Source organism: Patiria miniata, unplaced genomic scaffold (genome assembly GCF_015706575.1).
Source record: "Patiria miniata isolate m_02_andy unplaced genomic scaffold, ASM1570657v1 HiC_scaffold_21, whole genome shotgun sequence".
Taxonomy (NCBI): Eukaryota; Metazoa; Echinodermata; class Asteroidea; order Valvatida; family Asterinidae; genus Patiria; species Patiria miniata.
This window is the reverse complement of record NW_024037060.1, coordinates 6,321,448-6,375,769: the sequence shown is the minus strand read 5'-3', so window position 1 is coordinate 6,375,769 and position 54,322 is coordinate 6,321,448. Positions and strand designations below refer to the sequence as shown.

Genomic DNA, 54,322 nt, shown 5'->3' with positions numbered 1-54,322 from the left:
CCAAAAAAATTAGTAACAACAAATCTGCATCCTTTTGCTATAACAACATTTTTCCTATAAATTTTCTCAAAATTTCAAAATTTCACTAAATTTCGGCAGTTTCTTATACTTTGCGCAAAAATTAATTCAAAACCAAAACTGAAAAATCAGGTCTCAAGAAGAGGTCATTTGTCAGAACTGCCTGTTCTATAACTGAAAACAAGTTAGTAGGCATTTTGTTTTCATTTACAATTCAATCACTCCCGTCAACATCTTTACAAACAGGTTTGACAGCCAAGTACAGGAAAAATTACTTTGATCATTTTTTTTCAGATTTTTTAACCTTTCAATGAACCACATGTGAAAGTGAGTAACAAGACATTTGGTAATTGTCCTATCCATATAACAATTCATACATTTGCATTTGATGCTAATTTTTTTTTCAAACTTCCATGTGAAAATTCAAACAAATGAGATGTCCCATCAGATCTTAACTTCAACTTCAAGAGCAAACACTGCTATCAAAATTTGAATAAAATAACTCTGAAATCTGATTAAGGTTTATTTCATTGTATCAACAATGTATGATAAAATGCCTAATAATCTGCAAACTTTTTGAAACTAGCCCCAGTTCTCATGGACAGGTTGCCAAATTTGCATGAGTCCAAGAACAGTCTTAACTAAAGCCTTTTCATGACCATATACAGCAATCCTGAAGTGTGCCCATTCAGATTTTGCAAATATGCAAATCCAGGGAAAACTTTCAACCAATCAATGGCTTACATATGAACTCCTCAGTCCTCACCAATAACAATTCCTTTGTAGAGCCGAGAGACCAAGTCTGTAGTGCTGGTTTCCAATTCGTTGACAACATTCAATTGAGCTCCTTCAGTAATGACATTAGGATAGGGAGCTAGCTGCAAGTGGAAGGATCTTTCACAAAACAGAAATTTAAAAAAAAGGTTCACTCTGTTGACCCGTAGAAACTTGTGTAAAAAATATCTCATCAGTACACTTTGCAATTTGGTATAAACTTAATCAATTTTGCTATTACATTGTTTCATTTCTATCCTCGTTTTAACCATCTTTCAGATATTAGCCTTACATTTTCTTTTTCTTTTTGCCCCCAAAATCAATTATCATTATGTAATGAAGCACATTATTAAAGCTAAAAGGGACACTGAAATATTTCCCCCGTATTTGTTACTTGTCATGGTTTTGCTTTCTATAATTAGATGTTTGCTAATTAAAGAGGTTCAAAAGGCTAGACAAATTAAAGCTGTCCTCTTTAGCGAAACATGTTAACTTCTTTCCTAACAGATGGTAAATAAGATGAGTTTCATATTTGGTATTTATAGTCAAATTTAATTCCATAATTTTCATTTCAATCTACCAAAACTAATTATCCTACATCACTAAAACTATAACTTGCTCCAAAAATTTGATTTTAAACTTGTGCCAGTCCTACAAATTGTTTTATACCTGGGAAAGGCAGTTTTTTTTTTGGAAAGGCACTTTCGTTAAAGCACTGCGAAGGACCTACCTTTCAAATGCAGCGATTTCCCAGTTGATAACAACACCATCATGGGATGACTGTTGGATGCAGTTTCTTTGTTGTACAGCAAGAGGACCAAGGTCGTAGTTTAGAGGTTCAAAATGGTGTATGAATGTACTCAAGGGCATTTCTGTATTGAAAGGAAATATTGTTTGGATTTTTTGTGGAAAATGTTGCTTAAATATTTTCGAAAGTGTGAATGCCTAGATACAAGCCCTACTGCTTACTTGCAATCATTTAAATAAAAAATAGACTTTTTTTAAGGCTGCTTTCTTCTCCTAATTAAAAACAGGGTGAAAGGATTATAGGGCCAAAAAAAAACAATAATAGGCCTAGTTCTGCTAACGGTTATCCTACCTAACCTCTTTTGACAGCCTCTACCCTAATTTATGTTTGGGAAAATGAGGAAAAAACCCTGAAATCATCAATAATTACCTTTTACCCTTGACTAGTCCGAGTATAAACTTGGACCCCCAAACTTATCGCCTTTTTAACATTCGGACATGGTCTGGCTACTATCGCCAGATGCATGTCCGAATGTTAAAAGGCGTTAACTTGGGTCCAAGTTACTCGGACTAACTCTTGACTAAATGCCCCCCAAAAACTGTCCTACCTACTAGCCCCACTAGTGTGGCCGTCGGTATGCTGCGCTGAACCTAAGGCCACACACCGTGGTACCGCGCGCTACTGAGGACGAAGTTTTCATAAAATTCAGGGCAGTTTCTTACATTCTCAGTTCTTAATTTCTTATGGTTGTATTCTATGATGTCTCACCAATCACTTCTGGAATGCTAAGGTCTAATGATGTTCCATTTTCCGAGATATTCTTCAATCTTTCTGGAGTCCATATGCACTCCATATGTTTCCTGTACCATGCATTTATCGTCAGGGGGCCACGCGCACCGATCTCTATTCAGGATCTACGGCACAGGAAACAGCCGTCGCATTTGCAACTCGCGCCCTCGCGCGCTCGACAAGCAATTTGCATAAACGCGACGTCACAGCATGAGGTCATCTCTTGTCACATTCAAAATGGCTGCCACCACCAGACGTTTCACGAGTGCATATGGGCTCCAGAAAGATTGAAGAATATCTCAGAAAATGGAACATCATTAGACCTAAGCATCCAGAAGTGATAGGTGAGACATCATAGAATACAACCATAAGAAAGTAAGAAACTGAGAATGTAAGAAACTGCCCTGAATTTTATGAAAACTTCGTCCTCAGTAGCGCGCGGTACCACGGTGTGTGTGGCCTTAGGTTCAGCGCAGCATACCGACGGCCACACTAGTGGGGCTATCCTACCTACCTACCCTATCTTCAAGTTCAAAGGCCATGTAATCTGAAGCATAACTTTGGGGGGGGGGGAAGCTTATGATAAACTGTGATGAACATTTGAAGACGGAAAAATCAGTTTGAAAAAAAAAAATGATGGACATTTTTAATTGGAAAACGTTTGTGTTGTCGCCACTAACCATCTTTTTCTTTCACTTCGCAGTAAGCATGGTAAGCCTGACGAAGCGAGATGAGTAACAAAATCAGGACACCAAAATGAAGATTCGGCTCCATGATTCACCCGTGCGGCAGTTGCTTTAGGTCGTGGATGTCTCGCCGTGCGCTGCCTGCCTGGCTTTGCTCGTTACAACAAACATGCGGTTGTTTTGCCTCAATACCCCGTCCAACAGTCGCAGCTGGCCACACGAAAACCCTCCTCACGTGCATGCTGTATGTTACATTTTGGGTTCCCCTTTTATTACATCAAAGATTTAAAACAAGTTTGAGGTCATGCTGCACAACTTGCAGGTTGAAACTTGTCTGATCAGCTGCAGCTGGCGTAAACAAAACAAGAAGTGAGTACGCATGCGCGGAAAAGTTTCTTTTCCCATCAGCCATTGCGCCAAGTCGAACTTTTTTCAGAGTTGCTAAAACTTTTGGCGCAACATCTCGAAAAGGGGGAACTATTTCTAAGAAATTCCTATATATTGGTGGGTCAGGGTATGGGTAGGGTTAGAAAATATCTCGTACATTGTAGTTTCGAACTCTTTTTTCATTGTTTTTGGCAATGCATGTTCTTGTTGCTAAATAACAATTTTAAAAAAGCTGACTTGAATTTTTTAGCGTTGTCTTGGAACTGACACGCTGCAGATTTTTGGATAACAAAAGTCATGACTATGGTACATTTCAAATTAAGTTGAAATTTTAAGTACCAAAAAAACAAACAAACACATATACACTGAAACAAAGGAAATTGTACCCAACAATACAATCATATAGGCCCTTCTGGGAAATTAAAATTATTGTGCAAGTACCACTGAGAATAAAATCCATTTGACAATATAACTTCTCACAGAAATATTATAAGCTTCCAAATGAAAATCAAAGAGTACTGCACAAAGTTATCCGACCCCGACTGAAAACTGTACATGGAAATTTCAGAATTTGTTTTTACAATGATACAAATTTACATACAACATTCCATCGAAAGAAATATAATAGTTGTCTTGAAATGCTTGAATATACTTCTTCTTTTTTAGCCAGTTCATGTATTAGAGAGCACTCGGTGCATTACTTCGTTTTCTTTCTTTCTATTCTCAATAACCTTACACAAAACACGCAAATCTATATATACTGTACATAGAAGGGATATTGTAGTGAGTCATTCAAAATTATATAGGCTGGTGCTGACGATTCTGTGACTAAATGTATTGATGGATCTGTGAGAGTCAGGGAGCCAGACACAGAAAAAGAATAAATTTTGTTTCACCCTTAATTGCTCTATTAAAACAACAACAAAACTTTGTATTTAAACTTTCTCAACTAAGTACTCTTTTTGGAGTCTTTTCTGATTGGACTTTTCTTCCTTCCAATGCACTCCATACGAAGAATGTATGTCAAGCCGAGTATTAAAACACAACACTCAAAGAGCACAGATTAATTAAACAATCCATTACATGTGAATTGAAGCAACTACTTAGATGGCATTTATACAGACGTGTTAAATTTCAAATTACTTATTGAAGATCTTTTAATGCTCCTGAAGTACCACATTTTCAATACTACCATTTCCATGGAATGTAGAACTGTACAGAAAGACTGTTATAAAACAAACATGCACAGCACAAGTACACAAGACCAATACCCTTTCTTCTTTCAACATGTTCAAAACAAAATGGCAGCACCGAAGCTATATATAGGAAAACGTTCGTAGAAAGTGGATACAGTAGTTTAGCAAGAAATACAGTTTGCATAAATGGTGCATATATTGATAATCATTTTTGTTTCGTTTTCGATAAAGTTTTTCCTTCGAATCATCTTAAGTTTTTTCTTCGCCGTTTTATTCCTTGATATCAGGTCCAGTACTTAAGCTCCAGATTTCAGACTTGTTTGAAGTGTTACACCGGCAAGAACGGAATTTTGGAGAATAAAACAACATGCATCTGCGATGCTTACATTTACTACTTTACAGTCAGGAGACTTTTTCTGCAAATTAAGAGTTATTCAGTATTTTGTTTTTCTAGTCAATTTTTAATATACATGTAGACACTAACTTATACAAAGGGTCATTTTCTGTACAAAACTACCAAATAAAATCACAAATTTTAACCTCATACCTAGTGACAACATGAAATGCAAATTAAAATTAAAAAATTGGGTGAGCAATTGAATTTCTAAATTACACTTCAAAAAACAAAAGTGACGGAATTATTTCAATAATAACAATGATGTAGATTGAAAAACATGATACCTTTCCATATATATTTAGGTATCAGCTCGTCTGGGACTTATTCATCAAAAGTGAGCTCAACATGTTAACATGAAGTTCTTGAATGTGGTCTTGAAGACTACATTAGAATCATTGTCATAATGTAACCCTCTAGCACAAAGCCAGTTGCTTGGACCAATTTTTGAAAACTGGCATTTAGGGCTCATTGAAAATGATGTGATGCAGTCAAGCTAAATGAGTCGTTTGTCTGGAATTTATAATTTGGAGATTCAGGCCAAAATAGGGCCACTTCATCAAATGTCTTGGTGTTCCCACTTCTATAATCTGTGAACTAAAGATGGTACATGAACCAGCATGCAGTTTTCACAGCAGTAATGCTGAGATTGTGCTCTTTTCAAATCTGTAATAAAAAATTTTGACCAGGTTCGACAAACGACTCATTTAGCTTGATCGCATCACATATATATTGAATAAGCTTTCCAATGATGTATAGAATATGGGGATCAGACAAAATCTGACAGCTATATTTGCACAGCTATGGTAAATGTTTTACGTCACAAACACTGGCAATTAAATAAACCAAGCCTATCACATGAAAGGAAACAAGGAAACGTGCAGTCCTTAAACCTTTGCATGCAAATTGCATCTGTAAGGATAAGAGGCTCAAGCTATGTCCATATTGATGTGAAGCACGCAAACCGCTGTTGAAATGAGATAACATTCCTATTTAAGAAATTATGTCTTTTAAGTTTGTCATTTTGCTAGGTCCGTTAACATTTTTAATTTGAGGATCCTTTTCTTTAGAGCAAAGCAGACAACAATTGCTTGGCAATACAGGAAATTACAAGCGTTTTTTTAAACGTTACTTTTGTTATTTAAGCTTTTAATTAATCATCCGTGCTGTAGTATATTTTACCCCTAAATAGATGTGCATACATGTACATGTATAAAAAATAACTTAGTGATAAGCACAACAAAAGCTTATTACCATTTCCTGCCATTTGTTATTTAAAATATCTTTTTTTTCCCATCTACTTCCAAAGGATCCTTTTAAATTGTTATGCCAGAAAAGAAAACGGGCAAATGAAAAGACACCTCATTCTTTTCATTTTTGTTATCCTAAAAAAAAAAGAAGAAGACATTTGTTGAGGTAACTATCTATTGTTGTGATCTCAAATTAGTTGTCTTCAGGTTCCATTGCAGTTGAACAGCCACCTGTGGTCTAAAAATCAAATCAGGAAACAAAAAAACGTAAGGGGTATAATCTTCCGTTGAGTTAGGTCATTCAAAAAGTCACCAACCAATGGGGATTATCTAACAAGGCAGCTAAAATAATACAATATTCCAAGTTCCAGTTAAAATTACACAAAAACTCTTGATTTTTCATATATGTTTAAAGGTAGAATGGACCATTTGTCATTTGTACATTTTTTGTTTTAAGCAACAAAAGTGCTGGTTAGAATATTTCTGTTGAGTTGGAAGGTCATTCAAAAAGTCATCAACCAATTGGGATTATTTAAAGGAGCACTAGGTCCTGAAATCCCCGAAAATTTCATGTTTTGGATTGCTTACTTAGCCTATTTCAAACATCTGGTTGAAAGGAAACCAACCTTATGTCTTACCGTTCCTGAGAAAAAAACGGGAAAAAAAACCTGCTTGTTTACATCGGACACGACGGAGTACGAATACGTTTTTCGTGTCGTTCTCAGTGTACAATATACACGTTGTGTGTCTCGGGAACAGCGGTGACCAATCACCAATGCAAAAAAGTGGTTTCTTCAACGTCCGCAAAAGGCAAACACTTTACGAATGAAATCACAACTTGCATCCAAACAGCTCGAATTTATGGGGTCGCAAAAAGTGGACCCCGAAATTCGTTCTCACACGCATAATATAGGAATAGCACAAAAACGCCCAGTTTTGAAATGTTATTTCCGATTAACATCATCTCGTTCAAAGCGCGTTTTGTAGCCCAATTGGGCTGTTCCAGGACCCAGTGTCCCTTTAACAAGGCACCTGAAAAAATACAATATAGACCTTATTCTATTCACAAGGGAGCCATTTTCGATTGTGTTCCCTGAATCTGATTTATACATTGCAAACCGTTGAATGTGATGGTGCCAGACTATTTTATGACTGGCGTGCATTCCTAGCTTCGCTTTCATTTTTTTTTAAATGTGGCTTAAAACAAAAGGGTATGTTTAATCACTAATGTTAAATTATCACGCACGTTTACGTGAAAAACCTCACCATGTATGTCTTTCATGCATGCCTTTCATGTATGTGAGCAATGGCATTTGGCATCGCGCCATCGATTTACCACAAAGTGGAAAGAAATTCAGGCAAAATGGGCCCGCAATAAACAATGAAATGCATGCCAAATTGACCTCTGAAACATTCTTTATATGTTTTTTTCACTTTTTCAAAATCATGTGAATTTAGAAAAGTGGCTTTTGGTATGCCTCCAACTCAGACTCAACCAATTTTTTTTGACATCAAATTATAAATACATTGATTACTTCAAAGAATTTATTAAACACCAAGAAATGTAAATATTTTGTTTTCAAAAATATGAACATTAATGGAATAATTTGTACACATTTACGTACTGGACTTCACTAAAACATAGTCGTCCACAGACACAACACATGTTATAAAGAACAAAAAAAAAATGGATGTCTGTAAATCATCCAGAATACTGCCGTCAGTGCTGTGATATTATTGATCTTCTGTTGGATAAAAACCTTGCAGGTTGTTTATTTTTACTTGATCACTAAATAAAGCAGAGACCACCTGTGATGGAATGGCCTGATATGATCCGATAGCTCAAGGGTTGCAAGTTCCATTAAAAGAGTCCATTTATTTCTGTCTTATTACAGAAAAACTTTGATTGTAAGTACGAAAACAACATACATGGGCCTGGTTACATCACCCCTCTGCCTTGCCCCTCTACTTTGCCACCAGGCAGAGTTGAATATATCAAGCAGTTTTTTTAAATCTGAATACAAAAAAAAAACACTAACAAAACAAAAATAAACGCCCCCCCACAACCCCAAAACTGGCCCCCCCCCAAAAAAAACCCTACACCCCCACAAAACAAAGATATCCCATCCTTAACAAAAACGAGAACAAACAAAACATCAATAAACAAAACATCATTAAAAGGAAAACGTACAACAACAACAAAACCCCACCCACCCAAAAAAATGAACAATCTTGAGGAAAATGAAACCTACCAGAGGTGTTCGTTCCCCATACTTGCTCCAAAATGTCACCTTGGCTTCGTGCTGTTTTCCCGACCGCTGATCAAATGACAAACAGCTATCGAATGGCGGTGAATAGAGATGGAGACTACATGCAGTGTCTGTGTGGCTCATGTTCTCAACTCGGTGTAGGCCATGGCTATCTGCAAGCGGAATGTTAAATTCACAACAGATCGGTTTCATTTTTATCACAGGTCATTTTGGAATGCTGGCACACAAGGAAATGCCCGCTGAGAAATTTGGAGAAATTTCTCTTTAAAATTACGTCCCCAAGTTAATAGTTATGCTAGCAAAATACTGGAAAAATTATTGTGGACTCAACTTCGAGAGTCTAATATTGCATTATTGTGCGTATTTCAAACAAAAACAACTTCAGCTGTAATTGACCTATTGCCATTTGCGAATTAGCCACACCCCTTAGACAACCCTATGGAGTGTCGTACACTAAGTTTTGGTCGTCTCAGATTTTGCGCGTTCCGCGTCCATTTGTATTTCATGAAATTGGACAATATTAATTTGCGATTCTACCACGATAGGTCAATTGTACACGGTACAACAAATATTTTTTTAAGGGCCAGTAATTCAAAGTCCTGCCGCTTACAAAACAATCACTTGTATATTAATAATAGGATTTCCATATAATTTGTTAAATGTGAATCTTATAATAATATTAAATTTCAATGCAGGGCAATAAATAAACTTCAATAGGAATGTACAATTCAAAGTACAGTTTGAAAATATTTAATCATAATGATTGGCAAGTTGTTTTTTTAACTGTCGGCCTTCGCTGTTTGTACCGTGTCAGCTTCAAGTTGTATCCCTATTTGTATATCCAAGCATTTGGATCGTACATGTATTGCTTGTGGTTTTACTCTTTTAAACCCCAACAAGTGTATTGTGCAGCTTTCAGTTTCAGTCATACACATGAGCACCATCGTGTATCCTCTTTCTGGTCAAACATGTAGCACACGAGAGATGTTGATGACACTGTGACATTGTTTTTGTCAACATATGACCAGTCATTTCCTAGTTCAGTAATTTCTGCAAACAGGGAAATCTTCCAAATTCTTGGAAACATGCCAACCATAAAATAAAGACTGATTCCCCCCCAATGCTGAAACACAATTGCTCACATTTATATTTTGCATGTACCTAACCGGTCCCGCCTTTATATAGGGCATTCAAGTACATGTACATGTAAGACCCCTAAAACCCTGCCCACTGTGCTTGATTGTGATTCAGTACCTTGACATCTACGCACACAAGCAGAGCATTGTGATTCTATACAATTCATATAATCTAGGTGTACTTCTCGGTACAAAAAGTACAACAAACCTAAACCAGGTAAATGTGTGCATTCTTCCTTCACTCTTCGACAAGAGCGTCTGCACAACAGTAACACCTTTTTTTCAAAATCTAAATTTAACAGAAAAATACAATTTTTAACCCTATTGAAGTTCAAAATTGGTTTCAGCAGTTTCATTAGCATTTTTTCGGTACTCACGATAGATTGTTTAGTATCAATTCAATATAGACCTTTGTGATTTTTTTTCCCGATTTGAAAAACAAAAAAACTTGAAAGATATAAACCATGCATACATATTTAATGTAGGAAAAAACAATATGTGAGTCTATTCCTACATCTTTTCGCCAAAATCTATCAACTTTTGATGGATTTAGTACTGAGAAAGGCACACCGACGTGCGTGCACAAGCGTGTGTGACATGCGTGCTCGCAGGATGCGCGTATGACATGCGCAGCTGGAACACGCAGCGTAGCATTGCAACAGCACACGTGTTAGTATCCATGTGCGCAGTGTTCGTGGTATACTGGATTTTGGAGATTTCAGTAAGTTCTACAGACCCCCCCCCCCCAAAAAGCTTTGGCAGTAAGGGTCAAAGGTTATCGGCCAAGCATTATATAATCTGGCAACGCACCATTGATATATGCCACCTGATTCCTTGTATAGTCATTGACTCCACGAGGCGGCATTTCGTGTCGTTTCTCCGATGGAGAAGGCCAGTTGAAGAGGGTCTCCCGCAGTGAACCGTCTAAGACTTTCATGAAGCAGTGCGAGTCTGAATGACTGTGGATGGAACTGCAATAAAGAAAACATAATTCACACGATAAAACACAATTCATAATTCTTTTTGGTACCGGTGTAGCATGAATTTAGGTTTTATGAAAAATACGGACTCATTGGTGGTACTGCACATGCTCATGCATAGATAATTAGGAGAGGGACCAGTCACGTGAGAGGGTTTAACCAACGACAGGGAAAAAGAGTCCGAGTTTCATACGAGTCCGATTTTCATATGACACCGGCGCTATCATCAAAGTTGTAAGCCATTGGAAAATAAATGATATAGGCCTAAGGTTCAAAAATTAATTTTATCAGCTTACAATTTATAGAAAAATAAATGGATACTTTTCATATCACAGAATATTGTAAATTTTACAAGATACGATTGTGTGCTACTTACATGTGCATGTAGTGCCTGAGCACTCTATGGTTTTATTGATTCTTCAGTTAATAAACACAATGTAAGACAATGTAATACAGTTGCTATGGGTTAAAATAGATGTCACAAAACTATAACTCACCTCCCCATACTCTCTCCCCAGCACAGGACCATAAGGTTAAACTTGCCATTGCCACTATCCACCAGATTTCTTGTGTATCTAGAGAAGAGAAGACAAAGAAAAAAATAATGTGAGATCAAAAATGAAGTTTCATGTATAATGCAACCTGACTTACAATGGACAGTCACATTTAACATTTATATAGCATTAAGGTCCCTCCCCCCCCCCCCCAAAAAAATTGTGTGTTTATGGTAACGTGCTGAAAATTATACAGGTACATGTACAGTAGGTAGGTAAGGAAATAACTTTATTTTGTAACTATTTTAAATGTTACCAATCACTGCTTAACAGTTAGTAGAAAAGTTGTGCTTACTATAGCAGAAAGTCGTGCTGAGCTTAAGCACTATTTCATGGCGTGGATGTGCTAACGGTTACGCGTGCCTGGGGATTTCTATTGTTACGTTATTGATTTAAGCAACTTTTTACTCCGGTTTTGCTTTGCTTACTGCTTAAAGTCTCTATGAAATGGACAGTGGCTCTGTTACCACAAAATCGGCTGTTAAGCAGCGCTATGAAATTGGGCCCGGTACTTCGTCAAATCGGTTTTATTTGTCTAATTAACAAATAAACGACACATTAAAAAAACTTGTATAGGGAAGACTTCTAATTTTCAAATACATGTATGCTATTTCTTAAATGTTTGGCCAATGTGGCAATAAAAGTTTGAGGTTGACACTTTGGCCACAAAAAATCCAGGTAAGTAGGGTCACTGTCAACACAATTTTTTGGCCTCAAACAAAATTTCAAGATAATCAACTCTATTTGCCAAAAAAAACACCAAAAAAACAACTTGTACAAGCATACATGTTCACATTGTATACTGTTCTCTGTCATCAAACAACAATCGCGTAAACATTACTACACTTTGAACTGTTGTCTTAAGTATGTCAAACACTCAAACTATTGACATCTTTGCATACACAAATAGTTGGTCTATTGTTGAACAGAGAGGCCCCAACAAGTCAGACAAATTATGATAACAGGGGATAATGACATCCTTGTGAAGGCTATAAAATAACGTACTTGTTCGTCTGTTAAGTACTAAATTAGGGAATAAACATGATAAAGTTGATTGATAAGTCTATTTGCTTTAAGTTTTACTCATAATTTCCAATCGTACGACAAAACGTTATCTACTTTGATGCAGATTCGGAAACACCGATTGTAATTTATTTTTCAATTGTGCAGTGCTACGTACCAAAACGATTAAAGATGAGTCAAGTCAGTCAAGTTTTTGGTGTCCATTAAAAATTACACGTAATCGTAAAGAGTTTTTAAACGGCTACAGTTACGTATTTTACAAGATAACATTACGAGTCCGAGAACCAGTCGGTTGACAACTGAAGCATGCACAACAGTCATCAAGATAGCTATTAATTATTAAAATATTAGTAACAGCACTGATTCAATCATCACAATTTCGAAAGAAATATTCGACTTTGATCCCAAAATGTATTACATGGGAAAGAAACCTTGGCCTAAGTAAAATTTAACTTAGTAATACTAGTACTAGTAATATATAATACATGTATTATGTGGCTTAAATGTTGCAACCAGACGCCACTTTTCTCTTCATAAATCATTTCAATGAAGGTCAGTCATTGCAAAAATTATGATAAGACATGAATCTGGGACTGAAAAAAATATTTCCAATTAGGAAATAGGGCCTAGGCCCCTACTTAGAAAATTTTCTTGACTCTCCATAGACTTTGTGCACAACCGCTGATGTGGCGTCAAGTTGCAACATTTTTTCCTATTATGTTAGTAATACTAATTAGTATTTTAAAACGGAATTTTTACCTGTATTCGTCATAATGTGCAAAGCATTCCCAATCCCCTTCCCGGCTTTCGTATCTTTCCATCACATCTTGCACTTCTTCGATGTTTACTTTCTCCTCCGAGAAAAGAACGTGAAGACTGTCGATCAGTTCTTGGATATTCTGTGGAGACTTGTTATATGTTAACTGCCTCCCTTCCATCCTTGTGCTCGTTTCTACCTTCTCGATGTCGTACAATGTATTTATTGGCGCATAAAACTTAAAACTAAAGGTACAAAAATCCAAATTTATTTCCTTCCTATTTTACTAGACACCGGTGCTGTGATTACGTGCGCAACGTGTCTGCGTAATAGCGCTGCAGACATGCTGTGCAAATATCGCTATGTGTACGTGTATACGTACGATTTGCAATAATTTTGCATAATCTATACCTTTGACGAATGGTACCCCGATACCTTTAAACTACTTACAGACACTATTGATAAAAGTGTATCCGACTATTGGCGCGCTGCCAACGTACGCTCGTTACTCCCATTGGTCAATCACGGGGGTGTGTCGCACGCAAGATATAATGCATATGCATAAACTGACTCATCGATCGACTGTATTCTGATGACAGACATGTGAGGGCGCAATTAAAAAATATTGCGTTCCTGAATCGGAAGTCTTCGGAATTATTATTGAAGAATAAATCATTCCAATCAGACCAATGTAATGTTGGTAAGTAGAGATGGTTTCTAGGGTCATCTGCTTAGATGCTCGGGACGATGTGAGCTTCCAGGGAACAAAATAAATTCGACCCTTGTCATTATTTTGGTGATGCTTCTGTGACGTCACTAGCACTTTAAGTTCAACTGAAAAGGGCACGCCTTTCTTTCTTTTTTAAAGGGCACTTCTTCAGTAAAAAGGGCACTTGCTAACAAAAGAAGGGCACTCTTTACAAATATTTTTTGGTGGAGTGGAGGTAAGGCCAAAAAAAAAAGTCTCCGGTTTCTGGTATGCGCGCGCGTCGCCGTAGCCATGCGCGTCGGCAAAATGAAAAAGGTTTTTTTTCAATACAAGATGATGTCTCAAAACCGCCAAACTCACTGGTTTGACTGGAATCCTGCTGCTGCACAATTGTAACGTGTTTTTAGATGGGGCTATGATCGAGAATAAGCTTTATGTGGCCTCTCTGGACTCCCATATATTTGCACTAAGTTAAGTCGGGCACCATTTGCAGTCATCAGCCGACATTTGAAGCCAAAAAAAAAAAAAACCAGGTAAAAAAAAAAAAAAGCCGCGTCGCCGCACCACTTTTGGGGCAAGCTCCATACCAGAAACCGGAGACTTTTTTTTTTGGCCTAAGCGCTGGTGGAAAAAGGGCATTTGAATGGAAAAGGAAAGTAGTAACAAAATATTGGGGTGGGTAAATACCCCCTTACCCCTCCCCCTCCCCTGCTGGCTACGCCTATGCGTTTCTATTAATAAAGTATCAGAGGAAAGGTTTTAAATACATTAACAAACTTGAGTTTAACATTTAATACACGTTATCATAAGTTGACAGAAATGTGTGTGATTTCCATGATTTTTTGTCCATAAAAAGTTTACCACTTAACTCACAGAGTAACCAATAGGGTATATTCCTGCATGTCACCAGATTTGTAAGGGTAAATAGTTTTTGTAAGGGCAAACGTTTTGCAAAAGTGATTGATCTTTTGAAGTGCATCTTCCGATGGAAAACGGATCAGCCACATGTTTTTTATTTTAATTAACTGACCATGGCACGAACACCGTGACACCGAGACTTTATTTTAGACCGCTATGCTTTCAACAGTTTGTTTTTAAAGGAAAATCAATGTATTTCGAGCTGTCGTGCCCTATCCAAATTGGACAAAAATAGCATTGTTAAATAGCGCCATGCCTGGCCACGCCATGTGTCGAGTACGAAGAAACAGCAACTGTCTACATAAAGGGCGCCACCATAATGGTAGGAATTTGCTGCCATGCAGTTAACTCACTTTAGTATAACCCCAGTGAACGGTATAACTCATCACACTTAGAAAACATCTGATAAATAAAAAAAAAACGACTTCACAAATGTAACTTTAAAAAAGATACATTAAATAATTTGATTTACGATAGCCACGTCGTGCACCTCGGATTATTTTCAATGGGTCATCATTAACGACACTAGATTTTATTAAAACACAGCAGAAATACGGGGGGGGGGGGAGGGGGGACACTTTAAACAAATTCATTACATCCAGAAGAAATTTCCTTGCTGTTGTGGTAAATTAGTTGTCTTCAGGTTTTACCGCAGCTGATCTGCCTGTGGCCGAAAAAAAAGACAACTAAACATTAAAAAGCCAGATTTTCGCTCAAAGTCAAAAGTGAAAAGGGAACATTTTCCATACATTATACAATATTGACCTTGGAAAAAATATACCATTGGTGTTCGTATCCCAACTTCAACCCAACTTGCTCCAGAATATCACGGCCTTAATTGACTTCGTTCTCTTTCCCCGATCGTCGGTCGAATGTCAAACAAGTGTCATAGAGTGGCAAGTAGAGTTGCAGACTTAAAGCAGTCTCCGCGTGACTCATTAGTCCACACGGTGCAACCCAATGCTGTCTGATGAACAAGGAATGATTAAAAAAAAATCGACAAATTTGGACCAAATCTTCTTTTTTTTTTTTAAACTTGCTCACCCCATTTTCTTCAACATACTCGATTTTTTTTCTCCAGAGGAAATTTTCTTATTTTGAGCGTCTGAAACCCTTTCAAAAATTTAAGCTAGTATTCTATGTTGTTTTTGCGACTCTTACGCACAGAAACAAACAATATCCAACATGAAATTAAAGCAATACAATTATTCCCATGCGTGCAAGGGCGGATCCTAAGCTTTGGCTAAAGGGAGGGGTAGCTTTCAAGAAGGAGGGGGATCAACAGGCATGTGCTGTGCTACTTTTTTGCAGGAGTATAGGCGGATTTTTTTTTTAGCGGGGGTTCAATGTCTCATTTTATTAGTGAATAACGTTTGTATTGTTAGAAAAAAAAACAATTAAAAGTGTACTTTTGGGGGTGAAACCAGAAAATACCGGATATGAAAAACATTGCGAGGGACATGGTCGAGTGAACAGCCACTTTACCGCTGAAGTATTTCTTTTGTTTAGTCGTGAACTTGGGCTTTTCTCTGATTGAGACGGCCAGTTGAAGAGGATCTCTCGCAGTGAACTGTCTAAGACTTTCAGAAATGAGAAACTGAAATTGAACACAGAAAAAGAAGGTCGTTTTAATTCACGATAGAATTCTCAAAGTTTCGTAAAAATATGAACTCATTTCACGGTATTTTTTTTACGGCAATAAGGAAGAAAACCTTTCAATTGAAAGCAATGATTAACAATAAATTTATCAGATGAAAACTTTTAAAATGTAGAAGGCCTGACTTCTGGACCCTGCCAGGATGTTTTTAAAGGCATATATAGGATCATTTTGATAACGCCATTCAAATTCCAAAGATGTTAAAAACCCAACCTGTTGAAGTTGCAGCTTAACTATATACATTTTTCGAGAAAATAGTTTTAAAAAAAAATTAAAAAGAGGAGGTTGACGTCACCCAATTCGTTAGAGGTCGATGACTTGCAAAATAACATTTTGCCAACCTTGAAAAATAGAAACCAACTCTGAAACTCCATTGAAAAAGAGATTATTTACAAGTTTATGGCATGTAGCTTAACCTTATGGCACAGCTAAATCCGATCAATCAGTAATCCATATCCATTTAATCGGAATGAAACATGTTTTTGTTTTCGAGTCTCTGCAAGCCTGAAATTATAGTGTCACTTTTTCGACGGATATCCTGCATCATATCGACGCGTCATCTGTCAGAAAAGTGCAATGATAACTTCGGCTACGACTGTTCTAACACTTTGAAGCCATAGCCATAAAATACCCGATTTATCCCGCAGGGCCTTTGGTAATATTTTGGGAGGCAAGGAACCAGTCCTACCTACGATTCTTCACGTCACATAGTCCGTGCTCGGGTACCAGGCATTAGAGGATGCATGATGATTGGCCGGCAATGGCACAATGCATGAATCTGCTTCATTATGTTCATGTACAATACACGCGGAAGTAATTGTGAAAATAACATTTATTTTGCAATGTATATCTGATTCCCTGTCTGCTTTCAACGCCGAGGAAGAAGAAAGGAACAAACATGGTGGGTGAGCAAGTAAATTAAAGTACTGTTGTTTTTATCAGTGAAAATTGTCGAGTTGACGAGTTGTCATTTGGACGATTGAACGGCCTTCCTTCCTCATTTTTTGCATGCATATTGCACATGGTGGTAAGACATGTAAGATCATGGAGGAAGATTAATTTGGTAATCGTGTAGTGTAGACTTTAGGGTAATCCTTACTTTTAGGACCCCGTTCCTATATAGGAAGGGAAGACTCACCAAAACAGTTGACTAAAAATTGACATTATGATATTTCTTGGTACATCTGAACAATTGGCAACGACACCTTCTTAAATATCAGCAGGTTTTATTTTGTGGAAAGAGGGCAGGGCTTTTTGCCTTTGATTTATAAGGGAAATTCAGGGGTAAAAGACAACGATGACAACCACTGAACCAGAAAACAGACTCAAAAACCAAGATGGCAAACGTGAAAGCTCGATGCAATGAAAGCTCGATGCTGATTGGCTGATAAAAAATGAACATCTTTTAAATTTTTTTAGCAGCCAATCAGCATCGGGCTTTCATTAAATAGGTCTTTCACGCGCGCGAGAACTTCAACATGCACGTCTGACTCCGAAAAAAGGTAGGAAAGTCACATTTTCTTTGAAAGTGCTTTCAAAACTACAACTAACATGAATTTATATGAAGACAAAAGACTGCTTTAGCCTGCAAAAGTCACTTTGGTACTGGACAGTCATCTGCAAAAGTCAGTTTTGAACAGAACTCGTAAAAAATAGAGGTGTCCTAAAAGTAAGGATTACCGACTTTAGGACACCTCTTGGAAAGTTTTCCATACTAGGCCTCCAGTCCCTCCACTTGTTTTCAATGAAGTTTCAAGCGCCAAAAAGTTGCATCCTTTATTGTTAATGTTATTTCCTCCACTTTCCCTCCTCTACTCTCACCCCCTCTCCTTTCACCTTTCCTAATTAGGCCTAATCAGTCACTTACTTCATCGAGATTCAAACCTCCGACGCTTCTTTGAAACATAACTACCACTAGGCTGCGCACGATTGGCTTGTTGCAATAATCAATCTGTGGACGTATTTAAAGTATCCATTGAAATAAGACTAATTTATTAGTAATGAATATTAAAAAAACTAAATATTCATGAGAAATTAAATATTCATAATGACATAATGCCACGACGTATTGCACTATCAATCATTGGCCGGCACATGCGTGGTCGATGTCATGCATAATGCGACGTACTGCTAGACTTCCAGACACTTCAATCACTATGGCCGGCGCCTGCAACTTAGTTCTGTTCTGCACGACGTGTGCATCCAAAATGTGCTCTAAAAACACATTTTTCCTGACAATTATTCGCATTGCCAGAGCTTCCTGGATTGGTCTTAGGTGAAATCACAAGGTGAAGTGAAAATTGATGTGTTTGGCTGGAGATAAAGGGGAGGCCTAGTATGGACAACTTTCCCTATAGCCAAATGTTTAGGCTAGGTATTCAGTCCCAAAACTTAAAGTGTATTTTTGTTCTCTTATAGTTATATGGAAACGGGGTTCTAAACTACTCGATTGCCATTAATTTGGCCTAATTCTGCATTTGATTATCCTGCTAACTTGGTGGAAAAATATTACTGCGGCACGATTCGAAAGAATGCAACATTGTGACACCACCTACATCAACAAAATCATAAGTAGTAGAGGTCACAACAAGAAATCATATAAACAACAATGTAGGCTGGATATGTACAAAAATACAGTTTTTCACACCGAGTCGTTGACATATGGAACAGTCTGCGGGAGGAAGTGGTCCACGCTCCATCTATCATTTCGATTCCGAAGAAGAAACTGAAATCTAGATTGTACTTAAAAATAACAAGAATGTTTTGATTAAAAACATTGGAAAGATTTCCATATATACGAAGTTCACTAATTTTCCTCTATATTGACTAACAAGCCCCAAGATAGCAATTTCATGTCATCAAAGTCAATTTGAGCAGTGAGAAAATACAAGCATTTTCTTAGAAAACACTTAGAATTTTTCAGTCCAATCTCATAGGGTTTGTACACAGGGTGTTGAGTGAACTTCGTATATATATGGAAATCTTTCCAAAACATTAAAAGTAAAGAAAACTAAAAAAAAAATTTAGCAGCGCGGCAGCGGTTTCGAATTGGGATCCCTTGCACAGTAGTCTAATGTGTAACCAACCGAACTACTGAAGCATTCTGGTTGGACGGGTAGTTATAAATGTGATATAGTTTCGCAATGGTGATTTTGCAATACCACAATCGTCACACTTCAGTGTACCCCTAGAACTATGGGGCTCCGGAATAGTTCTAGGGGTAACTTCAGTAATGGTCAATACATGTGATATTAATTGTGATGTGATCAACTCAAGCTACATGAGTCGTTTGTCGGGAATTTTCATTTGGAGATACAGGCCAAAATAGGGCCACTTCATCACATCACTTTATCATCACATCTCTTGGTATTCCAACTTCCATAATTTTTTAACTAAAGATGGAATCAGCATGCAGTTTTCACAGCAGTTATGCTGAGATTGTGCTCTTTTGAAATCTGTGATAAAAATTGTTTTGACCGGGGTCGACAAACGACTCATTTAGCTTGATCGCATCACAATTATGTTTCTCTTAGTAATAGTCTTACTCTTATTCTACCTTTTTTTATATGCAGATTCATTTGAATTGGAAATGAAAGCAGACAGCGACATCTGTGACATTTAGCAGTACTTGGCATAAAGATGATAAAGTGCAACAGCGAATTCGCAAAGTAACTACATGTACTTGCTCAACAAGGAAACAATCAGTCGATAAGGAAACTACCAAAGAATTCTCTCGATACTTTCGCCAACAAGGAAATGTTCTTTGAGTGAAGTCAAAGCAAGGAATATTTGATAAAGTGTATTTTTTTAACTATGAAAGAAAAACATTGTACCATCTCTATGTAGGCTATCCATCGCATGGTCCTACAGTCAACTTTTCATTTGTCACAAATTAAAAATTCACGCAATTAATAAACAGCTGCAACATCTGCCGCAGTCAACGGTTGCATGAGAGACTGGTTTGAGCCAAGATGGCGGATTTAGCAACTGTTGTCAATCTATGGTGGACCCTGCTGCTGTTGCATGTCTGTATGCATTCTGTTGTCGTCCGAGCTGAGATACTTCGGCTGCCACTGCACACCGCCGTTCGTCGGGTCAACGATGGGGTCAGGTCAAGGGTCGGCGAGAGGTCACACAATGTCTTGAGGAGATCTGCTCCTCGAGATAACATCGGCGGTAAACCAGGCTTGGGGTTCTATGTAGAGATCGAACTGGGGACGCCAAAGCAAAAGGTCAGTATTCCACCATAATCACTCAGATTTTGCAAAATCCTCTCTAGCACGCAACCGTTACGGATGATGGAATAGTGCTTTGAAAGGTTACCACAACTTTTCTGCTATTTAAGCAGCGTAATGATATTGGCCACTAATACATTCAGTAAGACATTCTTGCTAAGCATTATTATTTTCTGTATTTACATGAACATTTAATTGTTTCTCCTGGAAAACCTTCCTTAATTAATCTTTCACAATCCATCAATTTTGACCAAAACCCTCTTTGACACTCTTTGTTCTGCAATTCAGAAATCAAGTCGTGTAAGATTTTTAAAAAATACGTATCTTGGCTAGATTTTTAAAATCAGTTATTAAAAAAATTTTTTTAAAAATTGTAAGAGGTATACATGTAGATATTTTTCTAGTTTACAAAAAATACAAAAAACCAAAGCCTTGATTCATATACATGTAGTGCAACTTTACAACTGCATTTCAGTTTTTGATGAAAATGTCAAAGATTTTACTCTGTACTCCGACACCACAAGTGCATTGCTTCAATTGTGGCTTCATGATGTCCTGTTGCTTATACTGAACTTTTTGGGAAGAACCTGTATGTATTTTTGCACACTTTCAAACATATGTTTTAGCCTCTGAAGAAGAACTTGCTAAGTTCGCAACGTCAGGCCACATTAATTTTTAGATTTATATATTTCAGGTCCACCCAGTCAGTAAGCAGTTTGCAGCAGTCTTACTTTTTTCACTTTCAAACATAATGAATACATACATGTACATGCTGCAACAAAATTATTACACAATAGACACAGCCACCCATCATTGAACATAAACTGCATTATGCTGGCAGGCTTGTACAATATTGATCAGCACCATGTCTGAGCTGTTGATAATTTGGCCGAAGGTGATTAATTGCACAGCGAAATCATTCACTGTTGCTTAGGGATCCCTTGACGATGGGTTGCCTAGCAACAGGTATACTGTTGGATACACGCAGCCAAGGGCGGATCCAGAACACAATTTTTGGGGGGGCCAAAAAAATTGTTGGCCCCCCAAAAAAGTGGTTAAAAAAAAATTACGGCGTGGGGTTCGGGTCCCGCTTAAGGGCCCCAAATTTTTTTTGGATTCTAGATGCTCTGTGGTGCGATCTGAGGCAATTTCTGACCACTTTAACCAATTTTTTTTGAGGAAAAGATGATGGTGTACTCATTGCCTGCCTTTATTGCGATGTCACATCAAAACAAAAACAAAATTGGTTTCGTTTTTGGGGCGGGGGGGGGGGGGGGCCATGGCCCCCTTTGGCCCCTCCCCCCTGGATCCGCCCTTGCACGCAGCAGGATCATCATTCAATTAAAACTAGGATTGTGAAGTTTAATTGTTTCGACCAGCAATTTAATTTATTATGGATAAATGCAGGCATGTTTGAATTTTTTTTTCATAAAGGGATGGGCTCAAACAATTTGAGAGAAAAGACATGAGAGATTCGTAAATGTTGGCATACGTGTCAATTCGTACAAAATGTACATGGAGATGTGACACGTTCATTGGAAGATCACCAGTTTGTGCTTAAGCCTTCCTGTACATACAGGATGCTTACAGGGATGTACATGTAGGCATATGCAGTAAGCCAAAATTTCTTGCTAACCCCAAATTGAGTTTTTTGCTAACGTTACCAACTATTTGTTGTTTAATGTATTAAGTAGAAATATTAAAGATGTGACAGTGACAAGATAGCAAGAATTTATCTATTGCCCATCAATTATATTCAGCATCATAAATTCTTCAACCAACTCATAAAACAGCCTGCATATATGCTCTTGCATAAATAATTGCATTGAAATGTATTCAGTAGCTCATATAAACTTACTTATATGTAACTAACATTCAGAATTAGTACAAAATATTCATAATTGTTTTTTCCTTTTGCAGCTCAATGTTCTAGTGGATACAGGCAGCAGTAACTTTGCAGTAGCGGCCTCGCCAAACAGTTTGATCACCAAATATTTTCACAAGGACCAGTGAGTACAGTTTATTCATTAAATTTAACAACTTGATAGTAAACTTTAATATTGAGTTCTTATGTAACAAGTTTACTTGGTGGGGACTTGAACCCAGGTCCTCCGGCTTAATTTTGTAGAAATCTTACCACCATCTCTATGAGATGAGGTTTACGGTTGCATCATGTAAAAATCTCTTTTGTGAGTTTGTGAGGTTCTGGGAAGAACTGGGGAAACTGAAGGCTTTCCCTATCGTCAGCAAAAATGTCAGTCTCCATGCAAACCTTCAAATCTGACCATTGTAGTGATCAACTGACTGGTTCATATTTGACATAAAAGCATGTTCCGCATTTTAGATTTTAAATTTAATTCAAATGACAAGTGAAATGTGACAATGCATGTTGTGTTTTGTAAACTGTTAAGTCGGAAAAGAATCAGTGAATTGGACACCCCAAAACAATTATTAAAACCCTAACCCCCTAGGCCCTCTGGCTAGGATGCAACCTCAATCCTGCAAAATCCTCCAGTTGCCACCAAGAAAAATTTGGATTTAGCCTCAGTCCTTCAAAATCATCTGTTATTTCTTGAATTTAATCTGTGGGGGTGACCACTGCCTCAATCCTCCAAAATCCTCTGCCAATTACTGCTATGGTTTGAGGCAGTGCGAATGGCATTTAGAAGCAGTGCGGACGAAATACGAGAAAAACACAGGGCTGATTTATGCATGACTGAACATAACCAATGCAGGATATGGCCTACTGGCTTGACGTAATGCATCCTCCACAAAAAAAGCGATACATCTTTGCCATTCATCCTCAATCCTCTAAAATCATCCAAAACTGGCAGGAGGATTTTGGAGGATTGAGGAGGGTTAGGGTTAAAGTGCCTCCCTTCTACTTTTTAAAAAATTTAATTGTGCAATTCTATGTAATTTCACATGGGGAAATTATCATGCCATCATTCTGCACTGCTATCAGGCATGGCTTGTCATTTGTGACCTTGACCCTTGTGCTTTTGTTTTATCAGGTCACAAACTTACCGAGACCTGAACAGGAAGGTTTACGTCCCCTACACCCAGGGGGAATGGAGGGGAGAACTGGGGGAAGACGTCGCTACGATACCCACCTCACATCCCAACATCTCCGTCACGGTCAATGTCGTCAGCATCACCTACTCGGAGGAGTTCTTCCTCAATGAATCCAACTGGCAAGGGATTCTGGGATTGGCCTACGCTGATATAGCACGGGTACGTACTGTCTTGCCTTGAGACCTGACCACATAACACAAGTGTACACAGAGTGTGCCCAAAAAGCAACATCTAGAAAACAAGTAATTGAAACTGTTTAATGTTTTTTTCTTCAATGAAATTATATATTACATTAAAGCCTTTTTACCCCATTCCATTTCGGTCCCTAGATCCAGAATACAATCTGTTAAGTGAAAGGGTGTACATTTTACCTGGGCCACTCTCACCTGTGATGTCACCAACTTCAGTGCCTATTCAATGCCTTTTTTAATGCTTAACCGAGATTCAGCATGTCTATCATTTCAAGGAAAAATCTACCTTAAACAACCCTAACCCTCTAGGGTATGTTTGCTAGAACCCTGCCAAACATGACAACATGCAACACTTGACTTTGGGACAAGCCTGCCAGATGTAAAATATTGTGAAGTCTCACTAAACGACGTCTCCCAATTTTGTATAGTAAGCCATGCATCATGTTTTTAGAAGTCTCTGCCACAGAAAAGCTTTGTGATGTAAATTTTCTTTTTGTTTTGTTCTTAGCCGGACGATACGGTCGAGCCATTCTTTGCCTCGTTAGTGGATCAGACGGACGTAGCCAACATCTTCACTCTCCAACTCTGCGGAGTCCCCGAAAATGTGGTGCATACTGGAACGACTGACGTAACAGGCACAATGGTAAGCAATTGTTGCCAGGCTTCAAATTATGCTCAAAATTATTTGAAGACTTTTGATGCCCATTAACCCTAATGTTCCTGAATCCATCAAAATCCACACCCCTATTTTTGGAGGATTTCGGCGGATTCAGGATACCTCCATATTGAAAGGTTCGGGGATTTTAATGGATTCAGGACAATAAACCTAGCGGTACTGCAGGACTTTGATGGATTCAGGATACCTCCGTATTGAGCAGTTGGGGGACTGTGATGGATTCAGGATCTTGACTTTGGCTATATGGTTGGTGTGTATGAGGTATATGCACTACACTGGTGGATTCTGATGGACTCACTGGTGGATTCTGATGGATTCTGATGGACTCAGGACACCAACTTTTTTTGTCATGACAACATTGGTGGATTTTGGCGGATTCAGGATACTTTCTAGTAAAAGTGCTCAAGGGGTTAGGGTTTATAAGATAAGGAAAGCCTCCAATCAAATTTCATTGTCGAGAAATAAATAGTAAAGATGTGAAGTACTTAGAGCAGACTCTACTCCTCATATTGATTAACCCTAACCGCCCTCAATCCTTCAAAATCCTCTTTGCCAAAGTGGAGGAATTTGGAGGATTGAGGTTACGTGGCAAAAGTGCGTTACTGATTTCGTAGGATACACTTTGTCAAGGTCTTGGGCCGGACCTTGTGTTGTTTTTGCTCAGCCACGCAAAATCCTCCGTACTGCTCCAGGATGTCACTGGCCAAGCCTCAACATACTGACAGTCACTGCTGCAGGATTTTGCAGGATTCAGGCAGTGGTCACCCCTCCACGGACCATATTCAAGAAAAAATGGAGGAATTTGCAGGATTGAGGCTATATATGCTGTTTTTTCATGAGGCCACTTGGAGGATTTTGCAGGATTGAGGCTACATCCTAGCAAAAAGGCCTAGGGAGTTAGGGTTAATCAATCAGTTTTAACATAGTAAAGTCCGTCCCGAGCCCACATGGCTCATCAGGCCGGTGTGAGATGACTGAGATATTTCTATTCCCCCCCCGGATGGGATGCCAGTCCATCGCAGGTTACTCCCCAGCTAATGCCCTGGGTGGAGAGAGGCTAAGTGGGGGTGAAGTGGCTTGCCCAATGACACAACATATGGCCAGCTGCTGGATTCGAACCCCCGACCCTCTGATCATGAGTCACAAACCCTAACCACCAAGCGTAGAAATGTTCACTGCTCCTACAGCTTGCTGTTACAAAGATTTGGCCTCTTTACTCAAAATTAGCTGTTGTGACTTCTTATTGATTTTGTTATGTGTTGGATCGGAAATAGTTTTTGTTGAGGAATTTTCATGGAGATTGTTTTGTATTTTGTTGCCAGACAATTGGTGGAATCGACCCTGGCCTGTACACTGGTAAAATGTGGTATACACCAATCCGCAACGACTGGTATTACGAGGTGATCATTATGGACATAGAGGTCGGGGACCAGTCACTGGGCATGGATTGTAAGGAGGTAAGATGACAAAGGAAATCTTGGGACATTTTCCAAATCTTGGCTTAACTCCAGCTTTGGCCACATCCCTAGCTTCAGAATTATTTGAAAGACTTTATGCCAAAACCAAATGGGAAAACATTCAGCTTCGGCCTCATATTATAGTATTCAACATTCACAAAGCAAACAAATTGATTTTATTGAACTGTAGTTCCCCAAGTCAGGGGCCAGAAAACTCCTAAAGCCAAACTGGAAAGAGCCGAAGTTTGCAAAACCCCATGAAAAAAATAATGTTATTCTGGTACCTCTATGTATATGCATAATGTGCATTAGTCTGGTACCATTATGTTTAAAGGTAATATACAACATTTGCAAACATCAAAAAACAAAACGACCAAATTATTATGAAATATGTACCTTACTTGAACGTAAGTGAATAATAGTCTCAAGCATCCTGTGAAATCATGGCATCTGGTGTGCTGCCATTTAAAAAAAAAAAAGTGGAATTTTTATTCAATTTCCACCATTGTTGAAAAAAAACCTGACTTTTTTTTCAAATACTGCACCAATTTACCACATTTAGTTAATCCACATTTTGTTTGCAACTGGTTACACATCCGTGACTGGGTGCAAACCAGCTAGTCTGGTTTCCTGACCTGGCAATTCTCTGAGGTCTATAAAGTGCTCTGCTTTGTCTGAAGTAGGGTCCAGGAAACAGACTACAAGAACATCATTTTTTTTCTTGGTTTTCCAGCAGCTATAAATAAACAAACTGTAAACGGGTCAGTGTCACAACTTTTCCTGTAAATTATTGACCCTCAAATCCATCCATTTCTGAAAAAAATCACCTTTAAAGGCAGTTGTGTTTGTCTAAGTATAGCTGCGGATGTTTAATAGCCGTCACCAGTTTCTCAAATAATATTTTTCCTGTGAACTTATCATTTATATACCCACCACTAAAAAACCCCAAAATCTTGTTTGTGGATGATTGCCCAAGTGATATGATCCTGAACATTTTTCAGATCATTCACAATAGAAAAATTAACATCATGACACAAACTCCAGTTCTCGGCCCTCAACTCCTTTTTGTTTATGAGAGAGTCCTTCATGAAAATACTCTGATGTCCTCTATTCCCGTAGTATAACTTTGATAAGACCATCGTTGACAGCGGCACGACCAACCTTCGGTTGCCAGCCCGGGTTTTTGACAAGCTGACATCACTCATCTATACTGCACTTACTAAGGTAAGAATCCTGATGTGATCCGACCCTTTCTTTTCGCATAGGTAAGAATGCTGATGTGTGAAAAGAACGGGTCGGGTTTGTGTTTCCTACTCTATAGGGTTTGCGCAGGAACGGTTGAGAGCACTGTTTCCGGGTCTGAAAAGATGGTCCTATGGTAAATGCGCTCTTTTTTCATTTTTACCACACACGCTGGAAGTTATGTGTGGACTTCATAGTATGAATGTAGTTAACCATGCTTTGAAGAAAGGTTTGACAACCTTATTACATTTTTTTCAACAGGGCGATTAAAAAAAAAAAAAAAAAAAAATGTCGGGACCATTGTTTTAGTGAAGTTCTGCATGTAGCACTTTCAAAATCTAGGATATGAAAGCCCAATTCATAAGCTTTCTTTTAGTACAAGAATCATTCAAATCAATCATGTACTTTTCAAGTTACGGAGTTTTAAACACAACCACTGTTTGAAAGTTCTGTCCAGGGATCACCAAAAAAAGGTGTCTTGTCAGCAAAACAAAAACAATTCACACGCATCCCTATGTGATTGATTTTCGTTTTGCTGAGAGAACTGAACTGTTTTGTGATCCGTGGACAGAACCTTAAAACGGCGGTTGTGTTTAAAACTTCGTAACTTGAAAAGTACATGAGTGATTTGAATGATTCTTGTACTCAAAGAAAGATTATGAATTGGGCTTTCATATCCTAGAGTTTGAAAGTGCTACACGCAGAACTTTGCTAAAACAATGGTCCCGACATTTGGGTTTCGTCTTTTTTGACTAACCCTTTTTTTTGTTGTTGATAGAAAATGGAAAACGTAACGATACCTACTGACTTTTGGTCTGGAGCCGATATGATATGCAAGGAGGGTACCGTTGAGGAGCCGTGGGTCAAGTTTCCTACCCTGTCCATCATACTCAACGGAACCGAGCCTGGCACAGGATTCAGATTAAGGATATCACCCAAGGTAGGTGGCTTGGACTCCAATGCCAATTTGCATGGCGCTGCTAAGCATGGAATTCTATTTAGCACAGAATTGATTCGCTTAGCAAAAATAGGTTGCCAGCTAACAATCCTAACAAAGTATATTGCTTGTGACTGGTAATGCTGTTTTTTTTTTGTTGAAAACTTGGGATTTGTTTGGGTCCGACTTTTTTCGGCGGCGGATCCGTAATCTAAGTAATTTAGAATAAATGGCCTAAACAGCTGATTCATGCTTAGCACACTAATTTGCTAAGCAGCTTCTTCCAGCTTACTCTTTTCCGAACAGAAGTGGTATCGCTTCAATTTAGAGACACCCCAGAAACATCTGGAGTTGCGGACATTATATTTTTCTTCCTCTGTCTGAAAACCTGACCTTTTTCTTCTTCTTTTTTTGGCAGCAATACTTACGGCATGTTGAAACTAGCAACAAGAAGGAAACATGCTACAAGTTTGGCGTGGCTTCGTCAGATTCAGGTATTCCGATATTTTGAGGCTAAAGTCAAATCCCAAACTGTCTCAATATGTCCTAGACTAACCTGAGCACGTTACCAGTTCTATCACGAAGGCCCCCTTCAATGGCGAAAGCATTGTGCTAGCTATTGTTCAGATAATCCGTCCCGGGGCAGCTGCTTTGTACAATAGCTTGCATAATGGTGTCTCCATTGAAGGGGGCCTCGTGAGTGACCACGTGCCCGGATTCTTGTATACATCTCTCTCAAATGATGTCACTGTCTACAGATTATGTGCATCGGCATTTTGGAAGTCAAATTTTCGTGACGTGCATCGACTGCGCCGCATTTAGAAGAAATTCCGAGCAACGTCAGGGTTCGAAATTAGCGGTAGCCCGCTAGCCAAATGCTAGTCGAAACAGCGGCGGGCTAGTCAAACTTTTCCTTAACAAGCCCGGCTGGCGAGTGAAAAATTATTTGGATACGGCAAAGATGAATGTACAGGAAAAAATAAATCATTAAATTCAGACAGAAAACCCCATCAATTTGTGTCTGATTTCATCAACTGTTTGAAAGGGTTAAATTATTAGATCTGTTAATCAAAATACTCACAAACTTGCCTCAGAATTGAGCCTGAAAATGCGCCATTTTGTATTTGAGATAAGAAAAAAAAATGCGGGCTAGTGAAAATGCCCGCGGGCTAGTTAAGAGTCCGTTTCAGTAGCCCGGCTGGCTAGTGAACAAAAAAGTTAAGGTCGAACCCTGAACGTCTACGTGCATTGATAACATTTTGCATGCTGGGCGCACGCCGCAGACGCACACGCACCGGATGGCGTTGAAAACAATTGTTATTTGCCTACTAAGATGGCGTCCTATGTGAGCGGTCTGTAGAGTGCCTGCTAAGATGGCGTCCTATGTGAGGGGTCTGTAGAGTCAGAGAACGGACACGATGCTGTTGTCTTGATGACCTCTGATGCTTGGTCAGCTTTCACTGAAACATTACACATGCAGGAATAAGCATTACATTTGAGGTGTACGGATACTTGAGAATGCGACCGATCACACCATGTGAAGGTAACTGTCGTCAGCTGCTGGGAGATGCTAGATAAACAAAATGTGTACACAATTTTGTGTTATTTTTTTCACAGGAAGTGTAATTGGTGCGGTGGTCATGGAAGGCTTCTACGTGGTGTTCGATCGGGAAAATCAAACCGTAGGGTTCGCAAAGTCCTCCTGTGCATGTGAGTAGTCTTTGTTTATCTGGCCGATTTTCTGTCAAGTTTGTTATTTTCTCACAATGAATCTAAATGTCAATCCAGTTGAGGAAAATGAGTTGCCTGATGACCTCAGCTTGGACATTTTTATATGAAATAAAAATGGGGCTATTTAGGGTTTGTTTATGAAAACGTGACAAAGTACTCAGGAAGTGTAACAAGTTTTTTACTTTGCCTCAGATTTAACTTTCCAAACAGACACCAATACGTATTATAGATACACATATCAGCTTCTGTAATCCCAACCTCCAGGATGCCATCGTGGTGAAGGCAGAGTTCTTCTCTTCTAATTCTTTGCATGTCTCCCGTTGATTCACATGCATATATTTTAATGACTCTAACAATTGTATCTCCTCAGATGAATTTGAGTTTGCGACTCCGGCCCCAGAAGTTGAAGGACCAATCAGAGAAGGTGAGTTTATAGCTTAACCTTTGACCTTGCCCATAAAGCCTTGATTATTTGTCTCCACTCGTCCCTGTTGCTGCGCAAACTGTGTCACCGATATTATTCAAGTCTATGTCACGAGGCAATTTTCACAGGAAAGTTGAATGGATTTGATGCACTGCAAGCTCATGGAACTGTCGCATAGAACAAAAATATTTAATTCCAACAGCTGGATGAAAATTGTGTAGGAAATTATGCAAATATAATTTGTCTGCCGTTTCCTCTTGGATATTGCCACATTCCAGTCCTCTGTGGAATACTTGACTATTATGAAACAGGCCAGTCATGCGAAACTACCTTGGTAATAAAGCCAAAACGAAATACAGTGTAATGTTCTGCTTCCGGTTGCCCTACCTACCCTATTTTGACAGTCTCTACCATAATTTGTTTATTTGAAAAATGAGGGAAAACCCCCAAAATCATAAATACTACCTATTACCGTTGACTACATGCAGACACCTTCATATGTTGTACACAAAAAAATTGCCAAAAAAGAAAAAATGCCCTACCTACCTACCCTATTTTCAAATGTCATGTAATAGGGAGCAGAACTATTTTTGTCTAGCCATATTGAATAGTCATTTTTATGTTTGCACAAAGCCAATTCACTTTTGCTGGTATTCTTCACCATTGATTAATTACACACCGTACACATTTGGCTATCACATAAATATTTCAACGGGCTAATAAGTAACATGAGATAATTTTTTTCATTGAGATTCATATTTTATAATTCAAATTTTGAAAACCTAATGGCGTCTGCATTCTTTTGTGTAGTGTGACTAAAGAGTGTTGTGAATTTTTTTTTTTAAATTTGATATAGATCATCCGCCATGTGAACTTGCAGTCTGCTCAGTATTTTTTTTCTAGTTTGGCTGTCACAATTGACTGGTTTTCTGAATAGCCACATTTAATACCACAGGGACCCGTCCTGCATGCCTGTCTAACAGCACACATTAATCAATTTGATCACGACTTTTAATAATAATGTATGTCGCTTATACAGGATGGATAAAAAAACCCAAAACCGAGATATTATTGCGTATTTGAACAGAAGTAGGGCACATGTGAATCAAAGGGAGATATCCTTTGTTAGGGTTGAATCTGCTCTTTAAAATGACACCCTGGTCATGGCATTACATTCACGATTGACTGAGCAGTGACCAATGTTATGAAAGGGTCTATTTAGAGAATTGTGGAACTTTTCAATTATGATGTTTGTGGTGTCAGTTGTCACAGAGTGAAAGGCCATGGTTGCCAATCAAGGCAGGTTGGGAAAAAAAGAGATTTCACCATGAAAAGTGGCGCAATTCTCTAAATAGAGCTGGGTTCGAACCCACATACCATGGCATATGGGACGAACAAAACCCCTGGACCACAGCGCTTCACTTTTGGCCAGGTGACCATGGCAGGTTGGTCAGGTGACCATGGTAGGTTGGTCAGGTGATCATGGTAGGTGGTCAGGTGACCATGGTAGGTTGGTCAGGTGACCATGGTAGGTTGGTCAGGTGACCATGGTAGGTTGGTCAGGTGACAATGGTAGGTTGGTCAGGTGACCATGGTAGGTTGGTCAGGTGACCATGGTAGGTGGGTCAGGTGACCATGGTAGGTGGGTCAGGTGACCGTGGTAGGTTGGTCAGGTGACCGTGGTAGGTTAGTCAGGTGGGTAGGGCCTACGGTCAAATCAGGAACGGTCCATTGATCGAGGTTTCCTTTGAGTGTACACTGATCACATGCCTTGATATGGGAAGTGGCTGTAGCCACTACCATAGACGCACGAATAATTTCAGATGAGTTAGTCAGACAGCTTAAAAACGAGCTTGCATTTGCCTAAGGGAGTTCATTAATTGTTTGCTTGTTCATTCTTTCCCTTCTCCAGTGGCCACAGACTGTGGCTATGTGGCGCCGGACAACAACAACCTGGCCCTGACGATTGCGGCTTATGTCTTGGCTGGTCTGTGCGTCTTGTGCCTGACTCCCCTGGCATTCCTGTACGTCTACTACAGGTGCCGTCTGTGTTTTGCCAATACCACCAAAAACGACGACAGCGAATTGCTAGAAGACAGGACGGACTCGTCGGAAACGGATGCGTTGAGGGAGGAAGCCCAGCAGGGTGAACCCCAGCAGGGTCAAGATAGTTAAAAGGTTAAGGGTCATGGAAAAAGGTCACGAATCATGAGAGAAAAGTCAAAAATATACTTCTTGGGTAATGGAGACCGTTGAGCCTTTTGTTAAGCTATGAAGCACAACTATGTGGTTAAGCCCAGCCTCATTCCCAGGGTGTCAAGCAGTATGCTCCCACCACTACCTGCTCTCTCACCCTGGTATTGGATCATTTGCATATCCAGAATTATGTATGCAAATGAGGAATAGTTTGGTGCCTGCCTGTGCTTTACATCAGCATTTATTTTCCCTTGTGGTGTCTGGGGTAAAAACCGAATCAATTCGTTGCGGCTTAATTTACAAAAAACACTCCTTTTTTAAGTTCAAATGTAACAATCTTATCAAGCCAATATGCAGTATCACATTACATGTTAGCATGAGCAAATTGGAAAGGAACGGATTATTTTTGAGAAGGTATGGACGTAATAATTACAATGACCATGAAATACACGTTGGAAATAACAACACCAAGTACACGATATAAATCCATTACTTGCTAATTGCGCTATCGAATCGGGATACAGGAAGCAAGTTCCCATCCCAGGGCTAACTGTTGGAAACGAGGTCGAAAAAATAAAGTAATCCATGGGGGGCGAGATTGAGTGAAGCCAGCAGCCTTGGTGCAACTTGATAAATTTCAGTCTTGAACAGAGAAGGTCTACAGTCTTGAACTAAGACTAGCCTTGGCCATGCCCACTTTGTAACAAGGGATCAGTATCAGCCTTTGATGACAGAATGCGGGTTCATTTAACTCATCTTAACTCGTTTTAGCCCATCTTTGTTGCCAAAATGACAACCGGCTCTGCTCGCTTCATTCATTTTTTTCCCCTTTCTTTTCCCCCGGCTATATCAAGTGAGTGGAGGTTTTCTGAAGATTTATTTTGCAGGTGTTTGGAACTGTTAATTCATCCTCAGTTAAGAGGGAATGTACAACATTTGCTTTTGCTGTAATTTTCAGATATAAATGGATTTTAATGATTAGAATGTTATAGCAAATATTGTTACATTGAATTGTTTCACGTTTTGGGCTTGTAGCTGCTGGAAAAACCAAGAAAACCAATCATGTTCTTGTAGTCTGGCTCCCTGACCCCACTTAAGATGAAACGGAGCAGTTTGTAGACTTTGGGGAATTGTAAGGCCAGAGAATCAGTCTTTCTCCAGTTTTCTCCAACGCTGGTCGGCCGACCAGCGTTAGAAAAATACAATTTTTCTTAAAAACGTCAGCACACCAGGTGCCACGATTTTACAGGATGCTTTAGACTTTCACTCCCATCAATCCAGAAAGGTAGCTCGTGATTATTTGGTCATTTCGTTTTTGAATTTTGCAAATGTTGTATCTTCCCTGTAGGCCCCCAAAAAATAAGTCTCCGGTTTCTGGTATGGAGCTTGCCCAAAAAGTGGTGCGGCGACGCGTTTTTTTTTTTTTTTTACCTGACTTTTTTGCTTCAAATGTCGGCTGATGACTGCAAATGGTGCCCGACTAAACTTAGTGCAAATATATGGGAGTCCAGAGAGGCCACATAAAGCTTATTCTCGATCATAACCCCATCTAAAAACACATTGAAATTGCACAGCAGCAGAATTCCTGTCAAACCAGTGAGTTTGGCGGTTTTGAGACATCATCTTTCATTGAAAAAAAAACTTTTTCATTTTGCCGACGCGCATGGCTACGGCGACGCGCGCGCATACCAGAAACCGGAGACTTTTTTTTTTGGCCTTAGAATGGTATAGCAAATATTGTAACATTGACTTGTTTTTTTTCACGTTTTGGGCTTTTAGCTGCTGGAAAAACCAAGAAAACCATTCATGTTCTTGTAGTCTGGTTCCCTTACCCCACTTAAGATGAAACACAGCAGTTTGTAGACTTTGGGGAATTGTAAGGCCAGAAAATCGGTCTTTCTCCAGTTTTCTCCAACGCTGGTCGGCCGACCAGCGTTGGAAAAATACAATTTTTCTTGAAAACGTCAGCACACCAGGTGCCACGATTTTACAAGATGCTTTAGACTGTCACACCCATCAGTCCAGTTAGGTAGCTCGTGATAATTTGATCGTTTCATTTTTTGAAGTTTGCAAATGTTGTATCTTCCCTTTAACCAACAGTCTTTTTGCAAACTCCTGCACTTGCAAATGAGCTCTTTGTATTTTCTTGAGATGACAATGGTCCACTTTCAGGTGCTCAATTTTCAAAATCGTTATTTTCTGTAATCTTGATTAGAACCGTAACATTTTACTGCAATATTTCATTCGTTATTTTGTTTCTGCTCATTATATATTTTCAAAAAAATGTTATCTTTTACTATAATATTGATGTACATTTTCGTTCTCCTGCAAATAATGTATGTATTTAAAAGGGTTTCATAAAGCTTTTTTTTCTAAGTGAATCATATCGGTTTGTATATGTAGAGATCATGTTCCTAAATTATATACACAAATGTACACAGACAAAATGGCCACAGAATGACCATATGTATGTTTTTACTCATTAAAGTTATGTACATGTATTCTATCTGTATATTTTACTGGGTTCTGCTGGGTTTTTGTGATTTTTTTTGTAGATGATTAAAAAAAATGCCTTTTTATGAAAAGATGAAATTGTAACTGAAATGCCTTACATTTTTTGTGATTGCCGCAATTATGTCTTATTGTGGAAGTTTTAATTTTTAATCAATAGTTCAAGCAATATAGATTTTTAAAAAAATGTTTCATTCTTTGAATAATGTTTTATCAATTTTAGAAACTTTGATTTGTTTTTCTGCATGTAGGCCCACAAGTGATGTGTAAAAATTAGATTGTGAAATGGAAAATGTGTCACACTAAATGTTCTCTAGACTAATACATAAACCCATTTTATTACAAAAAATTATGAAAGGCCACTATGTCAAGAGAAAGATAACTTTCTATACCAAGAAAACTAAACTTACATGTTGGACTTAAAAAATAGTAAAAGCAACATGTCAAATGATGCAAATGATATTTTTACTTGGATATGTTGGAAATGTTTGGAAATAGGATTTCCAAGAGATTGATTTGGGTTGTACGATATTGTATGATAATGTACATGTACATGCATTGCAAAGGTATACAATAAAAACGTGAATACTGAAGGAACGACTTTTTGTCGTGAGAATTTGTGGATAATGCTTAGAAAAGGGTCTGTAAAAATAATTTTTCTTATGATCATATTTTGTGCACTCTGACTCCTCTTAAACTGTATGGAAAACTATTTTCCATCCTTTTTGGTATTACGGACAACTGAGGGCGCTGTTGCTGTGATGTCATTTTAGGAAGACACTGTTCAGTTTGGGAGTTTTCTGTTCAAATTGTGTACCCCAAAATGTGCTTATTGAAAACATCTGTGAGAAAATTTGCCCACTGGCTTACTGCCATGTACGGAGTACTGACAACAACGAATCACCACTGAAAGGAAAATTTAGGACAAGAAAATATCCAAACTAGTGACAACTCTCTGTTCTGAATTGCCATGATTAAACATTGAAGTTATGCCTGATATGACATCACACTTTTGCTCATGAATATGGAAATTCGCATTCGCATAAAAAGCAAAAAAAAAGGCACACAGTACCCTTGAAAATGGCAACACGAAAATCGAAAATCGGGTTAAATGGGACAAAAAGGTGCACTTTCAAGGATTGCATTTGGTGCACTTTCAAGGATTGCATTAGAAAACTAACATTGCATGGGCCCTTTAATGTGTGAAACCATGGTAAGTGTAATTTTTTTGCAAGTAATAAACACTCGCCTGTGATGTAGTAAACTTGCCACCCCTCCCCCTTTCCCCATTGCCCCACCCCCTTCCCTGCACATCCTGAGCTTTTGACGTCACATTTTGGACTACAATAGTAGGCCCACTGATGGTATTTGCTTTCGCTGCCTTTTTGCACCTCCTCGCTAAAACCTGGCCTATCATTCCGTCCCGTGTGCTCATTTTGTTTTCTCTGTAGATTATTGGAAGTGGTGCACACCACTTTGAACTAGGCCTATCAGTTTGCCCTGCAGACCGGCAGAGATGAGAACGTTGGAGCACGGTGACTGAAGTAAGACATCATGATGTATGATTGCATTAGTTGTGTTTTCTTGCTCTATAGGCCTAACGGTTTATGCATACACACGAAATGTGGAACATGAAGTATTTTCAACCGTTGAAGATAATGACAACGCGCTATCCGATCTCTGACCCCCGCCCCCTTCCCGCGCTACCAGAGGTCTTATGTCGGGGTTTGGTCACTTTTTCAATCCCCAGGAAGGGGATATTGGTCACGCATGAATTACCATTGGCGCACTAAATGGACAGACAACCAGTTTAAGTGCGCCCCATCCATGGATGTTGGGAGACTGTCACTTAAATTTCGCACCAGGGTGGGGATTTCGTCTCTTCAAGTGACAATCCAATCCACATCTTGGGTGTGCCAGCCCGGGGGCGGGGAGGGGTGGGGTCACAATATAGCGGATTACATGTACATGTACTTGGAAAGTAGGCCTACGAGACATTGTAGGCCCTGTTTAGTAAAGACCTTACGACCAGACATACTCAGTTGCTTCGGTGACATAGGGCCTATCCACCACGGGCACCATTTCATCACGTAGCCGACTTAAGGCATTTGTCACCCAATTCTCAATATAACGCAGCCTCAGCCTAGCTGTCACAATAATTAGGAGAAAATAATTTACTTCGAACACTTTATTTACATACCGACAAGGTGCTAATTGACACTTTAATGAACAATGCAGGGCGGAAGCCATAAAAAAAAGGTTGCAAATAAATAAGCATAGGAAAACCAGGACCGCCGTCGAATCTAGAAGTAGATAGTGTATTCTTGCTGTTCAAATGAAATTGTTTGTTGGCTTCGGGGCATAGAGCTTTGTGGGTGGCTCTCCTGTTCACAATAACAAAAAGAACAGACATCAAAATATTGTTAGTACTCGAAAGTTTCCACGCAATACACTTCTTTTATTCACAAGAAATATAAATTAATCAGGCACTAGAACATCAAAACATCTCCGATGCCATACTCAACTATAGTTCAAGTCTAATACAATGTACATGTACTCGGTGCTTTGGAAATCTGACGCATGTAATTATTACCTGTGTGCTTCATAATTCACTACTTTGCACAATGTTTGACATACTCAAAACGGTAAAATACAGTAAAATTCAACAAGTTATGTATGTATATTATTTACATTAGGCAAGACAACGTAAAAAGCAACCATCTTTAAACACAATGAATGTTTGTTAAGATAAACCTAATTTACTATAGTTGTTTCCATGCATACGATATATAGTCGATGATAACTCCCATTCAATTTGAAATTCATGCCTATATTGAGTGGGCGCCATACCAATATCAATTTTATGTTATTTTTGCTAAACACGTGGGATGGTTTCAGAGACGGTTTTACTATTGGCTTGTTACACTGCTTGTTGAATGCGAAATGGCCACTTCACTAAACTTTATTTTCAGTACACGTATACACTTTTATGTACTGTATGTATCACTCAACCCACTTCACTTCGAAATTCCCGGTTTGATAATATACATGTACATGTACAACGGACATTTTGTGAACTTGTGACACTGTACATTGTAGTTCCTACAAACGTTCACACTCTACGAAATGTACAACACAATGTAATAAACAACTTTTACATTTAAAAGCCGATTTCTCTTCGTTAAATTAAGGCTCGTCACACACTAGACAAACAAATGGTTTTCCAACTATCCCTGGAACTCGGATATGATGGCGTAATACGTCAAGACCAATCCAGCAATCTGAACAGGAAATTGAAAAAAAGAGAAACTTACAAATTACTGTTTTTGTTTATATGAAATATTCCGACGAACCTTTGTACAGTTTATGAGATATTTATTGCAAATGTTGGAAGACAATTATATTACTTAGCGGAGACTAGACTACATGTATATCATCCAGTTGCGACACTCCTTCGAAATACGTTGTACCTCTTTCCCCGTATATGCCAAGCCGAACCTCATGTAATTCCAACATTTCTAATTGCTTGTTTTGGAACAAAATCCTTCTGAGAAAGCAATCAAAACATGGGCCTTATTCACGAGTTGGCCATTTTTGTTGAGTTCCCTGAACATATATCATTAATTCTTGACTGTTGAATGGGATGGCGCCAGACTTTTTTTAACAGGCATAATAATGCAGCCTTTTTTACCGTCATTTGTTTTTAAATCTGGCTTTAAACATTAGAGAACGTTTAATTACAAATTTTAAAATTATTCATTTAAGCAGACTGGAATTAATTAGTTATCCTTGCTTTCATTTCTCTACACAAGTTCCAAAAAGAAGATTTTACCTCACTCTCAATCCAATATGGCCGATTCGTGAATAAGGCCCATTTCAAACAAACTCCACATTTTTCGGAATAAGATTTTCTGTGGCGTATATGCAATTTCCTCTCGCGTACTACAATTTGCAAGCTCACTTTGACATCAATATGATTTATTTTGGTTTGCTGCAGATTACGAGAAAAGTGACTTCGTCGTACAAAAACGCCCGTCAGAAAAAAAGACCGCCCGTTAAAAAGGAGCCTGACAGAAAGCCAAGCCTGATACTAGTGATACTTACCGTCAATATGAAGGGCTTGGTGAGTGTAACGAGATCAAAGATGGTGAAACCTATGTCTTCTCCGTTAAGCCTGGACAGGAACATGTTCATCTGTCATCAAAATACACATAAAGGTGTGTCAAGTTAAAGTACATCAGAAACGTGAATTGTATTTTACGGCTTTACGGCCGTAGCACATCGATGCATACACTGAGGCCGTTTTAACCAATTTCGACACGGTCAGTAACCCAAACCATTTAGATCTCACTCATACGGGAAATATTACTAAGATATTAATTTTTGGTAACGTGCTGAAATTACCTGCATAAGTTGTTCGTTGGTGACGCTGTCTATACAGCAGACGTAGCAGTCGTCCTTCGCATCGTGCGCCTGCGCAAAACGATCGGAAAAAATGAGCAAAAGTCATGTTATTCATGGTGTACATTCCAACAAAAGGGGGGGGGGGGCTAATGAACGTACTTTTCACAATACTGATCTCAGTTCTTAAAGCTCCAAACAGTACCATCGGTACAATTTACAGCTAATTTTTTTTATTTATTTCAAAAGTTCAATGGATGCTTTGCATTCAGTATCAGTAGCCACCTTTGGGATGCCTGCTGTGACTTCAACGGATTCTTACGAAATATAGCTCTGGAAGCTTGATGCGAAAGAGTCTTTTTTTTATAAATGCGAATTCATATTTGTTCCAATATGGGAATTTTGTGCAAAGAAGCAATACATTATAAAGGTACGCACCTGAACGTGTTTCATTAAGTGTTAACTGTTCAATGGGATGGTGCCAGACTATTAATGCAAGCACAATCACTCACTTTCAATTCAATATGGCCGACTCGCGAATAAGGCCCATACCATAAGTCCTAAGCAAGTAAAACTATTCATCGCGAAGACGTCTGCACTAGTAAGAAAGAGGTGGTGGGTTCGAGTCCCAAACGAGTAAACTTGTGCTTTTTCTCTCGCAAACCCTAGGACGGCCCTGAGTGTACAGAGCTTATAAATTAATATGTTGATGAAGGGTAACATCCCCGCTGAAGAAGGATAAAACCGATAAACCGTGGACTTACCTTGGAGCTCATGACAGCGGCGTACCAAGACACGACGCACACGTTGACGAAAATGGAGGACAGCCAAATGGCGTACATCAGGTAGGCCGATACGTTGCCAGCAATTCCTTGCGAGAAGAGAAGTTGGTACAGCATGAAGCATGCCAAGGGGCCCATGGTAACGTACGTGATCAGACTGATGTAGGTGAACAGTCCGCTGTTGGCCAGACTAACCGACTCGCACAGGTACTGATGCTGGCGCCGAAGCTTCTCAAAAGTTGGCGGGAAGATCTTGGCGGCTGTGGCGCGCTGGATGTCTATCCCGATGCGCACGTCGAAGTCGTGGAAGAGTCGAGACATGAGCTGGCAGGTCAGCAGAAAGTAGAGGAGCGGGAAGATCCAGGAGGCAAAGACGTAGATGTTGAGGTAGATGCAGATGATGTGCACGACCACGTGGGGGTTGAAGGGTGCCACGAAGATATTGGTGGAGTTTCGGATGGACTCGACGGGACCGAAGACCCCAACGGTCTGATTCAGGAAGTGGCAGGTTACGTAGATGACAGCCACCACGGTGAAAGCTTTGGCTCTCCCCCGGAGCCAGCCAAGATCTATTTTGTTCTCTGGATCCCGTTGGATGGACTTCTCGAAGTGGACGAAGTAGTCACGGAGCATGGTCTTGCGGGAGGCAGCCCAGAAGTTGACGCTGGCGTTGAGGGCAGCCTGCAGGAGCACGGTCATGTAGATGACTTTGAAGTAGAGACGCGATGGATCCAGCTCAGGCCCGACGAAGAACGCCGGCAAGAAACGAAGCAGGTTGAACCAGAGGAGAAACAGGACCAAGATGGAGTAGTTACGGGCGTTCAGGATGCGCCTGGACTTGCTTTTGCGCTTCGACGGATTGATGACCTCCGAGTGCCACAGCCCCATGATCTGCATGAATTTGAACAGCGGTGACATGGCCTCGTAGTAAGTCAACTGAATGTCACTGTCGTCGTCGGCGTCGTTGTCCTGCATGATCTGATGTTGGGCGGCGATGTCAGTGATGCCAGTGCCATTGTCCACAGATGACATCTTGGACCGGACGGTGAAACTGACGGCCGATCCAGTGGTCTGGGCCATCTCGTAGGCATTTGTCGGGGGGTTTCCGGTGGCGTAGGGCGGTGGGGGACTCTCGTCCGCAACCAGTGGACAGACGCTGTTTGTTCTGGACATTGCGATGGCTGTTACTGGGTACTCCCTTCCAATCGAAGACAATGAACCTGTATACAACGCAGACCAGATAATCAATTAAATTGAATGACGAGTATGGAGTGCCAGCTTGCATGATTGGTAACTTGAATTAAAGCCTTTTAGTCTTAAAACAAACACACCAAGAGTTTCAGCAGATATAATTCAATTATACTCGTTCACAATAACTGGAAACTTCGATCATTAAATCGATGGAGATTATCGCTTCTAGAACTCAAGCCTAGTTTCCATATCGACGTTAAGGCAGACTGCGCAAACAGTACGTGGAACCGTCGGCAAATATACCGATCGTCTGTGAGATAGTTTGCGTCTGTCTGGGTTGTCTAAGACATTTCCGGATGAAAATGTTTCCATATTTCTGCGTTGCTGTTTGGGTCTTGTTTGCGTTGCTCTCTGCGTTTCTTATGCCGATATGGAAACCAGGCTTAAGATTCAACTGTACGTTCTTAACAGTACACTCTATCCTTCCGACTCCTGGAAACTTGCCAAAATACGTTAACAATGCCCAGAAGAGTAAGTTGACCATAGGACAAGATATTTTTTGACATAAAGCATACCAGTTTGTCTGTCACAAAAACGTCGGTCACCCAAGTGAAGCAGTCAGTGTATGCAGGACCTATGCGCAGTGACCTGCAACATTTTCGAGTCGGACTAAATAATGGACAACAAGGAACGCTATGGAGACAAGCGGCGAAAAATGCATATTCATTTACCTATGCAAATACGACCAAGGACCCCAAATGCATGCTCTAAATTACAGACCTCCATTGGCACCTTTTCCTATATGTAATTACCGGTCAGACGAGACATTTTGAAACACTGGCGGAGATGGTATCCGTATCAAATCTGACCTCGTATACGCACCGTATATTTCAAACAGAGCAAGTTTATAATTGCAATAACTGTCAACTATATTTGTATAGGTTAATTACTTCAGTTTCATTTTGCCACTTCGGGTGCTGACTACTGTTGTGAGGTAGATTATGTGGCTGTGCATTCCGTTACTGTCGCTACGGCCAAGAGAAACAGTCGGTTTCATTATCTTTCAATTTGACGGCCACTTTGCAGATATCCATTAGAGGAAAAGAATCGGAAGCCGCAAATGGGACTGAACAACGAGTTCCGACCATTAACCTAATGATTGACGTCACGGGTACTTCACTTCAGAAAGAGGTTATAAGATTTTAAGTCTTCACGACGAGCAGATACGGTTTGATTGATGGAATGAGCCTTATACGTATGACGTAAATTTACTTGACCCTCTCAGTTATTCCCAATACATGTAGAAGGGTTTTGGTGGATTTTGTAGGATTGAGGAAATAAGTCACTGTAAGCACACTAGACGGCTTGATGCTCAATAAAAGCATGCACACAAAAAGCAGAATTTTAGAGGATTCAAGACGATTTCTGGCAACTGAATGCCTCTGCAGTAAGGCCTATAGGTAAATTGCGATTTTACGTTCGTAGGCCCCATTTGGTGCTTTGTTGCGAAGAATAGAACCATGCCAGTTCTGTTCCCGCTGGCCACTGGGTGGTTATTGCGTCTATTTGTCCATTCCAATAAATTAATTGTAAACCCACGGTCTCTTAAAAAAGTATTTGTCGTGACTCAAACAAGATATAGGTACAGGCCTAGCTCATTATATTGTAAGTTTGCCTGCAGACATATTCCTCCACCTAATCCTCGAATTTTCCAATCCCCTGTAAATGCGGCTTAAGACTACAACACGAAGGTGGTAAAATCTCGCCATATTATTGTATTCATGTTTTTCTAAATTCAGTCCATTATGAGCCCGGAAACAGAAAGCCCAGTACGCAGAGAGACAACGTGATTCCGTTTTGACAATTTAAAAGTCGGTCATTTCGCAGAGCTGGATTTGTGTAAATAGACGTAAGGGATAGACTGACACCGTTATTTACTCGTCCAACACTTGAGCCTTTTGTTGGCTACCGAATCGCCGGCGGATGGTTGCCGGGGAAGAGTGCGGTGCAAACCCTCGGCGGAGATTATCTGCGACTGGGCAGGCCTAATCCGGTTTGAAACATCTCCACGGCTTTTTGTATAGCTTCAAAGAACTCGGAGGAAAAACTGAGATCCATTGGAAAAATAAAGCCTAAGTCGGGATGTAAGATCAGTATAAGATTCTAAACTTACTAAATTTAATTAGGTTAATACATTTTCAACTTAGACACGTTGGTTTGAATATGAAGATTTATATGTAGGTATTCCAGAGAAATATACATCTGACAACAAAAATGTCGATGGCCTTTTCGACATCTTTTATGCTATCTTTAGTCAATTCATGGAGAGGATTAGTTGAGTGAGATTATTACTAATTCACAATTGACCTTCTCCATCGTACGAAAAATTGTCTAAAACAAATCGAAATTGTCTATACAATGAAATATCAAGCACTAACAAACAAAGAATCGAATTAAGATGTTCAAGAAAAACGGCTTGAAATTCAGGAAAGGTACACATACATTATTTTCTTTTTAATTTATTTGCTAATTCAATTTGCTTGATCATTGCTTATTAATATCATCCTTGCTTTTTGTTGTTCCAGTTGCAATTCTGTGGTTTCCTTAATTAAATGTTATCTCTTTGCTTGTTGGTTGTTTGCCCTAAAGGGGTGGAGAGTTTTACCCCATCAACACCACCACAAAACGAACCCAATGCCCACCCAAGGCCCCACAGTGCATGCCTATAATCCTCCCCCTGGCACTTGTGGCCCGTTCTCCGTCTTTTCAATCGTCTTCGATACATCGGACCAAGAAAATCGATTCGATAATTAGCTTCCCTGTCACTAAGTCACATTATCGACATCCATTAGAGTCTATACATTGTGTAATAACGCACCGACACTTTCAAAATGTGCCAGTAAGATACATGTATGCGTGTATTATTCTTATTACTCGTAAGGTCCCTTTTGACTTCTTAACGAGCTGCCAGAAAAAGAATCGATTTTTTGGGCTTGGAGTGGAGAAATGAACAGTTATATTGTAATCTTCGTTTCTCATCTTGAGTACAAAAAAGAAGATGGGGCAAGGCTTCCTGAGTATTTGATATTGTGGTTATTATGGAAACAGTGTTTTGTCCAGCACTGCCTTAACTTCATAGGAGCGCACAGATAATTTCGGTTTCGACATAAATCTTATTAAATTAAATATCTAAGAATGTTGTCAGCCAGTTTCAAAACCGTTTTTGAAGACCCTAACTCAATGACTTCATGCTCAATACTTTTTGGGGGAGGATTTTCTTTTTCCATTACAATTAAATGTACGTAAATGACGAAGTTATTATGTGGCTTTCAAGATGGGCTCGCCGGGTCCTATACGGTTGTTTTCACGATAGTTCCGGATTTTTTGCTCTCGATTTTGGTTGATTAAAATTTCTAAACTTCGATGTTGACTGAACACTGAAACTTTGAAGGAGGAAAATGACTCTTTTTTGAAACTGCATAAACTGTATATAATCTTTTTGATGAGGTTACACACTCAGGCAGCGTGCATGCAACGTTCCAACTTGTGCCAAAATGCCGTGATAAAAATACGCAAAAATAAATCTGAATCATTTTGTTCAATTATAGCGTGATTGAAACCGCACACATAATTTATGAATACAGTCGAGTCTCGTTAATACAAACTCATTCGGGCGTAGCCAAATTGTTTGTTATATCAGAATTTTGTATAAAGAGGAACATCAGTCCCATAATCCCATCAGTCACGTAAATGCACAGTCGGGACTAAGGCTTTATGTTTGTTGTAACCAGAATTTGTATTAACAGAGTTTGTACTAACGAGAGTCGACTGTATATTGTTGCTGGGGCTACTGTCTGTGGAAAAGTTTACACAAAGAAACCATTCAGAGCAGCAGCCTCAATTGCTTCTTTAACGTCAGTTCTGAAAATTAACTTTTTAAGTTGCAACTAATTACATTGTTTTAATTATACCCCATTGTTTGTTTAACAGTAGATTAATCACTTTAATTTTTATTTACGTATATTCTCAAACAGCTAAAATTTAGTGTCTTAAGTTGCAACTTGTTCTGTTATTTTTATTCATATACATATTTATATTGTTTATTTTTTTGTTCTGATTCAAGTTTCTTTTTAACTAATGACACATGTTCGTGTATGATTTCACTTTTAAACCATTTCATTTTTTATATATAACCCACATTTGTTTTACTTGTTTTGCTAGTTCTTGTTTTTATATCGTACATAAGTTGTCTTTTTTTGCTTGTAATTTTATGTTCAGGGCCCCCTGGGAAACCACATTATTTGTGAATGGGTTACCCTGATTAAAGATCAGAAATAAATAAATATAAAAATACATAGATAAATAAAATATTCGTAAAAGTTTAATACAGTGAGACAAAAAAAAATAACCGAGAAATTACCGAAAGAATTCAGTATCTTTGCTGGTTCGAAATGGCATAAATACAACAGCCTATATGTTTTTCAAATTGTGAGAGTACAGCTAACAAAAATATTTCTTATTCTTGGCCTAAAAAGATGGTGATATTCATTGGAGTAATGAAATGATAATTAAAAAACCGGTCTATTGTTTTATGTTTTGGCGGTTGATTCTCTTTTGAAGGAGAATACTAACGTCAGTAAAATTACTCAAAATCGGTGATCTTTTACCGCAAGAAGTTAAATAGTTTACAAAGAACTTAAGGTGGAATGTATTTGGTGGTTAACATTTGATGGTATTTGATTGTACATTTCAGTGGTATTTGATATGTTGAAATGGAATTGTAGTACATGTATCTGCATTGAATTTTTTGAAAACAAATTTGCCAGTTATTTTTTTCTCAAAAATAAGAATATAGTGTTCAGTATTTTCACTATATTTTCGTATGTTCCGAGAGGAATATTCTATATCCGAAAAAAAATAATTTTGTTATTGGTCAGCACATGGAGTACCATTAATTCTACCTCCATGTTCACAACTGTGAAAGAAATAACTTTTCCTTATTATTTCCGAGCAACCGCAACGAATTGAGTTCCACTAAAAGCCACTTCCATCGTCACAACGCGTACGGCGGATCCGGGGGGGCTAAACTGACGTCGCAAAGGCAGCCACTGCTTACACCACCCACAAAGCAATATATAATCCTCTTGCTTTTCATATCCCCCCCTCCAAAAAAAGTGTTCTGGATCCGGCCTTGTCCACAAAACTGACAAATCGAGCCTTATTTTGATGTTATTTGTGGTGGATTGGTATAGTGCATGCATATAGAGGTTTTTCTATAAATTTATGGTCCACTTTTTTCCCTGTACCTATTAATACATGACATCTATGATTTTTATAATTCTGATGCACTCCTTAATTAACTGGGCCTCTAAGAGTGATTTTGAATAGCAATCTACCCACCCAATAAATAAAAATACTTTTGAAGCAATTCTTATTTATGATACTCGAATGGTAAATTACCGTATACAAGGTAACACTAAACAGGGGCAGGAAAAATGTCACACTTCGGACGCTTTCGAGTCAACTCGTACCTTGGGCGACTCGTACCTTGGACAACTCGTACCTTGGACAACTCGTACCTTGGACATCTCGTACCTTGGATAACTCGTACCTTGGACAACTCGTACCTTCAATTAAGACGACTCGTACCATCAGAATAAAAAGTAGAGTACACTGTACGTGCGTGACTTAGTGTGTGGTTCCTTGACTCTGAAACGATATGATTCTTTTCAAGTCAAAGTTAATTTCTATCTCACAGAACCACATTCAAGATCTAATGGCTTTGCCAGGCAGCATGATTTTCCGCATTGGGCCTGGCGGGCCGGCCTCCGAGGGCGCGAGCAGCGGTCGGTCGTGCGCGGTACCGATGCCGGTGACTCGGAAGCGGCCGGCCTGCGAGCTGCGCGGCGCGCGCGGCAGTGCCATTCTGTTTTTAATGGATTTTACAGTGGAGAAACTTCAGATGCGGATTTGGTGTGGTTTAATTATGCAATACAGCCTAACCACCGTAAAATCCTGTTTCCAGAGCGAGCTTTATTAAACTCTATTAAAACCAACCGACAAAATATTAGAAAGCAAATTTAAACATTTAATTTGTCCAAATAAAGTAATTTCTGCGTTTTCTTGTGAAGTCTAATAACCAAAGTATACAAGAGCAGTCAGTACTTTAAATGATTCAGTCCTTTCCTAGCTATAAGTCTGAAAGTCTAAAATGTAAAAAAAAATTCACAGTTGGTTTATTCATCAACTGGTTTATTCGAAACATTTACAAATTGGGGGCGGGGGTTTGGCCAGATGTTTCGTCATAGTCCGACTTGTTGAAATGAAATGATGAACAGCAGACAAGCAATCGTCTCTTGAGCAGCGCAATGGTTCATCAGAAACCCGCAAGATCATCTGAAGAAAAAAAAATTAGCGGTTAGCACATAGTTTTGGGATGAAAATATATCGATTCCGTAATACATGTATTTGCAATTTTTTAAGTAGGCCTCAGTCTCTAAATGCCGTTGAAAAACGGCAAACTGCAACAATGTCACCGTGCACGGACGGTCCGACTTGTTAAAATGAAATCAATTAATAATGGTGGACTATAGCAGCAATTGTCTTTCGAGCAGCGCAGTGGTTCATCTGTAAAAAAAAAAAAAAAAAAAAAAAATTGCGGTGAACACAATAGTTTGGGATGAAAATTAGTATTTCCTAACAAAATTGGAAATATTTGTCAGTCCAAGATTCACGTCTTATCATTTTTGCGGGAAAAAAAAAGTAGTTCAGGCGATTATAGGGATCAATAATAGGAAAAATGTTGCAACCTGACGCCACTTTTTTCTTCATATATATATATATCATCTCAATGATGGTCATTCATTGCAAAAATGATGGTAAGACGTGAATCTTGGATAAAAACATCAGTTCCATAATATTTTCACGTAGCCTAAGTCTCTAAACGTAACGGCAGACTGCATCAATGTCACCGTGCACAGACGTCCATATTGACCGGTCAGCGCGGCGCAAGAACCGTGTCACTTTGCACGGATGCCACGGTCCACTTTATTCAGCCTCGGATCATTATCCTGATTGACGGTACGACTTGACTTACGCGTGATGGTACGAGTCGTCTTAACTGAAGGTACGACTTGCCGAAGGTACGAGTTGTCCAAGGTACGACTCGGTATAATGACGTCGAGTTGAAGGTACGAGTTGTCCAAGCTACGAGTTGCCCAAGGTACGAGATGACCTTCGGACAGTCCCCAAATTCTGCTGCTGAAATTTCTTGTCAGACATTTCTAGTCATGTTTTCCCCATCTGCTGTCGTTACGAATCTCTACAGAGGTGACGAAATGTTTGCCAAAAAGTGTGGAATATGACAATGACGAGAAGTCAAGTCTTATACTCACTTTTGAGTGGGTCCTTCAGTTGATGAATCCTTCGTGCTTCACTCGCAGAGTTGGACAACTGATCGCTGCTGATATAAATTGTCACAAACGATATTACAGGTCTTCCCAACACAGATGCAGAAAATGATCCAGTCAAAGTAAATATTCCGACGGCAGAAGACAATTCTTCTTCTCAAAGAAGTTAGACCTCCTCGCCCCTTAGGGCCCGATTACACGACAAATTTGCCATGTTTGGAAGATAAACAGATCTTGCTCTTCATCAGAACATAAGGTGATGCTGAAGTGGACTCGAGAAAACTCTGCCGTCGGCCTTTGGATGTCGTTGCGAATCGAGTACATTGAGGAGATCGACAATTAATGGCGGCAGTCCGATCAGGCCTTCAGTCGAAGAGAGCATGGGTTTACCAGAGATGATTAAGCCTCTTTTGCATTCATCTAAGCCAATTGGAGCCTTCTATGTGGGGTCTTTTGATCTTCAGAGTGGAGATGCTTTGTATCGATCCAAGCGAGAGAATGAAGCGTGAATGACACAGCGAAGAGCTGTTGTGCCGGCTTTTGGTATAAACAGACCGCGTGAGAGGCTCAGAGCTGATGCATCCCCAAACCGTGACCCCGTTTTTTTGTTAGAAATTGTTTGTGCTGATGGCCATGGATGCGAACGGAGATTCTGAACCATGCAATGTTGCTAACAAATTTGCTGGACTTTCTAATTTCTCTAGGAAAATATCGTGGTAAACACCTCACGATCTCACAATTGAACATGGAGTGACGAATCGCTCGGTGAACATTTCTATTTTGGTAACCCTACGAATATGTTTCACTTTCAGTCTTCGTGGACAAAAAACTTTACATATCACGCGGATGCCGGATATGCACGTGAAATTTTGGGGGGGGGGTAAAACTTTGTGAATGGGTCGATTATTTCGCTATTCAGCCGTCCTTCCACTCGGGGGCAGCCACTCCAACTCTTTGGGATTAGGGGTCAATCAATCTTTTGTCGCCGCCTCTATTCAGGTTTTTTGAAAGCGCTGTCACTATGGTAGTACAAACAATAAACACAGAAGCAGGCCTTCGAGATAGGAACGGACTCGAGTTGAGTGGTGGCGCCCTCCCAACGAATGGCAGGCCCGCGTGAAACTGCTTTCCTTAAATTGCTTATTTTGGATATGTTATAAATCTGCTCGGAGTGTCAGCCATTACGTTTTCTGGCAGCATTAATCTGATCAAAAGAAAGTGACAAAGAATTGCTTGTTTCATCATTTTGTCCCACTTGGGAATGTTTTCAACCGTTATGTGGCTGAGATATACGGGGGTGGCAAAACACTTATTCTGGCTGAGAAATGGAGACGGTTTCAAGTTGCATTTGAAATTTCCATGTGCACAGACGTTCCTGTCTTTAGCAACTGGGAACTCAAACAATAAAATAATAACAATGTCACTCGTTATTCAAGACAAGAGCGAAAAAGGACAAAGAAGGTGTAAGATATATATTTTTTTAATTCTAGGGAAAAGGCAAACAAATTGGCGCTTTTAGGCATCGGACGATGTGTCCCGCTACAAGGTGTATGGTGTTTGCACGAGTTCAAGTTTGTAACGTCACTATTTGAACTCTTCTATTTAATTGAATTACAAAATGTAGAACAAATTTCATGCTCAGTTTCCTAGGTCCAAAGACCCTAAAAGTGTGGGTTTGAATCTCCCTTATCCACCTTCAAGTTCTTCAAGAATCTCCCTCAAATCCTCCTTCTCTTCCAAAAAGTGGTTGATGCAATGCCAGACACAATTTTGATTTTCGTGTGCAAGAAATGGCAGACGTTTCTTACGACAGTTCTTCTTGTGTTGGTATAAATCAACCTTCTCAACTGAATCCGGGGGGGGGGGGGGGGGGGGGGGGGGGGGTTCCATACTCATGGGCGTCGCCAGGATTTTTCTAGAGGGGGGCAAAAATTGTTTTGCCAAAAAATGCTTGTATTTCTCAGCACATTCTCGATTTATCAGTTTTAGAGGGGGGCAGGGACATTTTGCCCCCCCCCCCCCAACTCATTAAATTTACACCACTTTGTCTTCGCGCCTCTTTTTCTTTTCTTTTCTTTCTTTCTTTTTCTTCATTTTTTTGTTTTTTTGTTGCTATTCCAGGGGGGGGGGCAAGTGCCCCCCCTTGCCCCCCCCCCCCCCTCGCGACGCCCATGTCCATGCTCCCGGCCGCAGGTGCCCCCACTTGAAATCTTGAATTGCACACAATGTGCGTTGCCCCTAGTGCCCGTATGCAAAATTGGTGCACCCCAGGTACCCCCCCCCCGAAGTGTTGTCACATGACATTTATCGACTCTGTTTCTTGGCAACTCGGCTCGTACCGTATACGCTAATATAGACACACACTCAAAGAGCACTCGGTTAATTGTTGAACAAACGCTATCTATTAATTTACGCAGCCCGAGTATCTCGCGATGATATGATAATGCAAATAACTGTACATGTACAATTCAAATGACACGTCGCTACAAAACACTTAAGAGATGTGAGCTGTTCACATCTGACGGTAGGAAGCTCATTACAGGCCTACTTCAGTTTCATTGTGTGTAGATATTCCTCACAACCATATGCTCACATCGGGACAATTATGACTAGAGATTGAATAGATGGCAGACGATTGCAAAATATATTATATGTCATTAACTAGATACGTCCAAAGCTGACTAAAACAAACTATAGTCAGCAGGCCGGAGGTCGAGGGTTCGAGTCCCACCCGAACAAGCTTGTGATTTGTTTCTCGTAAACCCTCGGATATCATTGCCTTCACATCTGAATTTTTGTTCTCATGAATATAATCGTCCGTATGAAGTTTAATTCGTCTGGGAAAGGTAGGCACAAGTTTTTTTCACGGTGGTCATAACATGAGGTAACACCCCCCATTCAGGAAAAACTGCTGCCACGCCTCTAAAAGGGTGAATTTGCGATGGCTCCACATCTGAAAAAAAAAATGTCTCAGGAATAAATATACTTTGTGTGCGGTTGTGTGCTGTTTATGAAAGGTGGGCACTATATTTTTCACGCTGGGTAAAAGCCCCCCCCCCCCCGCATTTTAAAAATGGCTGCCGCGCCCCTAAAAGGTGAGTTTGCTATGGCTCACATCTAAAATAAATTATCTCTTGAATATAAATGTCCCTGCAACGTTTCACGCTTTTTATATAAACAAGTGCACAATTCAGCAGTAGTTTGTCACATATCCGCTGGACTAAGAGTAAACAGTGCTGATACAATTACGTCGGTAAGGGCAACACCGATATTACAAAGCCACAAACTGCAAACGTACATAATGTAATTGGATAATACCTCTTGACGTTGTACAGGGTGATGCAAAAAGAAGGAAACCCACTTTTTGACAGTAATTATAACCCACTTACTTAACTGATTTGAGTTTTTTTTAATAATGAAGTGAAGCATGGACGTCGCCGGGGGGGGGGGGGGGCAAGGGGGGGAATGATAAATTGAGAATATAATGAAAAAGTTAAGGAATTTTGGGGAAAAATTTGCTTGGCCCCCCTGGAAAAAAATCCTGGCGACGCCCATGAAGTGAAGTATAGCTCTTCAACAATACGAGGTGGAAAAAAAACTTCGCAAGAATAGTGTTATTATGCTAATTTGAATACAAGTCATCACAATATCACTGTTGTCCACGTTCATGGAAGTCTTTTGTGGTGTTTTCGTCTTCAAATCAAGCTCCGGAGCTCAGTCAAGCGGATGGGATAAAGCTGTCCGTGTGGACAAACAGGTTTGGCAAATGTTTAAACTAATTATCTCAGAGTCAAAATATTGACACTATCACCGCGTTCCCACATGCATGAATTGGAAAAAGGTGGATCAAGATCCGGCATTTTGGTGTGATCGTTATCTTACCGCAACGAAACCGCAAGTCGCGTTCCCACTTATGCTTGATCCACCTTTTCGTACGGAAATGTTGGGTCCGAAAGGTCACTGAGTTCGGAATTACGCGCGCTCTGTGGGAGTGCCATTGTTGCATGGTTGCATGCTAGGCCAGGATGGGTCAGTTTTCAAACAGCACTATCAGAATTCACAGACAAAAATTACGCGAATTCACCAACATAAATCACGGATCCGTAGAGGATCCGTGCGTGTATAAATTAACAGGTGAAATCCAACAGAGCCGATCATTGTGTGACATCACGGCAGAAACCAATGCATCGATAAGGGATTCCCTGGTTCTGAAGCTTCTCATTGGTTAGAAACGGTCACATGATGTACTACGACATCATTTTCCAATTTTCTATAATCAATACTTCAGATTTGTCACCTCCGTACGTACCGCATTATCGGCACTATTCTCATCGCATACTCGTAAGCTTTTCCATGATTCTATGCCAAAGTGAAGTCTTTTGGTGAGTGCGGACTCAGAGTCATTTATGGATGGAAAAATAAGTAAAATTTCAGGAATGAAAAAGGTTTAGTAATGGACGAACACGCAACAAAAATAAGGCCTATAGTGTAGTTTTAGGATACCACGTGCGCTTTTGCATGCGCGGTGCTAGCCCGTATCCCCGCGTAGTTCAGCGGTTGTTTATTGTGCATGTTGTATACGCTGGAAATGTTCACATGAGCTACACGCCTGAAAACGTGTTTCTTCGTTCATGAGACCGCAACATTTTCGCGCCACTCGTGCACCGGGCGGATGTTAACAGGTCAAATTGCCGGATCAGATCCACCTTTTGCGTTCCCATCTGATCGTGATCCGGCAATTGCCGGATCTGATCCACCAATTGGGGGATCTGTATCCTGGTCCAGAGGTGGATCAGAAAAGGTGGATCTGATCCTGATCCACCTTATAACGGTTAGCGTTCCCACTACACACAATTGCCGGATCTGATCCACCAATTGGGGGATCTGATCCGGCAATTTGGTAAAAGGTGGATCAGATCCCCCAATTGGTGGATCAAGTGGAAACGGGGTCATATATTTGCAATAATGTTTTCGCCACTTCAGTTTCAAATGAACATTTTAACACCATTAAATTGAATTTTGGAAATATGCTCAACAAGTAGGTGAAAATTGCTGTCCAAAGTGTGTTTCCTTCTCTTTGCACAATCGTGTACTGATAAATGAACTCGGACAAAACTGACGACATTTACTGATATGCACGCACTCAGTGCCGCTGCGTTTAATTCGATTGAACGATCGTCGTGCCAGGTCACGTATTCTGCAGTGAAGTGTCTTTTTTTGGCCGGGGTCGGCGCGATTATTTTGTACAATCAATGTGGAACGGATGCGTCATTCGGTAGGCTGTGCAAGGATAATGATAGACCCTGCTGATCGATGCTATTTCTTACAAAAAAGAAAAAAAGGAGATTTTATTGTACACTTGCTTTACTTCGATACCATTTTGTGAGCCATGTTACCTTTGTAATTTCGTCTATAAACACTGCTAAACCGATGCTTATATCGACCCAAGCTTTAACAATTCCTGCGTCCAATAATATAATCAATGTTGGCTCCGCCCCCAAACGGTGAGTGGTTTTCCTTGCCAACTAAAACGTGTGAACGCGCAGATATTAATATAACTCTTTATTGTCAGAACACCTGTACTGCTATAACCCCGGTGTAACATTAAATACCACTCG

General features: G+C 39.6%; 4 protein-coding genes across 6 annotated transcripts; 1 reads left to right on the top strand and 3 right to left on the bottom strand.

Moving 5' to 3' along the window:
- Positions 1-746: 746 nt before the first annotated feature.
- Positions 747-3,262, bottom strand: LOC119729768. Its single transcript, XM_038202509.1, has 3 exons — positions 3,010-3,262; positions 1,523-1,664; positions 747-912 (listed from the first exon to the last, which is right to left on the bottom strand). Exons 1-3 carry the CDS (start codon positions 3,101-3,103, stop codon positions 774-776), a joined length of 375 nt encoding a protein of 124 aa, XP_038058437.1. The 5' UTR covers positions 3,104-3,262; the 3' UTR covers positions 747-773.
- Positions 3,263-3,800: 538 nt separating this feature from the next.
- Positions 3,801-13,367, bottom strand: LOC119729637 (cysteine dioxygenase type 1-like). The gene is made up of 5 exons (XM_038202291.1): positions 12,965-13,367; positions 11,126-11,203; positions 10,459-10,619; positions 8,495-8,664; positions 3,801-6,480 (listed from the first exon to the last, which is right to left on the bottom strand). Exons 1-5 carry the CDS (start codon positions 13,141-13,143, stop codon positions 6,436-6,438), a joined length of 633 nt encoding a protein of 210 aa, XP_038058219.1. The 5' UTR covers positions 13,144-13,367; the 3' UTR covers positions 3,801-6,435.
- A 3,612-nt stretch (positions 13,368-16,979) lies between these two features.
- Positions 16,980-32,856, top strand: LOC119729672 (beta-secretase 1-like). 3 transcript variants are annotated; one of them, XM_038202341.1, is made up of 12 exons: positions 16,982-17,147; positions 19,819-20,478; positions 22,402-22,490; positions 23,496-23,715; positions 24,256-24,390; positions 25,746-25,880; positions 27,000-27,104; positions 27,901-28,062; positions 28,478-28,553; positions 29,677-29,769; positions 30,161-30,214; positions 32,127-32,856. In XM_038202341.1, the coding sequence occupies exons 2-12, from the start codon at positions 20,218-20,220 to the stop codon at positions 32,387-32,389; spliced, it is 1,593 nt and encodes a 530-aa protein (XP_038058269.1). In that variant the 5' UTR covers positions 16,982-17,147; positions 19,819-20,217; the 3' UTR covers positions 32,390-32,856. The 3 variants fall into 3 exon arrangements, with proteins under 3 accessions (XP_038058272.1, XP_038058269.1, XP_038058271.1); XM_038202343.1 differs by having other exon boundaries at positions 16,982-17,151; XM_038202344.1 differs by lacking the exon at positions 25,746-25,880 and having other exon boundaries at positions 16,980-17,147.
- A 4,483-nt stretch (positions 32,857-37,339) lies between these two features.
- LOC119729607 lies at positions 37,340-49,574 on the bottom strand. Its single transcript, XM_038202243.1, has 5 exons — positions 48,690-49,574; positions 40,087-41,324; positions 39,326-39,394; positions 39,026-39,115; positions 37,340-38,202 (listed from the first exon to the last, which is right to left on the bottom strand). Exons 2-5 carry the CDS (start codon positions 41,275-41,277, stop codon positions 38,149-38,151), a joined length of 1,404 nt encoding a protein of 467 aa, XP_038058171.1. The 5' UTR covers positions 41,278-41,324; positions 48,690-49,574; the 3' UTR covers positions 37,340-38,148.
- Between the last annotated feature and the right edge of the window lie 4,748 nt (positions 49,575-54,322).

Coding starts and splice junctions, on each gene's coding strand:
- LOC119729768 (XM_038202509.1), bottom strand. CDS start 3,103: ATGGAGCCGAATCTTCATTTTGGTGTCCTGATTTTGTTACTCATCTCG. Junction 1,665..3,009: donor CGAAGTGAAAGAAAAAGATG/GTTAGTGGCGAC, acceptor CTTTCAATACAG/AAATGCCCTTGAGTACATTC. Junction 913..1,522: donor GAAATCGCTGCATTTGAAAG/GTAGGTCCTTCG, acceptor GTTTTGTGAAAG/ATCCTTCCACTTGCAGCTAG.
- LOC119729637 (XM_038202291.1), bottom strand. CDS start 13,143: ATGGAAGGGAGGCAGTTAACATATAACAAGTCTCCACAGAATATCCAA. Junction 11,204..12,964: donor GCACATTATGACGAATACAG/GTAAAAATTCCG, acceptor TCTCTTCTCTAG/ATACACAAGAAATCTGGTGG. Junction 8,665..10,458: donor TCAGGTGGCATATATCAATG/GTGCGTTGCCAG, acceptor TTCCGCTTGCAG/ATAGCCATGGCCTACACCGA.
- LOC119729672 (XM_038202341.1), top strand. CDS start 20,218: ATGGCGGATTTAGCAACTGTTGTCAATCTATGGTGGACCCTGCTGCTG. Junction 20,479..22,401: donor TGGGGACGCCAAAGCAAAAG/GTCAGTATTCCA, acceptor TTCCTTTTGCAG/CTCAATGTTCTAGTGGATAC. Junction 22,491..23,495: donor AAATATTTTCACAAGGACCA/GTGAGTACAGTT, acceptor TTGTTTTATCAG/GTCACAAACTTACCGAGACC.
- LOC119729607 (XM_038202243.1), bottom strand. CDS start 41,277: ATGTCCAGAACAAACAGCGTCTGTCCACTGGTTGCGGACGAGAGTCCC. Junction 39,395..40,086: donor CCGCTGTCATGAGCTCCAAG/GTAAGTCCACGG, acceptor CGTTTTGCGCAG/GCGCACGATGCGAAGGACGA. Junction 39,116..39,325: donor CCAACGAACAACTTATGCAG/GTAATTTCAGCA, acceptor TTTTGATGACAG/ATGAACATGTTCCTGTCCAG.